Here is a 53,899-nt window from a genome sequence, read left to right on the forward strand (position 1 = left end):
AACTTGTGAAACAAGCATTGATAAGGATTGCCAGGGATGATTATTGATTTAGTAAAGAAAAGACAGAAGCTGAGGTAGAGACATGACTTATAGCTATAAATATGATTAACCCTTTACTTAATATAATAAATTAACATTACATTACTGACATGTCAATATTTAGGGGTTTGAACAATGTACTCACTACTGGTGAATAAGAAGATTTTTCATTCCAAGTGCAATATCTCTATCCCTGCAAAATTTTCGCAAAGTTTAAGATCACACTTTTAAAAAAAAGTTCCTGGTTCTCATAATTGACTCATCCATAGGGCCCTACCAAATTCATGTCCAGGAAAAACACATCACTGACCGTGAAATCTGGTCTCCCCTCCTCCCATGAAATCTGATATTTTGTGTGCTTTTACACTATACTATACCGATTTCATGGGTGAGACCAGCGTTTCTCAAATTGGGGGTCCTAACCCAAATGGGGGGGGGGGAGGTTGCAAGGTTATTTTAGGGGTGGTCTTGGTATTGCCACCCTTACTTTTGCACTGCTACCTTCAAGTTGGGTGGCCGGAGAGTAGCGGTTGCTGAATGAGGGCCCAGCTCTGCAGGCAGCAGTGCAGAAGTAACACTGGCAATACCATACCATACCATCCTTATTTCTGCGCTGCTGCTGGCAGCAACTCTGCCTTCAGAGCTGGGTTCCCGGCCAGCAGTCACCACTCTCCAGCTGCCCTGCTCTGAAGGTAGCGCCATCACCAGCAACAGTGCAGAAGTAAGAGTAGCAGTACTGCAACCCCTCCTACAATAACCGTGTAACCCCCAAAAATCTCCTTTTTGCGTCAGGACACCTACAATTACAACATCATGAAAGTTCAAATTTAAATAGCTGAAATAATGGAATTTATGATTTTTTAAATCCTATGACCGTGAAATCGACCAAAATGGACCCTGAATTTGGTAGGACCCTACTCATCCGCATCTCTTCTTCTCCTTCATTTTTTCCTAAAATAGTATATATCACTATAGAAGACAATACACACAATTTTTATAAATAAATCTTTTCAAAGTGTTTTAGTGGACCCATTGGATTTTGGTATTATTTAACATGTAAAGTTTGATATGTTGCAATCAAGCTTTTTTAAAAGATGTAAAAATATAGTTAGTGAGAATTTTTTTTAAACTTTCATTTTTAAGCATCAAATAATTTGAATAAAATTTGCCTGGAGGGTTAAAAAAACTAAAAATTCTTCTGTACTATAATAAATGTATTCAGAAAATAGTTTAGTTAAAAACATTTTTTCAGTGCACCTGTCAGGGGTTTGAAGACAGAGTCTATCATAAAACTGCGGCCGCAATATGAATTATGGAGCCATTACTGAGTGGTTCCATAATCAGGGTAATTTTTAGTCACCTGTAATTCAGCAACAGTTTGACTAGTTTTCTACATATGTAAAGGAACAGTAGGTGCCTTTCTGTAATTAATCAGTGCTAAAAATTAAAAGAAAAACAGCACTATTACTAAATAAACCATACAGCCCTGTTCGGTTGTGACTAGAACCTTGAGCCGCTGGCTCCAAAACAAGACATTATGATATGAGCTATTGTTTATTATTTCTTTTACCGTAGTGCCCATGAATGCCAGCTGTGGACCAGGATGCTATTGTGCTATCATCATCACGGCAAATGACAAAGGGATGTAGCTTCCTTGCAGTTCAAGTGCCATCCAGTTTGATCTTTATCTGTATGTCTGTCATCGGCAATCTTATTATGTCACCAAAGGTATGTGATCGCCAACCATATGGTCACATTCCTTGGTAAATGCTCTTTCATAATTAGTTCATCTTCCATCCTAATAATATATTCAAATCAAGAAAGCCACCAAAACCAAACCACTGCTAATGGAGGTTGCTGGTGGGTTCAGCTACAAATACCCTCATTGTTGATATTATACTTAATATGAAGCAGCTGCTGAAGATGACAAGAATTGAAAAGGTCAATCCAGTGCTCTTTAGCCTTCCTCAGTGTCCACATTTCACTGCCATACAATAGAGCTGTTATAACTGTAATCTAGCTTTGTAGTAAGCTTGATGTCCTGATGCCTCCACAGAGCCTGCTGAAGGGCCCAGAACATGGTGCTGGCTGCTCCTAAACCACTGTCCACATCTTTTGAATATTGTACTAGGCACTGTGCAAATGAGGTATCCTATCAGCTCCAGCAGGACCAAAAGTAGGTTTTGTTAAAACTCTGGGTGAAATCCTGGCTTCATTGAATTCAATAACAAAACTCCCGTAGACTTCAATGGAGCCAGGATTTCACCCTAGATATTTAGTAATAATCTAAAACCCTTACATATACTGCTTTACTTCCTCAAAACACTGTACAAACATAAACTAATTAATACTCTTTAAGGAAGGTAAATAAATATTTAAATTAAATACTTATATTAATGGAGATATCCTATCTCCTAGAACTGGAAGGGACCTTGAAAGGTCATTGAGTCCAGCCCCCTACCTTCACTAGGAGGACCAAGTACTGATTTTTGCCTCCAATCCCTAAGTGACCCCCTCAAGGATTGAACTCACAACCCTGGGTTTAGCAGGCCAATGCTCAAGCCACTGAGCTATCCCTCCCCGCTATGTTACACATGGGGACTTCTATGGGGGAAATATTTTACCTAAAGAGCAATAAGTGACTTGATCAAGACCACACAGGGAATCACTGTCAGCAGAGATTAGTCCTGCACTGCATCTCAAGTGTTATATTGTTAATCATGAGCCCATAGCTCAAGGAGGTGGTTATGAGAACCTCAAAATAGGAGTAACTTTGTATTACATAACTGAATGCTTATTTATATTGTATGGGTTTCCCTGTGGGCCCTTGATCAAGGTGGATATATAAACCATGACTTTTAAAATTAAATGAGAAAGTTCTTGTCTTTAATATATCAATTAGAATCCTAAAATTATGTTAATCTGGGGCCAGATCTTCAGCGGGTGTAAATTGTGATAACTCCAGTGACTTTAAATTATCGCTGTTGTTTATAATCCATTGATGCAAATGAGTTTTATTACTATCAGTGTAAAGTCATACTGATGATATCATATCAGTTACAATTACATTTTATCTTGACTGCAACATTTAAAAAATACAAACTAGCCCACACTCAGCTTGAAAATCACAACACAGTTAAACTCTCTATTTCAGCCATAGAGATTTTACTGTGGTTTACTCAGAACCTCCTATCTCCACTTTTTTTTAAATTTACAATAACTACTGTATTAGCCTTCAACAACAGAGTAAGTCAGAATAGTATAGTTTGTGTAATACAATAAATTGGCTTTCCACAAACAGAGGTTCATACCATACATGTTGCCATTTATATTATGGGCTAATAACCAAAGAGTGATTTAACTTTGCATCTCTGTGGACTGTACATAACCTTCAGCAGAGACGGGCAGGTTCATGGCTCCATGAACAGGGTAAACTGCTTTAACACCACAATTTTGGATTAATTGCATTAACAGACTTCATTTAAAAGGATTTGGGAATGTTTTTACAAGGTTTAGAAAGGATTTCATTAGGATTATATGGTATGCAATTTTGTGTGTGTTTCACCCCTCTCATAAGCTCCCTAGGCAACCATGTAATGGATCATGTCAGCCTTGCTTATGCATTCTTATCTAACATTTTTTTCACCCACATGAATGCCTGCTCTGACTATATACTTTCACCATCCCAGAAGAAAAAAGGTTATGGCCATATGAAGGATCTCACTGTTAAAATTGCCTTTATGACTATTAGGTTTGGAAAAGTCAATTCTGTGTGTGTTGTTTTCAGAGAAATAGAAGAGATTATACATTATTTTAAAATTATATTAATTTAGATTTCTCTATTTCAACATGTCCCTTTGCTTCTCACTACTTCTTTTTAAACTTTTGATAAATTGTACTTTTTATGGATTTTTAATTGTTTTGTTCTTAGGACATTGATGAACTAGAGAAAATCAAAGTAAGGCAGTGGAAATGATTTCAAGGTTAGAGGAATTAGCTGGCTTTATTCTCCACTATGTTACATGAGTTTTATGCCTGTGCTACACCAACATAAAATTTGTACAATAGAGTGGAGAATCAGGACTCATATACAAATCTTGGGAAACAGACAACAAAAAAGGATACATACATTTTCTATATAACCCTGGGAAACTTGATTTTCAAAAAGAAAAAATGTCATTCTATTGTGTTTTTTCCCAGTGAGCTCATAAATGGGATAACATATTCAAGGTTTGTTTTCAAAAACCATATGCATGCAATTGTGTGTACAAAAATGTTTGTGCAGTGTATGCCTAATTTTGGCATGCAATTATTACAAATGCCTATACAAATTAGGTAACTGCATCCAATTTCCAGTTAGATACATACATGAGTATTTGCACAGTTGCACAATTTTCACACACAGTTACAATAATTGTGTGGAACTGTATGCACATTTGTGGAATTCCTCACTTGCAGATTTAAAAAAGTAGGTTCTAAATGTTTACTGAAATAGTAAACATTTAGGTTTGCCACTGGTTTCCACATCTGTTATCACAGTACCTCTGAATGATGTGGTCCTGCTGATGTAACAGCAGAAAGGAAGGATAGCATTATGTGAAATGGCCAAACAATTAAACTTGTTCTTTAAATTCTGCAAGTAGACTTACCCTTGGGAAGGGCTGTTTCTCTTTGCCACTGGATTTTGCAGAGCCAAAATACAGTGCCCTATCTCTGTTCACAACAATAATCTACATTTTAACAATGGACCACAGAAAAAGTTGTCAAAGATGTTTTATTTGTGTTCTGATAATACTAACAATTTGAAGAAAAAAAATACCCCCCCCCCCCCCCCCCTGTAGCCCAAGTAAATGCCAAGTACATGGTTAAAACTTGAGGACCACAATTTTGAATTTCCTAACATTCGAAAGTATTGCAGTTATCACAGCAGCTAGGATGATTCTACTTATCACCCTGTAAAACACAAACAGTTTTACACGTTTGATCTTCACTACACCTCCAATGTAATTAGAAAACTGTATGACCACTATTTTCACTCAGCTGCTGTTGTTTATAAAACTGCTGTCATTGATGTACTTGTACTTTTCACCGTGGAACAAAAACAGAGATTTACAAAGTTCAATATTTGGCATTTGTTTTAAAGTATAAAAGTGTCAACCCAGTGTGTCTGTTGCAGTGCTTTTCATTGCATCCTTTCCCTTTAAGGTATTTGTATCCTTAAATGTTTCTCTTAATGAGAACAAACTCCAGTCTGTTTACAAAGTATCACCAAATAATATAATGCTCACTAATAATGGTTTGGATACAACTAGAGTTCAATCAGAAAGGGAATGAAAGTGTATGTGAAGGGAGGGTCACTACAGATCACCTTGTTAAAATAAAATTAATTAGTGTATGTGAGAAGAGTAAGAAAGTAAAGATATCCTTATTAAATGGTTCTTATTGAAGCCATGGATACACCTCCTTCCCTGTAATTGGATGTGACCGTTAAAACCTGATCTGTTGTAACATGTCATAACAGGACAGTTATTGCCATTTATAAAATGTCCAATAATAAACTATTTTTGGGGACGGGGACGGGGGGATTACATTTTGATTAGCAAGTAAATGGGAGCTGCTGGTCTCAATACTTCTTAAGATGCTTAAATATGAATTTTGGAGCCTAACTTTAGGCACCCATTTTTTTGTAAATCTTGGCTGGAGCCCCAAAGTAGGGTGCAGGGAAAGCAGAGAGAGAGAGAGGGCTGAGATTCACACATTGCCCCTGAACATTGGTGGTTGCTTCTTCTGACTAGTGAGTTTAATTCTTTGGCCAATAATTAAAAAAAAATAGTCAATTTGTCAAACCTTGTTTTTTCAAGTACTAATTAATCTCAATAGCTTCTGAATCAGCATGTTTATTAAACAACCAGCTATAGATATACATAGTGATGTACACCACATTATACACTTTTTAATTTTCTGGGCAACATGTATGCTTTATTTATAGGGAATATTTTGCATCTTCAGTTGCGCTTTGTATAATATCTGACTATGATATAATGCTGCCTACAATGGCTACATAACCTTGAAGTAAAAGAAAACAGACAGCATAAGCAAAGTTATCCATATGCTATCTTTTCTGACCTGCTTCTTTTGGAAAGTACTGTATTTAGCAATTTATTCACACATCCTTGAAAATTATAGGTATATGCAGGGGTATGGAGAGGGTCAACAAGTCTCCTAAGGTATGCACAAATGCATGAGCAGTGTTACCCTGTGTTTAGCATAGGGGACTAGAAGTCAGAATTCTTTGGTTCTGGTCCCAGTTCTTGTGCCAGGTCACATACAGTCCAAATCATGTTAATAATTTCTAAAGTATATTTTCCCTTAGTGATTATTAAAACATATATGGGGATACTCCTGAGATTGCCAGGGATTTTTAATTTAAATACACATTTAAAGTTTGCCTGTCAACATTCTTGATTTGGCTATGAAATTCGCCGTTCCATGCAGGTGTCTCCTCTTCTTTTCAGAGGGCCCTGAGATTGTGTGGATAAACGCGTGCAATAGCAGTGCTTATGTCACCATTCAGGGATTCATATGATAATATCTGGGAATAATTATCTAGGATACAGCATTACAATGAAAATAGGAAAGAATTCATGAGAGAGCCACAGGACCTGGGGGTGGGGGAGGGGGAATGATGTGTTAGGACAGTAGCTCCAGTCCTTTTTTCTGTAACCTTTCATTGTGACAGATCAGCAAAACGCCTGTATGGATGTGCCTTCCTCACCATGTCCCACTACAGTTTCCATCTTTTCTCATTCTGATGGGACCAAGACTCAAAAGCTGGATGCTGGCTGACATGAAGTTCTGGTGGTGGGAAATTCAGATCCTGCATTTTGGTTTGTTCCTTTACAGAGACGGACCATTTATGACATTTGAACGCTGGCCTAGATTCCAGCTGAGGCTGAGGGTGTGCAGACTGGGTTAGGCTCAGGTTTGGGGTTGAAGCCCATTAGGCCATTTCATGGGTGATAGGGATGGAGGGTTAGGGATCCCATTTGGTCCCTGTGCACAGATCCAGGGCAGGAAGCCACCTTTGACTGTTGCACAAAGATTAGGGTTTCCAGGTGTCCAGTTTTGGACTGGAATGCCTGGTTGAAAAGGGATCCTGGCGGCTCTGGTCAACACCAATGACCGGGCCATTAAAAGTCTGGTCGGTGGTGCAGCAGCTAAAGCAGGCTCCCTGCCTGCCATTGCTCCACGTGGCTCCAGGAAGCAGCAGCATGTCCCCCCTCTGGCTTCTACGCATAGGAATAACCAGGGGACTCCGCACGCTGCCCCTCCCCAAGTGCCAGCTCTGCAGCTCCCATTGGCTGGAAACCATGGCCAACGAGAGCTGCGGGGGCAGCACCTGCGGATGGGGCAGCATTCAGAGCCCTGACCATGCCTCCATGTAGGAGCCAGAAGGGGACATGCTGCTGCTTCTGGGAACTGCTTGAGGTAATCACTGCCTGGAGCCTGCACCCCTCCTGTGCCCCAACCCTGATCCCCCTCTGAACCCCTCATCCCCTGCATCCCAAATCTCTCATCCCCAGTGGCACCCCCGAGCCCACACCCCCAGCTGAAGCCCTCGCACCCCAACACCCTGCCAGAGCCGGGGGGGGGGAATGGAGTGAGCAGGGGGTGGGGCCTGGGAGGAGGGGCGGGGCAAGGGTGTTTGGTTTAGGGGCAGTAGAAAGTTGGCAAGTTCCCTAACACAGATGGGGGGTCCCATCTAGATCCTGGACACAGAGAGATCGGGCGGGCCTCCAGTTTGCCCCACCCCAGTCCTAGGCTACGGGCCTCCTCCTCCTGCAGGGCGCTGCGGAGACAGGGGCGGGGCAGCCACCGAGCGGGAGACTTGAGCGGCTCCGGGATGGTGGAAGGTCCCGGCTGCGCCCTGCACGGGGAGAGGATCCGGGCCCGGGTGCGCCGGGGCCAGGCGGTGCGGGGCGTTCGGGGCAGCGCGCTGCTGCCAGCCCGACCTGGGGGCCCGGGGCTCGCTGCCTGCACCGAGGTGAGCAGCGACTGCGGCGGGAGCAGCTCGGGCGGCGTGCGCCGGACGGTAACAGCCGCCCCATGGCTGGCGGGACAGGACAGTTGCTCGGGCCCTTCCGGGGCCACGGAGGGCGGCAGCGACACGCTGCTGGTATCCCCAGGTTGCAAAGGGGGCTGGCGTAGGGGCGACCCCCAGCTGAGCCCCGCAGCGTGGGAGTAGCTGAAAGGGGAACGACGCGATGTTTATAGACACGCGCGGGGTGGGGGGAGCTCCTGCCAATCCCTCCGGCCCCCCATGTAAATAAAGTGCAGGGGGAGAGCCTGTCCCTTGCTGCACTCCTGCCTGGCTCTGGCGCTTTTCAGTGTAGTCATTCATTTCCTTTGACTCTTTCAAGCGCCGAGCCCAGGCGCTGGGCATTTTAGGACACTTACAATAGAGAGCGTTACACAAGTTTCTGAATTTTGTCATGAAACGCTGAGCCCTGTTGCAAGGTGTCAGGACCTGCTGCTTCCAGGCAGTTGAGGAAAATCTGGCGGGATGTGCACAATCTCCTTTGGTGCTTATGCAAGAAAGCCACTCTCCTACTGTGCAGATAGCCTGACTTCATTCCCCCAAGTGTAAATATTCTCTGTCTCCTCAAAACAGGCATTCTTTTGCTAGCGCCCTGCATTTGTCTTTGGGCACAGAGAAGAAAAGGATTGTACTGTAATTTTTCAAGTAGGCCGATACAAGGGCTAATTATTTTGCTGCTTCCCCACTAATTACATTCAGGTAAAGTTTTCAAAAGTACATGTTCATTTTCAGAAGAGATGTAGGCACTTAGAGGGCCAGATTCTTAAAAGAATTCTGGTATCTAGAGAGGCAGGGGCGGCTCTAGGCACCAGCAAAGCAAGCACATGCTTGGGGCAGCCCATTTGCAGGGGCGGCAGGGATCCAGCATGGGAGCTGAGAACCAACAGGGGGCCCTGGGAGCTGTAGTTCCTTGGTTAGGTCCCTGCCTATAGAGCCAGCCCTAGAGCAGGGAAAGAACTACATTTCCCAGCATTCCCTTGGCCACTACCAACAGAAAAGAGGGGGAGGGAGTGGGGAAGCTGAGACCTCATGCTGCAGCCTGCTATGAATGGAGAGCTGCGCTGTGAAGGGTAGGGATACCATATTTTAACATTCAAAAAATAGGACACTCCACAGGGAGGGAGGGTAGCCCCACCCTGGCACCATCCACCCCCTCTGACTGCCCCCCACAGAAACCCCAACCCATCCAACCCCCCTGCTCCCTGTCCCCTGATCACCCACTCCTGGGACCCCTGCCCCTAACTGCCCCCAGGATCCCACCCCCTATCTAAGCCTCCCTTCTCCTTGTCCCCAACTGTCCCCTCCTGAGACCACCCCAACTTCCCCCCTAGGACCCCACCCCCTACCTGTCCCCTGACAAATCCCCGGGACTCCCATGCCTATCCAACCGCTGCCTGTCCCCTGACTGCCCCCCTAACCCCTGACCCATCTAACCCCCCCTTCTCCCTGCCCCTGACTGCCCCCCTGAACCTCCGCCCCATCCAACCCCCCAGCCACCTTACCGTGCCACTCAGACCAGCATGTCTGGCTCCGCGCAGTGCCAGACACACTGCTGCATACATGCTGCCGTGCTCCCCTGCGGAGCCACAGCCCCCTCCACCCCCCCAGCACCTGCCTTCCAGATTTGAACACCTCAAAATTCAGGAGTGCTCAAGCTCAGTTTGGGCAGCTGTTACTTCATTTCTCCCAAACCAAATATACTGATCCACTGTAACTTGCTGTAGAAAAAGTAGGATAAAATTGAGCAAGAAATGCTTCCCAGTGGTTATTAGGACTGGAATTGCTATTTTCAACAGTGTTTGTTTGTTTGTTTAAAAGGAAGACAGTGATATTGCATTGGCAAATTCCCCATAGAAAGAAAGAGTGGAAGAAAAGAATAATAAAGGCACCTCAACTTTTCCTCATTTATGTAGGACAGTCTTATAATATGCATCCAGATATCCTCCAATCACACAAGCTGAAAATTGTTCCACTTTACTGCAGTTCTGTAACCATATGGGAACCAATCCTGTCTGTGTTCTGTGCACATCTAAAATTCATGCTGAATGACCTGCCGTGGGAGCGAGTTACCAGTGACCCAGGGCTGCAGCGGAAGGAGGGTGCAGATGGGGGAGGGGGGGAGAGAGCCCAGGGCTGGGGCGGCAGGAGGTGTGTGTGGGGGGCAATGGTGGGGGGGAATGAGGGAGCCCAGAGCTGGGGCGGCAGGGGGTGTGGGTGGGTGGGTGGGTGGGTGGGGAGAGCCCAGGGCTGGGGCAGCAGGGAGGTGAGGCGAGGAGCCCAGGGTTGGGACTGGGGGCAGCCAAAAATTTTTTTGCTTGGGGCAGCAAAAAACCTAGAGCCGGCCCTGCAGAGAGGCATCTAGTGGGGTTTTAAAAAGTGCCTAGACCCTGATGGCCCATCAAAATTATTTCGGTGGGAATTACATTCCTAGGTGTTTTTTTTGAAAATCCCACCAGGTGCCTATCTGCATCTTTAGGTACCTAAATACTTTTTTAAAATCTTGCCCTAAATATTTTTAAAATGACATTCAGGCTCCTAAGCCACTTAGTACTTTTGAAAACTTTACTTCTCTGTTTAATGCTAGGAAACCGGATTAAGTGGACTTAATTTTAAATAAATGTTGAGAAGGCATTTGTTGCACTAGTGTGCTGTATCTGATATAAAGGTTTTACACCAGTACAAGTGATGCAGTTGACACTCCTTTTAAGTTTTGAAAGAATGCAAGAAAGCTTTACTAGATTTGTAAAAATTCTGTTGTAGTTTTGGGGATGATAAAATGTGCCTGACTGATCTGAACTTCAAACAAGATCATCAATGTGACTGACATAATTTGTTTCTGCAAAAATCATGGTAGAGTTAACTACAGCAGAGGTTTCTGGCAGTTTGAGATTTTTCACATTTTTTTTAAAATCAGTGTACCATAACATATTCTTGTCATTAACATAATAAATCAGCCATAGCAAATCTGATGAATTTGAAGAGATAGAGCTGGAGAAACATGAACCCATGTAGGAAATAATGAAGGAAATCTTTTCAAGTCATTTTTTTGTCTAATCAAAAAGATGGTAATTTTTTTTAATATCATTTGAGTTCAGGAACCCTGTAAGGAAAATCATAGAAGTTGTTGCTGGCGTTAGTTGCTTTTTAATTATATAGGGTTCAGAAGTGTACAATACAAAGCCTAGAAGGAGAATGATACACATTAGCCCACAGAAAAGGAACTTTTACTTCCAGAATTACTTTGTTTAAAAAAAAAAAACACATTAACCAGACAAATTATTTAACCAAATAAAGATTGGGGTATCTGCTTTCCACGTACTCAGTATGTAATGTCTTGGCTAATTTTTACCCATTTTTGTTGCCAATATAAAACTATTCAACAGCGTACAACTTTTGGGGCTTGTGGGACCTTTTTGTAGAAAAAGTTAAAATATACATGAGCAGGTCTGGTTAATGAGCTGTGAAGATTCAGTACTCCATTCCTGATTGTTGAATTGGCTTTTTTTTTTGGTCAGTTTCTGCATAAGTGTGGGAAACTTGCTGCATACCTTATGTTCTAAGCAATAGGAAAGTCACAGAAGGATTTTTTCTTATGTTTGATATGTAAGCCTAGACACAGATTAAAGTTTTGCCATAAGTCTGTAAAAGGTTCTACAGCAGTGCTCTTGCCCACAACTTTAAAAAGAATGTAGTGCAAGAGATCGTGTCATAAATTAATTCTCATAACCTTCTGGTTTCAGGACTTAAATAGTATTTTTACTTTTTATGCTCTCATGAATTTAGCAAAGGGGAAAAGATAGTAAGAATCATATTCTCAGCTGGTGAAATTCATCCCAAGATGAATTTTCTCTCTGGACAGAGGACCATGACAAGGTCTGTGCTCCACTTAGTCCTTGTGATGGTCCTCTGCATCATGGCCCATGTAAGGACTTAAGCGGGGCATAAAGGGCCTCTGCTTTGGAAGAACGCAAGACCTTATCTAAGCACAGAAGTTGAAATGTTTAATTTAAATCCTTTAAGAAACCCATTTAATTGAACCTTTTTTTGTGTGGAAACTCTTGTTCTGGTTAAACTGATTGCTAATTGGCTTAAGATAAACTATAATAAACTTTGCTTATCCCAAAATAAGTGTCTATACAGGGATTTGCACAGGTTTAAATATATTGTTTCAAAAATCACACCTTGAGACTGGTTCGACAGTCTTATATAGGCAAAAGCTCATACATTTTCTTTTCTCTTTGTCAACAGGCAAAGTGATATTGAATATAATAAACAATGGGCTATCCAACTTATTTTGATTGAATAGGTACTTTTATAATTATAGTTAGGAATACTAAGTTACAGGATAATCTATATATAACTTAGTTATTTCACAAAGCTATTTAAAAAGAAAAGATAGTGAGAAATGACAGTCTTGGTCCTGTTAATTACTCATAATTTTGACACTTCTGTACATATCTCAAAAATAGAGAGAGGATTTTAAAATAGTATGGCAAATGAATTAACTAAAAATGTCAGCATGGTTTTAACAGAGTTTTTTTTGTTAATAAGGAGCAATTGTACCATACTGACAAAACAGCTAGTCATCTAAGGCACAAAATGTAGGTCTAATTGTGTATTCTTTATACAGACTTGAAGTTTTGCCTCAGACCTGTGTCATAACTGTTCACTTGGGCTTCTGCCTGTTACGAATGGAAAAATGTTATTTTTCTCATAGTAGCACTGGCTTTAGAGGTTTTGCAACAATGATGATAGAAGTCCTGGATACTTGTGAATTACAAATGTGGCTTTGAAACTAGTCTGATTATGCTAATGCTTGATCCATATACCAAAACATAAGCTCTGAAATGCTGTCACTAAAAAGTAGTTCCCTGGGCCAAATTAATCATTAGTGTAAGTACTTATGTCTCTATTTGAATAAATGGAGTAAGACTTACTATGTGAGTAGTGAATTTTGACTCAGACCTTTAAAATGATCCATTCCCTTCATTCCTTCACCAGTGTCCCCACCCCAACACCTTTGTGTCTTGCTGTTGAAAATCTGATCTTTGAAAGGAAGGGTACACCTAAGGGGCTGTATGCAGATTTTTGCTGGACACAAATCTCATCTAGTACATAGAACATATATCAGCACTGTCAGTGGCTCCAAACAGAGGCATTTTGAAAAGGTTTTTGCTTTTAAAATAACAAAAAATGGTATCACACACTTTCTCCTACAAAATACTCTTCTCAGAACTCCTGAATGGAGTTGGTGATCTGGCAGGACACTCTGTAAGTGTCTGTTAGAGATTTAAGGTGACATCTTATCTGTCAAATTATGTTTTTACATAAATGATGAATTACTTATCTTTTTTTCTAGGATAATATTTTCTGGAAACCAACAGGGCAGAGTAAAATGGGCGAGTGTCTGATGGCCTTGGTTACACTGAATAGCAGCTTACTTTGCAAGTAGTCCCATTGATTTCAGTGGGATGGTTGGAGGAATAAGGCTGTACTCAATATGATTAAGGGTGGCAGATTTTGTCTGTGTAGTTGGGTATTAACTGATGACTGTGAGATTTTGATATTGGCTGTAGGACTGTTTCTTTTCTAAACAGGTGTGTGTGTGAATTTATTTTCAGAATGCTGTGACTGGGAAAAAAACCTCCTGTCAGGATTTCCTGAGATTGTTGAAAGGATGTGTGTACACTGGTGTAGAAACTTTGGGGAAGGAGCTTTTTATGTATTTTGGACAGAAAGCGTTGAGGTAAGAGAAATTTCAGTATTCCCTCCGTATGTATTCTCTATCCATTTTCAGTTTTTTTTTCCTCTCTCAGTACTATCATTTTCAATTATGTGAAAGTTAATTAGTATTGTAGAGAAGTTTCTCTGTGCAGTTTGCATCTAGGTGCTGTATATACTAGACCAGTGGTTCTCAAACTTTTGTAGTGGTGACTCCTTTCACACAGTAAGCCTCTGAGTGTGACCCCCCCCACTTATAAATTAAAAACAGTTTTAAAATATTTAACACTATTATAAATGCTAGAGGTGAAGCGAGGTTTTGGGGTGGAGGCTGACAGCTCACGACCCCCCCAGGTCATAACCTCGTGACCCTATGTTTTTAACCAGTTACCAATCCTTCGCTTTTATCCCATGACAGCTTACTTTGCTTAAGAGCCTTTGGTGAGGGACCTTGTCAAAGGCTTTCTGAAAATCTAAGTATTCTATATCCACTTGACCTTGTCCACATGCTTGTTGACTCCCTCAAAGAATTCTAGTAGATTGGTGAGGCATGATTTCCCTTTACAAAAATCATGTTGACTCTTCCCCAACAAATTATGTTCATCTATGTGTCTGACAATTTTGTTCTTTACTATAGTTTCAACTAGTTTACCTGGAACTGAAGTCAGGCTTACCAACTTGTAATTGCCGGGATCACCCCTGGAGCCCTTTTTAAAACTTGGCATCACATTAGCTATCCAACACTTCTAGTCATAGCAAAGCGTGTCAGATTCCCTTCTAGTGGCTGGTCCACATACAAGGCAACAGCATACTGTTGCACCCAGTTCTCTTAGCTCAAGTAGTTGAGTTCTGTGTTGTGGATCTAAAAGTCTTGGGTTCCACCCACACTGATAGACTTTCTGTTTGCTTAAAAAAAAAAAAACCCTAGAAAATCACTTACAAAAACATTAAAAGAATACTTAGGTGGTAGAGTAAAGCACTCAAAAGTTAGGAAATAAATTACAGAATTGAGGCAGAGGGTTGTAAGACGAGAAAGAATATTTTCTTGTTGCAAAGTCTGAGAGTTGGCAGAGCTGGGTTCTATTCCTTGCTTTGCTCCAGACTTTCTATTTGACGTTAGGCAAGACTGGATGATATTACATATGCACAAGGGGGTCAAATCAAGCTTGCATAGTCCATGTTAATTCTGGTACTTCTTAAATGATGCGTGTTTGGCTTTACATTCTTAACATTCCTTTTTTGTGTAATAACCAAATACATTATAGTAGTCCCAAGGGATGGTAACCAAAATGAGCCCACCCAATTTTTAATAAAAAGTCTTCCACGGACTTCACAGCACAAAAGTCAGACCTCTAAAATTGGTAACACTTACATGACATTTGTTGTAATTTTCTAAACTTAAATGGTTTGTTCATAATCAATATACTGAAGAGTCTAAAAATACCTTATGTAGATAACTCCCAATGATTTCCATTCAAATAGTGGCTACTCAGCACCTCTGAAACTTGGGCTCATACTATCTAAGGATCTAATTATACTTCCTTTTTCCAATGTAGCATGCAGTATGTGTATTGCAAATGTCTACTGCAATGCAAGTGAAATGTGTCAAACCTAAACTAAAACGTTTGGGGTGACTCATTTGAAAAACAAACAGAAAACCTAGTTTATATGGTCTGTAGTGTAATATAAACAAGTAGAGTTCTCAGATATTTAACATGAATATGAAACATGCATTAACTAAAATTTTCTTTGTCAACGATACCATTTTGCAAAAGTTATTTTCATTGTATGTCCATTAAAAAAGAGAGGGTATGTGCCCTCATTGTAGTATTAGACTACAATCATATGGCACTGCAGGATTTTAAGTAATCTTCATTTTTAAACTACCTTTTAAAATTAGTTACTGAAAGTATGTGATCAAAGCTGTAAGTATAACAACAATTAAAATTATGTAGATGCCTCATTTAACCACATCTGTTACTTTTGAATCCTGATCTGAAAATTAAAGGATGTCTAACACTGGAAACTGATGTCCCTTGTTGTTGTTTTTTTTTTTTTTAATGTTCGTCCACTCAATCACATCACTAACTGCTCTGGAATGCCTTTATAAATTGCACCTATGAAATTCATCCTGTAGCTAGCAGGCAGAAGTTCCTTATTACCATGGAAAAATGACCTTAAAATTGTTCTCTTAAAGCTGGACTGTGTACAGCTCTAACACAAGTGAGTGTGCAAGGGAGGAGCTGGGAAAGGGCCCAAGGAAACACTTGCTCTTTGGCCAAAGAGCCAAACACTGTAGATTTCTGTCCCCCGGCTAGCATCACTTCAGGGAAAAGGAAGATCTGGCCATCCTGGAAATCCTCTATGCTGATTGAATGACTTATAGATGAACGTGGTTCATCATGGATAACAATTAGCACATGAGGGAAATCCCATTTTTTGCTGAATTTGAGATCCACCTATCATTGATAAATGGGACAGTATGATCCACTTTCTGATTAATGAACAATAATGTCAAGGAATAATTCTTTTGAGGAATTTCTTTCATCTGAGAACAAGCATCCAATAGTAGTAGTAATAGAACAGGTGCAGTGAATTCACCAAAGGCCACAATGTAAGCAGCGGCATGGGGAATTTGAACTTATCTCCTATGTTTTCCTTGATTTTTGTATTTCCTCTTAGTTGATTTTTGAGGATTACCACTAGATATCTTTGTGTTTATGGTAGTCTCCTAAAACTAAGAAAAAAATGAATCAGTTAAAACCTGAAGAGGTGAGTGGTGGGGAATCTTGTAAATTAGCACAGTTTGTAGATGCATTTTACCAGTGACTAGTGAATAATTTGCTCTAGAGTGAAGGAAATGACAATTAGGGATGTGAGAGATACTATATAGAAGATATTCCGACAATCTATTTTCTTCAGAATAACTATAAATGTACCCTTGGACCTCGGCTGAATAATTCCATCTGGAAATCTTCAAGAACCTATAACAATACATATATTTTTATTTTCTTTAAAAAAGGCAAAACTTAGACACATTCCATGTGGAAAGTATTCTCATTTGTAGAGCCCAAATAAAATGCTATTAAAAGTAGTGGAAAGATTCCCATTGATTTCATTGGGAGTTAGATCCAGGACTTTAATGCACCCTTCTAATAAAATTCTGTTACCAACTTTTTTTCTTGTGCCTATAACATGGTTTGTGCTGTTACTGAGCAACTATTTTCTAGGAACTAATGAGAGCTTTGCAATTAAAAAACAAACAAAATCCCCAAGAACTTAAGTCTTGTACACAACTGAACAGTTACAAAAGCTCAGTTTTTTTCTGTTAAAAAATATTGAGCTTTTTAACACAAGCTGTCATCAGACAGCAGAACCAAGATTTCAATTAAAGTAGCTTCCATCCTACTTTCTCCTTAATTAAAATGACAAGAATGCTATTTTTCATTGTTTCAGCACATCAGGGATAATGAGGTACACTAGAGTGGAATTTGTAAAGTTCTTAAGGCTTTTAATATAAAAGGAATTTATGCATAGAAGTGATCGTGAAATATTCTATTACTGTAGCCATGAACTGAGAAGTAGTTATGACAGCTAATCGTTGTGACAGTAGTGCACCTTTAAACAGACCTCCATAACTGAGACCATTAATTACAAACATGCACATTATTTTTTTTTCTTATCAAGAACTTTTGGGAAATCTTAAATGCATTTATGATTGATAGCACGACACAGAGTTTAAAGCCTACATTTAAAAAAAACCCAAAACTGCTTAATCTTGTGCAATGCTTTAATATCGCACCGGAGAATTGGAAGAATATAGCAATAACAACTACTGCCAAAATAGTTATATTTATTAACTTAACTCAACTGAATGATAAGAAAAAGCTTCTGAAAGGCACAATATATTTCTTGAGAATCAGTTTACAATACTTCTCTTCTTTGGGATTTGTAATCAATTACTAACAATGTAGTTTGTCAGTATTTATTAATTGATACACTGTAGCTTTTAAGTTAACTGTAAATATTTTTTAAAAACCATCCTTCCAGTACTTACGGAAAAATAAGAGTAAACAGATATGTGGCATTACAGGGGATGGATTAAAAACAAATAAATGTTTGAGGTGCTGTCTTTGTGTTCTGTCATGTGCCAGGCCTTTTTGTTGTTCATCTCCTAAACCACAAAATAATTAACCTTCCTCTGATATAAAATATTTTTTAAAGGAGAAGCTTAGAAATAAGACTTCCCTTTGAGGACGTGGGGTATAAAAGGTATGTTTGGATTAACTTGTGAAAGAATACTTTAATCAGGGCTGCAAATCAGATTTACTTGTCCTTTGCTCACTACACTGATATCTGGTAGAATATTGCATCAAATTCAAGATCTCTGTCCTCATCTTAAAAGCATTGAAAGATCTGCACTTGGGGTACCTAAAAGATATATCAAGCTCTGGACAACTCCACTCCTTTGGCATGTTGCCTCAAGAGTAAAGCTCATCAGTGAAGGAGGCAGATCTTTCTATGGGCAGGCTTAAGACTGGAATTTCTGCAGTATCTAACAACCACCTCAAACGTCATCACTTTATATTTTTTGTGCCTTTAGTTTTCAACCTCACCTTAACTAATAAACACCAGCACTTATATTTAAATAATAATTTTTAAGAATTTTAAAAACCTACACAATCTTTCTCCTGAAGAGAGGTCGGAAAAAGAAAGAACCAGCTACCATACGGCAGATGCTAGTCATATTGTTTTGAGGACAACTGGAAGAGGCTCGATACCATGGTGAAAGTTGTGGTAGTGAAACAGCTGGCAATTTTGTCTTCTATATTGGATCATTTCCACTTGGCAGAAGACGAGCTGATGATAGAATATTCTTTGAGAAGAACACTGTTCTTGTTTTCGTGAGTCTTAATTTTAAAATGAGTCAGCAAGAAAGAAAACAAGTGTATTTTTTTTGCCATTGTCCCTGGACTTGCTTGAACTTCCCTGGAGGAGCCTGGCAGGGGCTTTAGGAGGGCAGCAGTACAGGTGAAGAAACTCCCAGGATGTTGCATGTATTATGGCTGCACAAACATGTTTCAAATTTAAATCATTAACTGAATGATTGATTATATAAAGATCTAATAAAGTCACTATATACTTGAGTGCTTCTTAGTTGCTACTAAACACAGTCCTTTGTGGGAGGAAAGAGAGACCATGTAAACAAGCACGTCATGTCACCCTGTTGCTGCTAATGATAAGAATTATTATATATACTTAGTGAATTTAATTGCCAAGCTAGAAAATAGACTACTAACATGCCTGGGAGTGTTGTTAAGATGCAGATTTTTTTTCAGAAATGTGTTTCTCGCCTAGGGTTCACTTTGGCATGAATGGTTCCATGTGTATTAATCCAACTGCAAGCAAAGACCGAAATGGAGCACCACCAATTCTGGAAATACACCTTACTGATGATATGGTTTGTTTCTTTGATGCAACAGTAGAGCTTAGGTAAAGTAAAAATTAAAGCATTTCTTCAGTGTTCAATCTGTGTTTTTTATAAAAATAAGGTTTTCACCATACAGTTGAGGAAATATTATTTTGCATTTATATAGTGGTTTTCATCTGAGAATTTCAAAGCACTTCATAAAAATTAATTAAATATGCCTCCCAGATTTAGGGTAGATAAGTATAACTCATTAACTCATTAAATCTTCCAACATCCTATTTACTTTGTGTATACATAACTTAGGTACAGAAAGTGACTTGCTTAAAGACATCTAGAGAGTCAACAGCAGAGAGTCAACAGCAGATTGGGATTCAAACCCATGACTCTTGATTCTGCTCCCTGCTCTAACAACTGAATGTGCCGCCTGTATTTTGCCCTTTACACTCCTGCTTCTGCAATCAAATCTAGGCAGATGGACTTCTGCTTCTGCATGGATCTGATTGTAGGGTGAGGGTCTAAGCCTTTAATGGTTACTGTATAGTTCCTATACTTAAAACATACCGTGTACTTCTATCTTGTGCTTCAATATTTCAGAATCTGTCCCAAAAAATGTAGGCAGGTATTTTTTAGCAGTGCTTGTGACACATTTTTTTGGGCATATTCCCAGCCATTGGCATTGTTCTTCTCAACTGTATGGAAGCTGGTGAGGAATAGCATCTTGGTGAAGTTTTTCTGTAAAGCACTGTGAAGCCTTCAGATGAAAGGGGCTGTATAAATTCAAGGTGATTTTAATATATGTATTTTCTATTCTAGAATAGCCATGAAATATAAATATGTGTAAATCTGGGCTTTCTTGCATCTGTTACTACTTTTTGTGGTTTTTTTTCTTTTAATTTATGGCTAAGCTTTATTTTAACATGTAAATATTTATCACAATAAGGTGCTGATCTCCTGAGCATTCACAGTGCAATGTGGTGTTGATATCTTAATCCAATAGCTTTCACTTCTGGACACTGAATTTTTTTATTTATTGTTTTATTTATTAATTCCATTCAGTATCAGCTGCCCTCCTTTGTAAGTTAAACTGTAAATAGGTATTTTTATTTTATTTTTTTACACTTTGGCTAAAATGAAAAACAAAAATCCTGTCTCAGAACATCAGGAATATTTGCATTTGGAATGACACACACACTTTTTAAATGATGCCATACAGATATGTTTATGCATAAGAATGGTGGGCATTCAAATCTGATTTAGGTCATGAATCTGATTTAGGTCATGAATGAAATGAATCTGATGGTTCCTCTATATCCCCAAACTGTTTTTGAGGACCTGCTAATGAAATAAATTGCACTTCTGCAAACTGTGTTTTGTGCTGGAGCTGCATGTTTTCATGAGAGATTTGGGGCAAATTTCCCTAATGCAGATATCTAATCTAATTCATATGTCTCCCTTGTCACCATAGTATCTGAGCATAGAAACTCAGTCTTTAATTTATTGATCATCTCAACACCCTGTGATGTGGGGCAGCACTAGTAGTTCTACAGATGGGGAACTGAGACACCCAGAAAATAAGGGCTAGATTCACAAAGGGAGTTGAGCATTCTGACGCTGAGTGTTGCAGTGCCTAACTTTTAGGTGCCTAGCAAATCACAGGAATAACACTGCCATTCACAAAGCCTGAGTTAAGTGCTTGGGCTCTCTATAAAATGAATGGGGGGGAGAGAGAGGCACCTTAGACTGCCATTGACAAAAAAACAGTACTCTAAGGGACTTCCTGCCTAAGCTAGTGAATGGGAGATGCCATTGACATGGGTGTGTCCTAAGTCTCACCCTTCTCACAGAGATAGGCACCTAAATACAACCTGCAGAAGAGCACTATCTCTGCTTGTGATTCTCAGTTATGAAGCCTCTCCTAGAGTTAGGTGCCTGTGACAGTGTACCCCATAAGGCTTTATGGGGGGGAGGTGCATATAAATGTATGTATGATATAACTGGAATAGGGTTTTGCTACATATGCCATGTAACATATCTATGTAAGGGTTATGATCTACTGGCTATGTTCATCCTAGCTGTATTCAGACACCATTCGTATGTTCAAAGTTATGTATACTTGCTTGATTTCTAAGTAAGCTTTGTGAGGCATTTGGTCAGCTTCTTTAGGAAGGAATTCGCAAGGTTAAGTACCCGATCAGGAAGCATTTGGGGAACAATGCATCTTGGAATGCTGCAATCCACATAAGAAGTCTTCCTGGAGACATACAAGATACCATGTGGACAATGGCTTCTGCCTGTAAAGACTGAGTTATGCATGGACACGTGACTTGCCCAGGTGACGTCCAGCTCCAAGATGGAGTTCTGGATTTGCATAGCAGTGAGGAGGGGGGGTCTCCACCCACAAGAGAAAGTCTATTTAAACCCGTGGGAGACCCCTCCATTTTGTCTTCAGCTGGCTAAAGAAGGAGCCTCTCCACACCCCTCCCACCCCCCACAGGATACTTGAAGGAAACTGGAACAAAGGACAGTAACTACAGGTTACCCGCATGACCCCACAGTATGCCAACATCTTTATGGCTGACTTAGAACAACGCTTCCTTAGCTCTCGTTCCCTAACGCCCTGGCGCTACATTGATGATATCTTTATCATCTGGACCCATGGAAAAGAAGCCCTCGATGAATTCCATCATGATTTTAACAATTTCCATCCCACCATCAACCTCAGCCTAGACCAATCCACACAAGCGGTCCATTTCCTAGACACTACTGTGCTAATAAGCGATGGTCACATAAACACCACCCTATACCGGAAACCCACTGACCGCTATACTTACCTACATGCCTCCAGCTTCCATCCAGGACACACCAGACAATCCATTGTCTACAGCGAAGCTCTAAAATACAACCGCATTTGCTCCAATCCCTCAGACAGAGATAAACACCTACAAGATCTCTATCAACCATTCTTAATACTACAATACCCACCTGCTGAAGTGAAAAAACAGATTGACACAGCCAGAAGAGTACCCAGAAGCCACCTACTACAGGACAGGCCCAACAAAGAAAATAACAGAACGCCACTAGCCGCCACCTTCAGCCCCCAACTGAAACCTCTCCAGCGCATCATCAAAGATCTACAACCTATCCTGAAAGATGATCCCTCACTCTCACAGATCTTGGGAGACAGACCTGTCCTTGCTTACAGACAGCCTCCCAACCTTAAGCAAATATTCACCAGCAACCGCACACCATACAACAAAAACACTAACCCAGGAACCTATCCTTGCAACAAAGCCCGATGCCAGCTCTGTTCACATATCTATTCAAGTGACACCATCATAGGACCTAACCACGTCAGCCACACCATCAGGGGCTCGTTCACCTGCACATCTACCAACGTGATATATGCCATCATGTGCCAGCAATGCCCCTCTGCCATGTACATTGGCCAAACTGGACAGTCTCTACGCAAAAGAATAAATGGACACAAATCTGACATCAGGAATCATAACATTCAAAAACCAGTGGGAGAACACTTCAACCTCTCTAATCACTCAGTGACAGACTTGAAGGTGTCAGTTTTGCAACAAAAAAACTTCAAAAACAGACTCCAAAGAGAGACTTCTGAACTCGAATTAATATGCAAATTAGACACAATTAACTTAGGCCTAAACAGAGACTGGGAATGGTTGGGTCATTACACTAATTGAATTTTTTTCCCCCCATGTTAACTTCTCCTCACACCTTCTATGGATCATCTCGATTATCACTTCAAAGTTTTTTCTTCTGCTGCTACTGATAGCTCATCTCAATTGATTGGCCTCTTACAATTGGTATGCGTACTTCCACCTTTTCATGTTCTCTGTATGTATAAATATCTTCTGTCTGTGTGTTCCACTCTGTGCATCTGAAGAAGTGAGCTGTAGCCCACGAAAGCTTATGCTGAAATAAAATTGTTAGTCTCTAAGGTGCCACAAGTACTCCTGTTCTTTTTGCGGATACAGACTAACACGGCTGCTGCTTTGTAACCAGTAACTACAGGGGGTGTGAGTGATTGCTGGACCCAGGCTAAAAGGAGATTAGCCTGTAAAAGGGAGCATTCTGGAACTGGTGAGGATCTTATCTGTATTTAGTTTGATTAGACATAGATTTGCGCATTTTATTTTATTTTGCTTGATGACTTACTTTGTTCTGTCTGTTACTACTTGGAACCACTTATCCTACTTTCTGTATTTAATAAAATCACTTTTTACTTAGTAATTAACTCAGAGTGTGTATTGATACCTGGGGGAGCAAACAACTGTGCATATCTATCTATCAGTGTTATAGAGGGCAAACAATTTATGAGTTTACTCTGCATAAGCTTTATACAGGTTAAAACGGATTTAGACCCCATTGGGAGTTGGGCATCTGAGTGCTATAGACAAGCACACTTCTGTGAGCTGTTTTCAGGTAAAACTACAGCTTTGTGGCAAGTAATTCAGACCCTGGGTCTGTATTGGAGCAGACGGGAGTGTCTGGCTCAGCAAGACAGGGTGCTGGAGTCCTGAGCTGGCAGGGAAAACAGGAGCAGGGGTAATCTTGGTACATTAGGTGGCAGCTCCCAAGGGGGTTTCTGTGATCCAACCCGTCACAGTGCCTAAGACATTTCTTGCAAGAAGCTGGGGGAGGAGGAGCAGCTCCCTCCTAATCAGAGGTTAAGGTGTCTCCCTTAGTCTTGCCTGGAGGTGCTGTTTCACTTATGGATAAATAAATATTAATTGGGCTAGAGAGTGAGTGAGAGTGACTCTGTTGCTTAGGACACTCGCCTAGGAGGTGAGAGAGCCGAGGTCTAGTCCTCTTGCTCTAGTGACTCTTTCTTTTATGATTTATCCACTGCAGAACAGCTTCACTGGGAAAGACTGAGGGAGCCCTATTTCAGAATATCCCATCGTGCAATGCCCCTGAAAGGTGGCAGATCCCTGTTCAAATCCTCTTCAGGCAGAGTGGGACTTGAACTGGTGTCTCCCACATCCCAGTGTTGAGTCAGTTAGGTGAGCACTCTAATCACTGGGCCAAAAGTTATGAGAGAGCACCACCTCTCTTCTCCCTCTCTCCTCCCTCCATGTTTTGTGAAGAGTTAGGTGGCCTCTGAACATGCCTACTGGATCGGGGGCCCACGTGTCTGTTAGGTAGATGAACAACCTGTCTTCCCCTAGTTTGTGAATCATTTGGGGGTCAGGCAGGGGATAGGTGCCCGGATGCTTGGAGACAGCAGTATATATGCTCAGAGACAAAAGCTTAGGTACTTAGGGAACTTTTTACTGCAAAAGCTTAGGTGCCGAGCGAGTTCAGGCTTCCCCAGGGTTAGGTTGCGACTGAGAAAGAGTTTTGTGAATTCTAGTGGTGCCTAAAAATGGGATTTAGGTGTCTAAGTCTGGGGGTTAGGCACCTAGCATCTTTATGAATCTTGCTTAAAGGGTTTTGCCACACAGGAAGTTTGTGGTGTAGAAAGGGATTGAAATAAAGTCCCAGGCTAGTGTCCTACCCACTGGACCATCCTCCCCTATAGTTAGTTACAATTGAGAGTCTCTGCTTAGGAAATGCATTTAACACTGTAAATGCTAGGCACGGACTGATAATTTATTCTTAGAGCTGACCTGAACAAGGATGGGATGCTTGCCTATGCACATGGCCTGGCACTAGTGTATTCTATGTATGTGTCATTAAACCACCATATTTTTAAAAAAGGGTAAGACTTCTGTGTTTTTCTATGCATGTCATGAGTATCTGCGTGGCTTTTTGATCTGTGTGTAATGTGCTATGGCACTCATAAATAATACACATTGTGTAAGTAGTGTCTAGTTACAATGCAAGATAAAATACAAAATAATCTATCTTGTCTTGCAGGAATGCTGCTGAAAGTGAGCAGAAAGTAAGAATGATGGAAGACTTAGATGTATGCTCTCCAAAATTTAGTTTCTTAAGAGCAGAAAGTGAGATTAAGCAGCAGAAAGGTCGCATGTTATGTGATGTGTTGTTGGATCAGGCAGTGTTACCTGGAGTGGGAAATATCATAAAAAATGAAGCACTCTTTGACAGTGGTCTCCATCCAGCTGTTAAAGTAAGTGAAATATTTCCAGGGATTCCCTTCTGTATTTATTGCAAGCAGCTATTAAGAACATAAACATATATCTACAAGATATTTTGGTCTAGTTTAGATTTTTGTAGGGAGGAGCTTGTAAGGTCTGAATAATCTTCTGCTCCCTCCACTTTCCCTAATTGATGCCACCCTGGATTCTGGTGATCTCCCAGACTCTACTGTCATGCTTGACCATCCTGCCCTAGGAGGGTTAGTGTGGCACTCTCTGGAGCCTGTCAATACTGCTCATGGGTTGGATGGGAGAGTTGGTGCAGCATTTTGTTCCCCATAAGGACAGGCATGCTATCTCTTCAATTCACATCCCTTCTTGACCAGAAATTAATTTAATTTTCAGACTTTGACCTGCTGTCTTGAATCATGTTGTGCTACCATGAAATTGCCATGCCAGCCATTATAAAATAATGAATAAGCATATAACAGAATGTTCTGATTTTGCTTGCTAAAATTACTACACAAAAATCTCTGTGGGCTCTAGATAGTTTAAATTACAACATATTTTCTTCATCATATTCAGTTACTTTAGTCCTTCAGACTCCTGCTCTCAAGCTTTTCCCATGCAGTGCATTCACCAAACCTCATGAGACTCTATCTCAGGGGTCGGCAACCTCTGTCACGCGGCTCGCCAGGGTAAGCACCCTGGCAACCCGCGTGCCAAATGTTGCCAACCCCTGCTCTATCTGATTTGAGGCTCCAGACCTTCCTCAGAGTGTGTACGCCTTGTCTTTCATGACAGGTATGAATAAATATCCTCGAAACAATTTAAGATCACCTGGATTCTTAACTAAAACAAGGTTGATCAGAGTGAGTGAGAGAAAATCGTGATAAGTCAATGGAATGAAAACATATCTAGCCTTAGACTGTACGAAAGCTAATCTAGGTGAGTTAGAAATTTAGGCCCTAATCCTACAAAGTGAACTCCTGAAGCTAGTGAGGGGACCTCTCATTCTCTTTGCAGGATTGAGGGCTTTTAGGTTAAAAACTTAAGTATTCCTGTAGGAATGGGCTTTAGGCCTTGTCTACACTGGGAAATGTTACCCCAAAATTCCCACTGGTTCTGTCACTGGCTCATTGCAACCAAGGTTAAAACCAGTGGGAACCATAGCTTGGATAAGTCTCCAGCACTTGGAATCAATTTTACCACTGTTTCAGTTAGAGAAAATTTAAGTAAAGTGGTGGTTTAAAAACTGTTTAGCTGCCAGAGTCTTGTCTACACTCTATCTCTCGTTGGTTTTAACAGTGATTCAACTGAATTGGTGGCGGGAATCTTTTCATATGCTTCCCCAGTGTAGACACAGCTCTAGAGTTCAGGTATTCGTGTCCATTCCTCAGGTATTTTTGTTCACTCCATAGTTAGTTTTGCTCATGGTTTGAACCTTAGTGCCCATGCAGCTTCCACATGATAACTATGTTCACCAGCTAATGATAGTCACGCTCAGAAATGGAAACCCTTTGACCCTCTCTTCACTTGCTCCCTATGGGTATGACTTTACAGGGATAAAAGACCCGTGGCACGTCTGTGGCTGGCCTGGGTCAGCTGACTCAGGCTTGCAGGGCTTGGCCTGCAGGGCTAAAAATTGCTGTGTAGATGTTCAGGCTTGGGCTGGAGCCTGAGCTCTGAGACCCTCCACCCCCACAGGATCCAGGCCAAGTCAGAAAGTCTACATAGCAATTTTTTTCAGCCCTGGAGCCGGAGCCCCGTTAGCCTCAGTCAGCCGTGGGTTATTTTTTTTTATCTCTCTGTAGACCTATCCTAAATTACAGGGGAAACAGAAGTGCTGTGGGGCGTGTCCTGGTGGTTAATAAATCTGGGCTCTGGGGGAGAAGTTCATTTCAAAATTCAGCGACCCATAATAGAAAATGTGTGGCTCTAGACACTCTCAATATTAAACTGAGGAGACTTTAACTAGAGGTATGCACTGTTCTTGTAGCTGTGTTGGTCCCAGGATATTAGAGAGACAAAGTGGGTGAGATAATATCTTTTATTGAACCAACTTCTGTTGGTGAGAGCGAAGTTTTCAAGCTTACACAGAGCTCTTCTTCAGGTCTGGGAAATGTACTCAGTGTCACAGTGGAATACAAGGTGAACAGATTGTTTAGCATAAGTAGTTAACACACAATTCAAGGCACCATTCAAAGTGAAGTGGCCTGATAACACTTCTCCTAGTCATAGACGAGAAAGGGGGCGGGGGGAAGCTTATAGGGGAAGGGGATGGGTTAAATGGGTTATAGATTGTTGTAATAAGCCATAAATCCAGTGTCTCTATTCAGTCCATGATTTTTAGTATCTAGCAAGTTATGAATTTAAGGTCCCAGGCTCGTCTTTTGAAGTTGTTGTGTGGGTTTCCTTTGAGGATGAGGACTGAGAGGACATACATAGAGTAATCATCTTATGAAAAGTGTTCAACCACAGGTGATACATTGTGTTTGTCTTTTATCATTTTTCTGTGTGAGTTCATTTGAGAGCATAGTGATTGTCTCACCACATAGTTGTTATTGGGGCATTTAGTATATTGGATGAGATACCCACATGTAGTGATAGGCACAAGTAGGACCCATGGATCTTGAAGTGTGTGTTGTGGGGGTGTTAATCATCATAGCAATGGAGATAGATCTACAGGTTTTGCATTTGTTCTGGTGCCACTTTGGTTGGTGTGTCCTGGTCTGTAGGGAGCTTGCTTCTAATTATGAGGTTGGGGGGTTGTTTGAAGGCCAGAAGTGGGAGTTCAGGAAATATTTCTCTGAGAACGGGGTCCCCATCAATGATGGCTTGTAATTGTTTGATGATACCCCATATGGGTTCCAGTGTGGGGTGGTAGGTGATAATTAAGGTTATGATTTAGTCATGGGTATTTTTAGTAAAAGTCATGGACAGGACATGGGCAATAAACCAAAATTCATGGTTGTGGCGTATGCATGACTTTAGTATAAATACCCCTGACTAAATCTTGGGGGCTGCTGCTGCAGGGGTGTGTGTGCATTGGAGGGCCGCTTCTGCGGGGGGTGTGTGTGTGTGTGTGTGTGTGTGTGTGTGTGTGTGCATTGGAGGGCTGCTGTTGTGGGGCTCAGCGTCCTGGGGGGGGGCTGCTGCTGCAGGGTACCTGCTGCTGGGGGGGCCGGGACCAGTGGCTGCTCCAGCCGCTCCGGGGACTGCTGCCCACCCGAGCAGTGGCCGGTGCGGCTGGTTGCGAGGCGGCTCCAGCAGCAGCCGGTGTGGCTGTTCCGGGGGCCACCAGAGCAGCTGGCCCTGGAGCCAGCTGCTTGGGCAGCCCTGGGGTCAGCCACACTGGCTGCTGCAGAAGTCATGGAGGTCATGAAAAGTCATGGAATCTGTGACTTCCATGACCTCCGTCAAAGACCCGGAGCCCTAGTGATAACTAGAGGTATGCGGTCGGAAGGGGTTTTATTTCCATATTGAAGCAGGTGGTGGAGATGTCACACACAAGAGAATTAAATTCTCTAATACAAGATTCTAAATCATGGAGGTGTTGGTGTTAACCTATAAACTCCATCAAGAAACCAAGAGGCAGCTAGTGCAGATTACTACATGAAACTAAAACCCATTCAACTGTCCTACTGGGGACCATTAGGTCATTGAAGTAAAACACTGAAAATTTGTAGCTGTTTTGGGGGAAGCAGCACAAAGTCAGACACTGTGGATTAGTAAGTAAGCATATTTGTGTGTGTAAATATACAGCAGAGGAGGCAAAAAAGTATGAGAATATATGAGATCAAGTAGCTATGTAATACCATGTTTGTTGGAGGTATCCATAGAGACATTTTAATTATAAATCTCTTTACTGTAGTTGCTCTAGTGTATTATAGTTGTATAAACCTATTTTTTTTAAAGCATTTTTGCCTTTTTCACAGGCTTGTCAATTGACAGATGAACAGACACATCACTTGGTGAAAATGACCCGTGATTTTACTCTTCTCTTTTATAAGGTGAGGGCAATAACTTCTAAGAGAGAAAATCCACTGAAATTTTGCACCAAAATGTGTAAGTTGTATGTAGCCATCTAGTGGAAACAATAAAAAGAGGCAATAAGTCAACATGCTTGAAGTGGGAAGGACTTTTTGGTTCAGGCACTACTAACTGTTTGAGAAAAAGCAAGTAAATAACGCGAGATATTTGAGGGTAATTGGATCCTCACTCCTTTGTTCATAAAGTTTGATATAAGATGTGTGGGGTTATTTAAATACAAAGAGTAGTTTTGACCTAGCTTTTTAGATTTTGAACTTAAATTTTGTAGAAATTCACCACGACAATCTTCTCATTCACCAGGGATGAGTGGGGCTTTAAAACCCTGAATCCATTGAAGTCAGCACGAGAGAGAGAGAGAGTCTTGTGGTTAAGACACAGAACTGGGAGCTAAGAGATGTGGATTCTGTTCTTGGCTGTGCCAGTGATTTTTAGCATGACATTGGCTAAGTAGCTTACCCTTTCTGTGGCTTGGTTTCCGAATCTTTCAAATAGATGTAATATTCTGCATTTATACAGTATTTGCGTTGAAGGACCTCAAAGTGCTTTTAAAGAATGAAGTAAGCCCCTAAATCCTCTCTAAGATAGCTCCTTAGCTAACCCATTTTGCAGTGTTATTAGTAAGAGTGGTAACATCTTATCATTGTTTCTAAAATGTTAAATACTGTGGTGTATACAAATTCCAGTTAAACTTTACATGATATTGGCATAGAAAGTATGCTTACTACGTTAGCAGATGATACCAAACTGGGAGGGATTGCAAGTGCTTTGGAGGATAGGGTCAAAATTCAAAATGATCTGGACAAATTGGTGAAATGGTCTGAGGTAAACAGGATGAAGTTTAATAAAGACAAATGCAAAGTGCTCCACTTAGGAAGGAACAATCAGTTTCACACATACAGAATGGGAGGAGACTGTCTAGAAAGGAGTATGGCAGAAAGGGATCTAGGGGTTATAGTGGACCACAAGCTAAATATGAGTCAACAGTGTGATGCTTTTGCAAAAAAAGCAAACGTGATTCTGGGATGCATTAACAGGTGTGTTGTGAGCAAGACATGAGAAGTCATTCTTCCGCTCTACTCTGCTCTGGTTAGGCCTCAGCTGGAGTACTGTGTCCAGTTCTGGGCACCGCATTTCAAGAAAGACGTGGAGAAATTGGAGAGGGTCTAGAGAAGTGCAACAAGAATGATTAAAGGTCTAGAGAATATGACCTATGAAGGAAGGCTGAAAGAACTGGGTTTGTTTAGTTTGGAAAAGAGAAGACTGAGAGGGGACATGATAGCAGTTTTCAGGTATCTAAAAGGGTGTCATAAGGAGGAGGGAGAAAACTTGTTCATCTTAGCCTCTAAGGATAGAACAAGAAGCAATGGGCTTAAACTGCAGCAAGGGAGGTTTAGGTTGGACATTAGGAAAAAGTTCCTAACTGTCAGGGTGGTTAAACACTGGAATAAACTGCCTAGGGAGGTTGTGGAATCTCCATCTCTGGAGATATTTAAGAGTAGGTTAGATAAATGTCTATCAGGAATGGTCTAGACAGTATTTGGTCCTTCCATGAGGGCAGGGGACTGGACTCGATGACCTCTCAAGCTCCCTTCCAGTCCTAGAGTCTATGAATCTATTAATCTCTGATGCAAATATTTTGGGTCCTGATTTGTGTATACAAACATTGTTGGGTATTCTTAAAAACATTACTAAAATAGGAAGGAGCGCAAGTATTTAAACAAATGCTACAAATTACAGAAAGAACTGGCTGGTCTTCTTGGTAGTCCATTGATCCGATGATGACAAAATCTGTGCAGGTCATCAGTTGGTGTCATGGTGTGCCCTCTGATGACTGTACAAGCCAATTCTAGAGGTGCACATTTTGCTGCAGATGGTGCATGGGAAGTTCGCAGTCAATGGATTGTGCGCTGCTGATGCTCTGTGACATCGTTCGCGTGCCTCTTGTAGACGCCAGCAGCGTTCTTCCTCAAAGGCGATGCAGGTATTTCTGACTGTTGCATGCCACTGTGTTCTGTCGCTGGCGGCGTCCTCAAGGTCCCTAGGTTTAATACTGCTGTACTGCAGATTGGCTTTGATGGTGTCCTTGTAACGTTTCCGTGGACGACCTATATGCCGGATGCCCTGGGAGCGCTCACCATACAGAAGCTGGCGGGGGATTCTGTTGGCATCCATGCAGCTGACATGACCGGTCCACGTAGCTGTGACTTCATGATCATCATTTCGATGCTTGTCATCTGGGCTCTCTCGAGGACCTTGAGATTGGGCACTTTGTCTTGCCAGCGGATCTTCATGATGTTGCGGAGGCAGTGCATGTGAAATGCTTCGAGCTGCTTGATGTGACGCCTATATAGTGTCCATGTTTCGCACCCGTACAAAAGAGATGAAAGAACAACAGCTCTGTACACAAGCAGTTTTGTTGACATCCGGATGTTGTGGTGATTTAAAATTTTGACACGCACACAGCCAAGTGCCTGGCTTGCTTTGGATATTCGTGCGTTGATCTCATTATCCCGTGATCCATCACTGGATATGACACTACTCAGGTATTTAAAGTTCTCCACTACTTTCAGCTGAGTGCCGTCAATGGAGATACTCGGGACAGAAGCATTTGATCCAGGTGCAGGATGATGGAGAACTTCTGTCTTTCCGAGGCTGATAGTTAGTCCGAAAAGTTGCGAGGCCTCAGCAAACTTGTTGACAATGTGCTGAAGATCATTTTCAGTGTGAGCCATGAGGGCACAGTCGTCAGCAAAGAGTGCCTCAAGAAGGAGTTTCTGCACTGTCTTAGTCTTTGCATTCAGGTGACGGAGGTCAAAAAGTGAACCATCATGTTGGTATTTCAAGTATATACCTCGGTCCATATCTTTCGTTGCATAGTTAAGGACACATGCAAAGAACAGGTTAAATAGGACAGGAGTGAGAATACATCCTTGTTTCACGCCGTTGGTGATGTTAAAGGGGGCTGATGTGGCTACATCAGACAATACTTCGCCTGTCATGCTGTCATGAAAAAGGCGTATAATCTGAGCAAATTTTCTTGGGCAGCCAAGTCGTGTTAGAATGGTCCAAAGGGCTTCCCTGTTGACAGTATCAAACGCCTTTGTCAGATCTATGAAGACAGCATGCAGGTGCATGTTCTGTTCAATGCACTTCTCTTGTATTTGTCTGACCGCAAACACCATGTCGACTGTGCTCCGGCCAGGTCGAAAACCACATTGACTTTCAGGTAGATTTGCCTCAGAAATACTGGCTATTAGGCGGTTCAAGATGATGCGGGCGATGATCTTCCTTCCAACAGAGAGGAGGGATATGCCTCTATAGTTTCCACATTCTGCTTTGCTGCCTTTGCTCTTGAAAAGAGAGACAATAGTAGCATCGCGGAGGTCCTGTGGTATGTTTTCATCCTCCCAGATGTTGATGATCATGCTGTGGAACGCTGCTAGTGCTGCTGGACCTGCTGCTTTGTATATCTCTGCTGGTATCCCATCTTTTCCAGGAGCTTTCCCTGAACTCATCTGGCTAATAGCTTTCTTAATCTCATCTATAGTAGGCGGAAAGTCAAGATCTGTCAGAGCAGGTTGTTGTGGAATTTCATTGAGGACAATATTATTCACGGTTGATGGTCTATTGAGAAGGTTGCTAAAGTGTTCTCACCATCTTTCGTTGATGCCTTCTTTATCTTTAATCAGCGTTGTGTTGTCTGAGAGCAGTGGGGTGGTCCTTGGTTTAGAAGGTCCATAGACAGTCTTAATAGCACCGAAGAACCTCTTTAAGTTGTGGGTCTCAGCATAGTGCTCAATTTCTTTGGCTTTGCTCTCCCACCAGTTGTCTTGTATCTGACAGAAGTCTTTCTGTGTTTTACTCTGAAGGTACTTGAAATGGTCCCGCTTAGAGACTGAGGAGGGATCATTCTGCCATTCGATAAAAGCTTTTCTCTTTACTTCCAGTGCTGAGCATATTTCTTCTTGGTTCTCATCAAACCAATCCTGATGTATTCTTTTGTTTGGTCCAAGAGATGTTATTGCTGTGTCAGTCACTATCTGCTTGAACTGGTCCCACTTTTCGGTTACAGTACCGATCAGTTGTCCGTGGGATGTCAGTTTGTCATCAAGACTCTTCTGGAATTTGTTGAAACATTGAGCATCCTTCAGTTTGGCTATATTGAAAGCAGGTCGCACATGCTTAGAGCATTTGTGCCGAGAAGGAACGATGTAGAGTTGAAGAGATGTCCTGACTAATCTGTGATCTGTCCAGCACTCTGCACCTCGCATTACTCTAGTAATCAGTACGTCTCGGATGTCTCGCCTTCTAACAATGGCATAATCTATCAGATGCCACTGTTTGGACTTAGGGTGCATCCACGTCGTTTTGTATTTGTCCGCTTGTCGGAACAGAGTGTTAGTAATGGTAGGTCATTTTCAGAACAAAGACTCAAAAGGAGTAGTCCATTGCTGTTCATTTTGCCTACACCATGTGGCCCGATTACTCCTTTCCAGTTCTCGCTGTCAGCCCCGACTTGGGCATTGAAATCTCCAAGTAGGAGTAGTTTCTCTGTTACAGGTGTGGCTTTGATCAGTCTGTCGAGATCTTCATAGAATTGTTCCTTTGAGTTGTCAGAGCAGGTTAAAGTGGGTGCACGTGGACTGATGATGGTGACATGACATTTGGCATTTAGTGGGAAGCGTAGCTTCAGCAATCTTTCATTGATACCCACTGGAAGGTCTGGGAGTTGATGCATCAATAAGGTTTTTATTGCCAGACTAACTCCATGTATTCCATCCTCTGTCTCAGTCTTACCCTTCCAGAAGAAGGTGTAACCACCTCCTGGTTCACTCAAGAAACCTTCCCCAGGCAATCTTGTTTCACTTAATGCCGCTATATCGATGTTATACCGGACTAGTTCTCGAGCAATGAGAGCTGTCCTTCTCTCGGGTCTTGCAACAGCTTCTCGATCCATGAGGGTACGAACATTCCATACACCAATGGTAAGTTTTCTCAAATTTTTCTTTTGGTTTCAGCCGCAGATTGGGTTGAACTGCCAGCCGCGGCTTGCTGGCCAGTTGTTATTGTAGGGCAGGCAATTTTTAGGCCACCTTTTCTAGGCCCCTCCCTTACTAGGGTGAGCAGTGCTGTCCTGAAGAGGGCTGCTCAGACGCCTGGGATGCTGCCGGGCAACTCTGCTGCCCCAAGTACAGAGCTGGACGGCCACCTATCCACAGACCGCCTGCGTGCAGGATTGGGACTACGACTCCCAGTGGTAACCTCCACCTGTCGCTTTGCCCCTCCCCCATCGCCGCATGACTTGTGTGATATGATGATAATGTTTGATGATTTGCACAGAACCTGTGCGCGAAGCTTTTTAAGTGGTAGAGCTGTTGCACAGGAGCAATCCCACTCTCTCGACCTTAGAAGCCAGACACCAATGGTACGAAAAATCGTCACAACTGGTAACTTCTTTGGTTGCAGTGGATGGCCTTGACGTCTTTTGTGCCTTGTCAAGCCCTTCGCTTTCCACAAAGCATTGCAAAACCGCCTTCTTGGCCGTTGGATCTTAGTGGTCTCTTTCGCCCAGTCTGCCGGAGCTGATGTCACATGCGGGGTAGGCATATCCCTAATTCACTGAGGGTTTGAATCCCATCAGTTACACTCACCTGGTTTGGCCGGCCTGTGGAAGCCATTGCCCGGGGTGTGGCTGCTGCGCATGCTGCAGCTACTTGGAGCCACAGGTGAGAGCTGAGTGACAGGTGGGGACCAAAGTGGATGGACTACCCCCGAAGGGGTACGACAAGTCCCCCAATAGAGGAACTACCCCTCCCTAGCCACCCCATACACCCCAAAGTACATGTCAGGAGTGGGAACTGGCTGGTAATGAGAACATAATTCTAAATGTAGAACAGAAATTCAAGAAGAATTGAATTATGAATATTTGAATGAAGTGGTATTCATGTTTGAATCGGATGCAAAGACAATAGATGAATATGGCCATTCTTAATTATCTGTGTAATTTAATTAGCTGCAAAGTTGTCAGTTTGTGTGTGTGCTCTCTCTCTTTATATGCAGATGTCTTGCATTGGATCAAATCTCTTTCTAATCGCATTATAAAAATGTTCTATTTCAGTGCCGCAAAACAGGATCAGCACTCTACAAACATTACAAGGTGTACAAACGCCCTAACTGTGGTCAGTGCAGTGGAAAGATCACGGTTTGTCGTTTAGGAGAGAATAACAGGATGACATACTTCTGTCCTCAGTGTCAAAAGGATAAACCTCAGCTTGTTGATGTTAGGTATGGCATTTGCTTTATAACCCTTTAAAGTGTGGCCCTACTCTGAAAAGTGCTGAATAGAACTGCTCCCTGTGTGTATTCAAAACTCTGTATGCTGCCTTTACTGACAAAAAGGAGCTTTTATTGTTTTTTTTCTTGTGAGCACTGCAGCACTAGCTCAGCTAAGAGAGTGAGCTAAATTCAATTCCTATTTGCATGTCAACATAGTTGTTGACTAAATTCCACACCGTTTCAATTATTGGAATTGAATTGGAGTTGTTGGCTAAATTCCAATTCGAAATACCCTATTCAAACCTTTTTAAATTATTTGAACCATCAATTGTTAGCCTACATAATGTGGATTTACATAACTATGTGAATTTATGTTTTCCTTACTCTCGCTCTAATTGTCCATCAATCATCTTTTACTCATTTGTGTCATCTTGTCTTAAATTAGATCCAGATCCTGCAAATACATAAGCAGGTGCTTAACTTTATACATATCAGTCCTGTTGATCCCACTGGGGTTACTTGTGTAAAGCTAAGCACTTCTGTAAGTCTTTGAGGATCAGGATTTTAGATCATAAACTCTTCTTGCCAAACTTGACATTTTACAGAGGCTGGATTTCTAGGAAATGCTGAGCATCTACATTTCTGCAATTCGGGCCATTTTTAAAGTGAATCGAGTTGGGCACCCAAAGTTACTCCTCAATTTTGAAAATCCTGGTCCATCTTCTTACTGTTACCAGCTAAATGTTCCTAGTTAGCCTTTGTGATTTACACGCTTTTGAGTTGAACAGGATAGAAAGGGAATGAATTCACATCATTGATGTTGCTATTGGTTGGCTGTGATGTATAAAAGTGAATGAACCGGGCAACAGCATGTCTACGTAATTTGTTTTGGCTTTATAGTTATAATGAATAAAATTATAGAAACTTATATTTTAAATGAAAATTGAATTTGCAACATATTATAATGGAACAAAATTTTGCAGTCTTTGTCAAATCATGGGAATTTACTTATTATTTTAATCATACTTTTGATGTTCTCCTCACGAGTTTTGGGAGGATTTTACTCTTTGTGTGCCATTGAGACATTTTCAGGCTTAGACAATTGTGCTAGCCTCAGTCTTTCTGCTTGGAAAGTTGGGAAGGGAGAAAATACATTGATATCACAGAGGAGCAAGGGATACAATTTTCAAGTGCCTCATTTTCATTGAGCCTTCAGTTCCTTAGTGCCTAAGAAACTTTTGAAAATTTTACCCAAGACTTCATTAAAATAAAAATTGTAGCTAAGATTAGAGAACATTTAAATCCCCTCCACCATCATCTTCTTCTCAGGCAATTATAACTCAAATAGCTGAAGGAATTTTGCTAAAGGTGTGTTTGGGTTTTTTTAAACCTTTGATCACAGATCAAACAAAGAAAATTTCAGCCTATAGGATAAATATTTCACATGCTGATAACTTTCTGAAAATATGGGGGAAGAGGGTGAGAAGTCACTAGCAGCAGGCTGGGGTGAGAGTGGTGTTCTGTGTTGTCAAGTAAACAGAGAATGATACAGAAAAAAATCTGCTTTTTTCTCACCCCCTCCTAGAACAGACTGGTATGCTAGAACTCACAGACAACAGTAAAAGTGAAGCTGTGCAATATTGTGCTTTTAAGGAATCAGTAAAAGAAACAATAGAATTTCTCATTTGAAAAAGCTATCTGGTAAAGGTAGCCATAGACCAAAATAATCTCCCTTTTCTCCCAGCACTATTGTTATTCAAGTGTCAGAGCACAGTATGTTCCATTGCTTTGTGTTTTCTATTAGACAATACCTTTCCCAGAATGAAAACGCACTTATTTCAAGTGTCAAGGATTTTATGAAAAGGCTGATTTACTGCTTCAAGATGCTCTGATTTTTAAGGCCAGAAGGGAGCATTGTGACTTGTTGCAGGTGACAGTCTGATTAAAGTACCCTAAAGTCTTAAAGGAATTCTATTAAATGTTCTTTATGTTATCAAATCCAAGCAAGTCTTCAATCTTTAAGATAATGAAATGACAAAATTCCAGACAACTAAGAATAAAAATATTTTAGATTACTAAGCAGTCTTCATACCTAGAGCTGTCACAGATCCAGTCAAGCATCCGTCTTGGCCACTCACCAGACTGCTGTGAGGGGATCCAACTGCTGAATCCCTGGGTGTTTTAAGCCTCAGTAGTCTGAACAGAGTCCAGGCACTGCTCTTGTCTGGGGTCCTTAGACACACTCTTGGGATGCAGACCCTATGTCCAGCACCCACTTATGAGAGCCACAATCATACAGCCAGCTGCCCACCCCTGGAAGGGTGCTGACCCTTCAGGCTTCCCCCTGTAGCTTAAACACATCTTCTTCCAGAGCTCCAACTGTGTGGGTGTTCTGGGCCCACAGTTTACCTCTTCAAGGGACACATGAATAGTGTAACACATAACACACTTTGCCCAGGATTCTAAAATCATTGCTCTTTACCTAATTGCACAAGAAATACACAGTTCTGTGCAAAAATAATAAGCCACCACCACTACCAGCACCGTTGTTTTTTGCGAGAAAGCAATTAGGTACCTAACTCCAGGAGAGGGTTCATGGCTGTAAATTCCATGAAGAGATAGTCACCTCCCTCCAACCCAGACATAGGTACATAAAACTCTTTGAGGGGTGGGACTTAATACCCACCCCTTTCCTTGGCATTTCCTATTGGCTAGGTTAGGCAGCTCCCCACTCATCTGGCTGGTTTTTGTGGATGCCATTCTTAGGTGCATGACTCTCTCAATGCATGGTACAGGGAGCATGCCTGCCTCGAGGCCGTGGATTCCGCTAGGCAGCAGGGTGCCTAAATGTTAAATATTGCAATGTCGAGTCTAAATCCCCTTTTTGGATCTAGCCCTTTGAGCAGGGATGGGCAAACAACAGCCCGGGGGCCACATCCGGCCCATCAGACATTTTAATCCAACCCTCGAGCTCCTGCCAGGGAGCAAGGTCTGGGGGCTTGCCCTGATCTAGCGCTCCAGCCGGGGTCTTGCCCCGCTCTGCATGGCTCCCAGGAACAGCGGCATATCCGCCCTCCGGCTCCTATGCATAGGGGCAGCCAGGGGGCTCCACACGCTGCCCCCACCCCAGGTGTTGTCCCACAGCTCCCATTGGCTGGGAACCACGGTCAGCGGGAGCTGCAGGGGCAGCACCTGTGGATGGGGCAGCACGCCGAGCCACCTGGCTGTGCCTCCGTGTTGGAGCCGGAGGGGGGACGTGCCGCTGCTTCCGGGAGCTGCTTGAAGTAAGCGCCACCTGGAGTCTGCACCCCTGACCCCCCTCCCTCCCTCCAAACCCCTTGGTCCTAGCCCGGAGCACCCTCCTGCACTCCCAACCCCTCATCCCCATCCCCACCCCAGAGCCCGTACCCCCAGCCGGAGATCCCACACCCCAACTCCCTGCCCCAGCCCAGAGCCCCCTCCCACACCCTGAACTCATTATTTCTGGCCCCACCCCAGAGCTCTCACCCCCCTCCAACACCCCAGCCCCCAATTTAGTGAGCATTCATGGCCCGCCATACAATACATAGTTAGGGTGCCTCATGCTTTCATTTTCCTCTATGAACCAGGCTCCTTGGTCTGACTACATGTCCCATGATGCAATATGGTCTCTTCTCTTGGAGAGGAGAGGTGATGCATCAGGGAAGTTCCTGGCCATGGTGCATCATGGAAAATGTAGTCTGTCCAGGGAGCTGGGCTAACACAGTGGAAAGGGGCATGAAGTAGCTAACGAAAACTTCCAAGTGGCATCTCAGCAACATTTCCAAATTTAAAAAAATCTATTTTTAGATTAAATATTTGTTTTCTGATCAACCTATGTTTTTTTCTGGAAAGACACTTTTGCAAAAAACTTTTAGCCAAAAACCCAGGTTTTTTTGGTCAGTTTTGATGGAATTTTTTTTAACCAGCATTAATAAAACCTTTAAAAAGAGAGGGTGAAACTTTTAAAAAGTAAATAATTCTTACCTCTCACAAAATTGATAAATTTATAAAATACAATCCTAGGCATGCTTAATATGGTAGCAGAGCTCAGAGGGCCTTGCTGCTTGCCACTAGCAAAGCATCGTGAGAGACAGCCCAGGTTGGACAGTTAAGGGGATAGAGCGATCCCACAGTCCCAGGCTGCACCCCGGGGATCCCATCACGGATACCAATCCTTGAAATCATGTTACTGTTTCACATCCACCACTATAGTGCTGAAGTGTGCCAACAAAAGAGTATAGTAATGTATCATGAAAACAGTTGCATGTCAGATTTCTGGAGATGAATTAAGATCCCTGTACAACTTGGCAGGTCAATCAGGAGTCAGGAATGTGGTATCTGGATTTACAGCTATGACAAAAAAATGGTGGATTTGATTGTTTAATGCTCTGATTCTGAACAGGTTCCTAAATACCAAACCTGTTCCAGCCGTATGCATAAAACTGATATTGTACGAGACTGATTTATATATTTAATATTTTTGTTTCCTTTTCAATGAAAGGTAAGTAGATGCTTATGCTTATTATTTGTAAGTGTTAGATTCCCATTTCAGTGTGAAATCAAGGTTGTATTCCCTATGCTAGTACTGATTCACTATATGATCTTGTTCAAGTCAGCTTCTCTGTGCTTTAATTTCCCCATTTGGTTCATTGTTGATGAATACTGTGGGAGTGAAGGAAAACAATTGGACTACTGGATACTGCCTCCCTATACTCTATTGCTTATTGCTGCTGGTGCAAAAGGCTATAGCATGTTGATATATAACATAGCATATAATAATTAACCTCTGTTAAAGCACTTTGAGATCCTCTGAGATGCCATTTTAGTTTGAACTATTTTTTTTTTTTTTTTTGGTCTATTCAGCATTGAGGAGGATTTGTCCTTTGGGTAAAGGAATCGTCTAACTAATCCAAACTATGATATGCAGCTGTTGCCCTGGGTACCACTTGTTCTCCAGGCCCGCATCTCCCAATACATGCTGGATTCAAGGCAATTTGTGGAAGAAACTTCACAAAAGGTTAACTACGTTTTGTTTTGTTTCACAGCAAACTGCCAACTAGAAATAGCCTAATTGGCTGGGCATATGGCAGGGGGTCATGTTCTAATGAACATGTAGCTCAGAAATCTGAAGAAGAGTGGACATGTACTATCTGCACTCTAATAAACAAACCTTCTGCTAAGATCTGTGATGTTTGTTTGACTTCAAGGCCTGAAGGTAATGATGGCTTTTGTGTGCTGCTTTTGTAGTCTGTTTACAGTATTGTCATGTTGTAGAAAATGGTATTGAGAATCTGTTTTTTGTTTGTTTTTTTGTTGCAAACTCCAGTCTTAGTTTTAATTTTAAAACCAAACTTTACGGCCAGATTTTCAGTGAATTTCAACCCAGAATATAACCTTGCAGGTTATTTTTACATGACTAACTGCATATCCAATTATTACCTTGTGTGCACGGGTGTAGATTTTGCACAAGAACACCAAGAGGTAACTTATTTGACCCTTTGAATCCTGTAATATTTGCTCAGTAATAGCCTAATTTTACAAAGTGCTGTGCATGCTTAACTCCACTGTGTTCAGAGTAGGGATGACTCTTGGCTCTGCCAGCTCCCTCTTGCAGGCACGGTGCCTCCTACTAGGCTATGCTGCTTTTGACTAGATCTCCCTGAGACTGCTCAGTAGCAACTGTGGATGGGACCAAGAGAGTGTGGGAAAAGAGCTCTGAACTGTAATACCTCCTGCCTGGATTTGTCTGGAAATCTGTGTACCAGGCAGGGAATGGTGAGGTGGAGAGCAGATATCCCTGGGCTCCATCATTTCCCAGGTCCAACTCTACTGCATAGGCCTGCATAGAGACATTAAGTGGGGCAGGGGCAAGGAGCCCTTCCCAATTCTTCCAGTGAAAAGGAGATCTGTGTACAAAGGGAACTCTGAAAAACAGCCTACGTTAAGAACCCAGCTCAAAAATCCTTTGGTTGCTACATGTATTCTAAGAATCTGCATCATAAGACCAAATGTGTTTTTAAGGAAGACTGCTTACACCACAGGCACATGTGCCTTTTTACCTCAAAAACACTTGCATCTGTTACTCTACACTATGCTTATGCTTCCTATGTATATGTGCAAGAAGTGTAAAGGATCATATAGATTGTCAAAACCAACTAGGGCACTTTAACACACAATTCCCTAGTCGATTTGAAAATCTCAATCATAGTGCTGATGTTTGTTTCTACTATACGTTTTATTTATTTTTTTTAACGGAGGCTATTACTTCAGGGTGTCTTTTTGTACTGGGGAGTGAGATGCGTTGACTCCTATGTCATGTTTAGCTGGCACAGATGTCTTTCCCCAGGCCAGGAAGGAAGAAAAGTGTTTATCTCTGCAGCTAGCGTAGATTTCTGTTGCCAGCAGAGGCTGAGCTTGCTGGTTCTTTTCCTCCAGAAACCCAGTGTGAGAAACCTGAAACCTGTCTGCAAACTCAGATTTGCCAATTAACTTTTTTTTTTTTAATTTATACACCCACCTGATTTTCTAAAACTTACAGCAGTCTCTGTACAACAAAGGCATTGTAGCCTAAGGCTTTAGAACAAAATCCTGATTATTCTGTTTCTTTTTCTCCACCTCTTCCCCATTCCAATCATGTAGCACTTACGCTGTTATCAAAGACTGAGGTCTGGAACTTGAGGATTTGGTTAATTCAGTGAAACATCTTTATCTACAAAATTTCAATTACATATTTTCTGTTTAAATCAAATTTTCTTCTTTTCTTACTTGCAGAAAGTAGTATGTAAAGTGGGTTTTCTTTTCCAATGTAGGGCTTTATCATTCACCTGTCTTTATAGACATTGAGATTCTTGGTCCTTTTTTTTTTTTCCTTTATTCAATTTTATATAATTAATTTTCCCCTGAAGTTTCAGTTGTGAACAGTACTCTACACTTGTGTAGTACTGTTACCTGCTGTTAAACAGCTGCCATGTTTGACTCCAAAAATGGCTAAACTTCTATGATGGAGGAAAATGAATCCTGTGTATATCTAATCTGTGAAGTAGTCTATATAAATGTATGGCGGATGTTAATACATGCAGTTTATATATGAACTATAGGCAAACTTTCACACAAATGGATAACCAAGAATTTTTTCTCCAAGTTTCAAAGGTAGAGAATGATAAAGATTCTACAGCCTCTAATAGCAGCTTAGTCAAGTACCCTTGTAACTGCTTTGGAAAGCCAAACACAGAAATAAAGGTCAATAGGAAAACCACATTTGGAATGACAACTCTAGTTTTGACAGATCTCAGCAGTAAATTCACTCCCTTAAAAAATGACAGAAGTGATAGCCAAACGCCAGATGGGAATTCTCACTGTGACTCTCCAAGAAACTACAACTATTGCCAGAATAACACCCGCCAGAGGAGTGGGAAAAAGTATGAATTTCATTCAGCAAACTCACTCACTGCAGTAAATACAGCATCACCCTCCCACCATCAGGCTGATTCTTCTAATCCAGTGAGGAAGAAACAGAAGATTGATCATTCATTCTCAGATTTCAAAAGTAACGTGAGTTTGTCAAATAGGTATGTTATTTTCCAAAACTTAAACAAGCTTTTCATATAAAGTGCCATCAGCCTTCTATAAAAATAAATTTGCTAACTGGAAATTAATGTAAGTCTGTGTTTTGGGGGGAAATTTGGTTTTGGCCTTTGATGTTTTACTTTAGGAACCTAAGCCAGTTCACTTATTTCTCTTGTGCTGGTGTGATTGAGCAACATCAAAAGTGCTTGCTGTAACTTCAGAAGGCTCAGGGGAAGAAGGGAGGAAAGCCCGGGGGGAGACATTGGCCTGGAGATGGAACAATGTGTTCCATGGAAATGAGGCAAGTCAGAGAGTTGAGTGAGAGTCGGGGGATTGGGGAGGGAGAGAACAAAGCCAAAATGGAAAAATTCACAGAAAAGGAAGAAAATAAGAACAGATTAAAAAAACAAAAAGGAGACAGCAAAAGGGGATTAGGGTATGATGAAAGTGTGCCAATCTATTACCATTAAAGGCTGGGAACCACTGAGTTTGCGGATTCTGATACATTTATGTCAAAACCTGACACAAACATGTTTCACTGTCTGCAACCTTGTCTCCAAAGAGACAGGAATTAGTGGGCGAGCATTGCAGGAACAATGTGATTGGGTGCCTTGGTGGATGAACCAGTGCTTCCCACATCCAAGAGCCCAGTATGTGATCACACTGTAATGAGAGAACTTTGAACAGTATTTACTTAAGTATTGCTTCCGTTCCACTGACATTTCCAGAAATGATAGTGATAGAAGTTGAAAGAAATGGGATGAAATATCTTCACGTTTTTGGGGACCAGACTATGGGTTATTATTATGTAGGTCTCTCTCTCTCGTGAGAGCCATTCCAGAACAATTAAATAATTAAACACTAAGTGGGCCAGAAAGAAAAGTAATCACTATATAGTCCAGTAAAATAGGGAGATTTTTTCCCAGTAAAATTGGGAAGAAATCTCCGTATCTCACAAGAGTGTTTCTGGCACTTGGATATTATATAAAAGGACCCACACAGGTAAAAATGAATGTAGCTTACAAACACTTTGACTTTAAAAAAAAATCATATTCTCTTTCTAATTTTCAGGTTAGGTACACTACATAGTGCTGCTAGACCGTCAGTTTAAGGAACATAACTTCAATGCAGCCCCATTCTGATTAGCATCAGCATTCTATTGGGCACAATCAGAACACATTCATCCAATAAAATACATACTTCCAGTGGCACTTCCACTCAATGAATTGTATAAATTTCAAACTCCTTTGGTTTGGTTTGTTTCATTTTCCTTTGACTAGTGGCAGTAATGTATCCTGAACAGCAACTGAAAATGAGCTACTCTAGAAACACTGGAACCAGTCACAAAACTAGCCACCAGTGCTATTTTCCCCTGGTAATCTCTGGTCTCTGTGGTTAATTGGATTGTAATTATATTATTCAGTGCAAACATCCACTGGGCCTTGGACCTGACTTTTGTCTAAAATGAAAATATCTTTAATTGCCTTGGGGTGCAGGAATTCATTCATTCTGGATGATTTAAAAAGTATAATGGTTCCAATATTACTTAGGTTAAAAAAACCTAAAATGATCATTTAGGCAATGTTTTGTTTTAAAACGAGAACTAATTTTATAGCAAAGATTATCAGGCCACAGCAGTTATTTTGTTATATTTTGCACATTTAAAAGCCAGATTCTCAGTTCTAACTGGTTAGAGAAATCCATCCGGTGATGGGCATGAAAGGGCCTTTTGAGCTCCTTTGTTAAAATTCACTACCAAATTTAAGAGAAGGTTGGAGTGATAGTTCTTCTTCCCATGGAGTTATTCCATTTTTGATCCCTGCCGGAGGTGACTTATTCTTGTGGAAAAAACAAAAAACACTACTTCTGAAGACCTCTTTTTTTTCATTTTGTTTTTTGGCTGCTGTTGCTGCTGCCGCTACCTTGGGAATGGACAAAATTATTATATTATATATTATATTGTATTTTATATTACATTCACTTGCCAAAAAAAATAAATATGGTTCTACAAGGTCATAAACCCTGCTTCAAATTGCACAAGTTAAACATTGGCCTGTTCTGTCACACATATTCAGTTTAATTTTTCCTGGACAGCATATAATAAATACTTTTCAGAACAGCTTCAAGGGATGCAGTCAATTTGAAAATCACACTTGTTTGAAAATTTGTGACCTACTCTAGTTAAAAGAAATATCTACAATTACTAACATGGAAATGAATGAATGGGGAAAATATTTCTCTTCCAGTTTGTTTACTTTATGCATTTGACAGCACTTATGTCCAGACTTCAGAGGAGCAGAGCAACCCAGATTCCCACTGGGGAAAAAAAATCAAGCTTTTAGCATCTGGTCAGTTTCATTGCAGCCTGATAATTATCTGAACTCAGCTGTGGTAAATCAGCATGGATGAGTCAGTGGAGCTATGCTGATTTACCCCAGCTGAGGATCAGTCCCATGATCTTCTGCACTAGCAATTTACTTCATTCACTTTACTTTGCTGAAAGATCTATAACACATCATCAGAAGGCAGAAAATTCATTATGAAAAGTCAAGTTGATAGAGCGCCTTTTAACTTATTTGTTTGCCAGGTGGTGTTTCCTCCTTCCTGGGTTATCTTTGAGTATTTTTTTAAAATGGGAAAACAAGTTAATGAATTTGTTAGCCTCAGACTTCTCCTATTTGCAAGTACGTGTGCACTTAGTACACGGGGCTTATCACCTCCTAAAGGGAGGGAGAAGAAATTTTTCTTGAGAGCTCGTTAAAAAATTGAGCAAATGACAATGAGTTATAGACCAAATACCAAAGGTAAATTCTGCCTTTTGCTTAAATATGTATATTACCATTACCTTAATATTGCAAAGTAATTGGCCAACAATCATATTTTAAATGGGGTTAGGTCAGAGGTTCTTCTGTACTACTGTGATTGTATCCAAAGAGACGATTAGGCTCACCAGTGATCTTCACCAGTCTTCCAAACCAGAGGTTCCAACATGAACCTCAGTTGGAAAGTGAATGTTTGTAGACGTTCCCCACATGTACCCATTTAAAAATAAACATGGTGGGCTGAGCTCTGAACAAACACAGACCCTGATAGGACAAAATGCAACCAGGTTGGAAGCAACTGAGGTGGTCAAGGGAGAGAAGGGAGACATGGTAACAGTAATGGGAACACAAGGTTACGCAGATAACTTGTGTTGTGCATAAAATGCTTGAAATTTCCTGGTCAGATTTTTGTTCTTTAAGGTAGAGATGAATGAATCTCTTACATTTTCACCCCAGTTTACATCACTAGTGGAAGGCTGTTCCACTCCGCAAACATGACATGTAACCTGTACCTGTTAAAACAGATTCCTTTTTTCTCTAAAACACTGTTAAAGCAAACTCACCTAATTTAAACTGTAGGTAACTAAGAAATATGCCCTTCTGTGTTGAATTCAGATACAATCTCCAACTATTCTTAATAACCATAGGGGAGAACAAAGCTTCCCTACCAGCTTTATAAGAGAAGTTTCCGCTCAGTCAGCTAGACAGTTCCTTGTTGGAATATGATTGGGATCATTACAGTAGATTTGATCAAAGAGCATGGAAAATTTTCTCTAAAGTGAACAAGTAGGTAAAGATCCTTGTCTAAGCTATTTGTGATGGTTTTCCATTGCATGAGAGACTGAGAGAAGATGGTAACTGTAACCTTTCTTGCTGCTGAAATTCAGGATGTCTTAAACTAGATAAAATCCGATCCATAGTGGGAAAACTGGTATATATGTAAAAGCCCTGAGGTAAGACAGCTTCTAGACGTAGATTGGAATTTACTGCATTTTTTTTTTAGAAGTTTAAATTTAGCATTCAATGTCAGTGAAATCCATCCATTTTATATATAAAGAACCAATGGGATGGATTAGAAAAATTCTATCCAGCTGTCACTCTGTGCAAAGGTACATTATTGACAATCCTGTTTTGCAAGCAGGAGTGTGTGTGGGGTTTTTGGTGGTGTAATCCCTTTAATATTATGCAGGAGTTATTTTGTAACCTGTCATTACAGTGAACATCGAGTTAACATGACAGATGGTATTTGTACCTTAAATGCGGTCAGTCCTCGCTGCAGTAAACACAACCGCCTCTGCAGTCTCAGAGTTGTGAGAAAGGAGGGAGAAAACAAGGGCAGACAATTTTATACTTGTCCTCTACCCAGAGGGACTCAGTGTGACTATTTCAAAGTAAGTACAAGATCTCGGGCCTTAGTTTTAAGCTTCCCAATGAAACAAATAAAACTATTATTCATCAGTCAAAACCCCCTTTTTTGCTTTAACTAAGTCCTTTTTTCCTCAAATATTTTTATGTTTTAGAAAGTATGAATAATACTTACATTAATATCTAATGTTCACAAGTTCATATACTTTCCTATTTATTAAATAGAAAAAACACCATGGAAAATGGATGCGATTCTGGCCAATTGTTTTGTTTTGTACCTGAGGAAGGTTGGATTGTTGTAGGTTTTAAAATTACTATTATTCAAAAGTAATGTCTGAAGGAGATCCCACTTTGGCTACATCTATGCTATCTGCTAGGTGTGTTTCTCCTGCTCGCATACATATACTCATGCTGGCTCTCATCAAGTTAGTGCAAGTATAAATAGCAGTGTAGCCGCGGTGGCAGCAGAGGGTATGTGCTCGGTCTGGTTTAGCCATATCTCCGCAGCCACCACCCATCCCATCACAGCTACACTGCTATTTATACTTGTGATGGCTCAATGAGAGCAGGGGAATCACACCCCTAGCTTGGAGTGTAAACCTTGCCTGTACACATTTCAATTACTACTGAACTATTAAAAAAAATTCCTTTGTAGTAGTAGTGAAGAATCAGAGTATAACTGTGTATGCATATTTGCAATCTTCTATATCTGAGCACTATAGGAAAATGAAATTTTATCTTAGATACAATTTCAAAAGTACCCAAGTCCCACTAACTTTCAGCATGACGTAGGCTCCTAAGAGCCAGAATTTCAAAAGTATTTAGGTGAGGTGCAGATAGTTACCTAATGGGATTTTCAAAAGTGCCTTAGCAGGGTAGGCACATAACTCCCAGTTCACATGCTCAGTTACTTGAGGCTATCACTCGGGTAAAAAAAATGTGTGTACCACCTCCGGAGTGTGGTGAATTTAGACCCATTGTTCTATTGCAGTTTGTACATGGGGTGGGGCGGACTGGTGCATTCAAGTCAGTGGCTTTAGGACCATGTGACCAAGAAAGATCCTCCTCAAATGCCATAAGTCTAATTAGTAACAGCAGTTGCTTCCCTTCGTTATTCTTACTAAAATGAGGAAATTGCAACTTAGACCTATTGATCTACGCATGTGACTGTCAGGCCACTGAGAAGAACTTATAACACAATAATTCATTTGTAACACTCATCATTCAGAAGAAAGGTGCATTTTAATACCAAGTTGAAGTTATTTACTGTAACTTCAGTTATAGCTATGGAAGTCAAACTACCTGACTCTAAGAAATGAAACAAGCAGTTTTAAGGGGAGCTTTTTTTTTGATTGCCACTTGCATGGCTGAATCGAGTGGGAGGGCTTATCCTGTAGGTCTGAATTTTTGTCATTGGTCCATAAAAAGGAATTTGACCATTAGACACAGTAACACCCATGGTAAATTAATAATTTCTCTTTACAGTGGGCAGACTTACAGTTTCCATTCTGCAATCATGGGAAACGCTGCATTATGAGGACAGTGTTGAAGATTGGGCCTAATAATGGAAAGAACTTTTTTGTGTGTCCCCTTGGGAAGGATAAACAGTGTGATTTCTTCAAGTGGACAGAAAATGGACCAGGAATGAAGATTATTCCAGGATGTTGAGATTTTCATCTATAGTGACATCGTACTTTTCATACTATGTGTACTATAGTTCTCTGCTCCAAAGGATATTATTTTAGGAGATTCATTCTCAGGTGACATTTCACAATACAAATTTTGCCTAGATTGTGTTTGGAAAGGAAAAGTGTGAGGTAGGGGTTAGAGAAAATTTTATTTTTTGTTCATTCCTTATCATTGTAGCTGTTTTATCTAACTGTAGCATCTTTCAGAATTAGCAGTTAACGTATCTGGCATTCTGAAAGTTAAACAATTGTAACATATCATTAGCATGCTAGTTTCCTGGGAGAAGACCTAGTCTGAAGGGGGAATAATGTATCTGTCATTAAGATGTAGCTGTCACTTGTAGTTTATGATGTATTGTAATATTCTGTCAGTGCAATATTTTGGGTTTTGATTGGAGTCTGTCTGTTCCTTATATAGGTGTCGCGTTAGTTCCTCAGCATTGCAGGTGTTCAAATATTTATTGTTATGTGAACTTCTCATATAATGGAAGGTGAAAATTTGGTGTTCAATAAAATTTAAGAAAAAAATCACTCTTTAAATTTTATTTATACAGATCCATGTTTAATAGTTCGTTATGAGGATCACTGTGTTTGCACACTCAAATCTTGTCATACTTAATGAGTTCACTATTGTTGGCTAGACTTGTAATAGAAAACACTAATGTTTGTTTTATAATTTTACAAATCTCTCTAATGCATATTTTAATCTGTCTTAATGACTCTAGTGCCACTTAATAGACCCCTGAAAGGATGTTACTAGTGTGCTATTGTATAACAATACTAAAGACCCTAATTCTGTTGTGATTCACAATCAGTGTAAATCCGTTAAGCAGCAGTGCTATTTATTCTTAACAGCTTCTGGAAATTTATGTTTGCATATGTCATGTCTGTGTGGCTGTTGTTCAGGATCATGGAAAAGAGGAAGAAATGGAGGGGGGAGGGAGTAATCAAAAAACCTTACATTTCCTCACTAAAATATAATCTGCTCAAAGTAGTAAGCAAACTAAAATCTAACTAAAGCCTCAATTATAAAACCCTGTGACCTTTGTTCCACAAAGCACTAATGCATCTTTATAAAACAATGAAAATATTAAATTACATAGAAAATAAGAACACAAGTACAAGGTTTATTTAGGTGACAGACTACTAAAGGGAAAATGCCTTCATTTTACAGAGTCTCCCTTACCTCTGACAACACTCAGATTGTAAAAATTAAAGCCTTTAAATTTTGTTCCACCTTTGTTGTCAATTTTTACTTTGTGCAACCTGACTGAAGTGCAAAATGAAAACAAGTCATTTGTCACTTTCTTGGTTCTCCTGCACGCATAATTCTGCAATGCTTGAGTTGTAAACACTTCAAGGAAATGACTAAATTCAAAATAAACATTTTTCAGATTTTTTTTAAAATAGTAGCTTAACACTAGCTTATATTAAATTCCTTTTAAAAAAAAAAAAACAACAGTAATTTTTGGCACTGTCCATCTTGCTAACAGGGTCAACCTTGAAACTAGAACTGGATGAAACTTTTCAAATTTTGACAATTCAAAAAATGACGAATTCTTGAATATTGACAAAAGGGCAAACTCTTGAATTCTTTTTAGCCAGTTGTTAAAGCCAAACAAATTGTTAAATGCTATGCTATACAAATTGAAACAAATGCATCTCACTATTTTTAGGTTAAAGGATTATAGCTGTTTGTACCTTATTGCAGATTTTTTTCATGCCCTATTCCAGCAATTTGGGAATCCATATAGAAAAATATATCAGACTTGAAAGGCTAACAATCTGATCAAAGAGCAGTGAGCTATAGAAGGCAATCAAATATTAATTTGCTTTTTAATCAGAATTCCCCATTGAAACAAGTGGTCAGTCCTGCGTAAACTGAAGGCATGATATGCACCATGCATAACATCAGCAGATCAGAAAAGGGGCTTCTACTCTTTAAAATGTCTGCTTTTAGGATCTGATCCAACACCCAGTGAAGTCAATGAATAGACTCCTAATGATTTCAGTAGGTTTTGGATTAGGCATTTAATACACATACACTGTTACTGCTATTTGGGCAACATTTGAAAAAAGTCTCTCGCTATAAATTGCAGAAAGCAATTTAGAAATTGGAGCAAGAAATATGTTAAACTAAATATTTTTTCATGGTCATTGGCTCATCTCTTTAATAATGAATTTTCACGAAGCCTGAATAATTTAAATATATTAGAAATAAGTTACTGCATTAAAAACTGCATTCTTTTAAAATGGTACATCTTGTATCAAAGCTTGCAGTTAATTTTTTTTATTATCATAAAAAAGCAAGCTCTTCTGAAAGTTTATTTCCAGGACTTTCCTATTAGTAGCCAGCAGTGAGTATAACAATTAAACATATTAGAACATTAAAGCCTAATGCATAGACTCAAACATAGCATCAAAGGGATGTCCTAGGATAGTCTACTAAGTAATCAAAAGTGACTGCAGATAAGTAGCTTGTGAACAGCTGCATAAACTCAAGTTTTGTTTTAAATCTGAGGCTTCACACCAACCAACTCTGTGGTTCTACTGGGGGAGTGATTGGGCAGAATGGCCTCCCTGGCCTGGACACGAGAGGTGAGTTGTTATTGGACTTCTGTGCTAGTCATGGATTGTTCATAACGAATACCATCTCAGAACACAAGGTTGCTCATAAATGTACTTGGTACCAGAGCACCTTGGGCCGAAGATCGAGGATCGACTTCATAGTCATCTTGTCAGACCTAAGGCCATATGTTCTGGACACTCAGGTGAAGAGGGGCAGAGCTGGCAACCGATCACCACTTGATGGTGAGTTGGATTTGACGCATGGGACACTGGACGGATAGACACAGGAGGCTCAAATGATCAGTATGGGTCACCGGAAATGTCTGATGGAAGACCTTGTGCGGAGAGATTTCAATTCCCACCGCCGGAAGAACTTCTGCATTCTGGGTGAGGTCTTGGACATCGAGTCTGAGTGGACCATGTTCAGGGCCTCAATCGTTGAGGCAGCCATGAAAAGCTGTGACCTGAAGGCGATTGGTTGCTGTCATGGTGGCAACACTAGAACCTGCTGGTGGACTCAAGTGGTGAGGAAAGCTCTCAAGTCAAAAGAGGCCTTCCGAGCAATGCTCGTGAACTGGACTCCTGATACAGTTGAGAGGTACCAGTTGACTAAGAGGGCTGCGCCTGTGGCAGTTGAAGCAAAAGCCGCTTCCCATAGCCCCCATTGTCCTGGAATGGCAAACCACGGCCAGTGGGAGCTGCGATTGGTCAAACCTGCGCACGCTGCAGGTAAACAAACCATCCGGCCCGCCAGCAGATTTCCCTGACAGGCCACGTGCCAAAGGTTGCCGATCCCTGGTCTACATGCTTGGCAATGCTCTCTGAAACCACTAAAGTGAGGTCTTCTAGGGTTCATACCCTGCTGACAGCTCGTTTGGGGGATTCTTACGTTTGCATTAGTGTGTTTCTGGTTTTTAACCTGGTTTATTGTATTTCTTACACAGGTTTTCACTATGAAACCTATTACTGTTTCAGTCATGGCAACACATGAAAACAAAACAGGTTTTTTAGATTTCAGTACTTTATCAGAAATTTTGATGGCTTATGTTACATGCTGGTTTGAAGGTAGCAGACTATGATAGCAAAGCTTTGAGTGAAAGGGGAGCCATCTTTCCCAAGGATAGTTTGTGACTTAAATCCCACTGAAAACAATGAGAAGGGGTAGCCATCTTTACTAGGAGTCCCTGAGGAATCTGTTTCAACTTGTATCTGTACACAGATAGGAAAAATGGGGTATGCTGAAACTGGTATATCAAGTTGTTATAACTACTAGCCCATTATACAAGCTCCTCTTTAAATAAACACTTCCTTTTCAATGGATGTGATCGTCTAGTGCAGTAATACTGTAAACAGAAGTGTAACTAATTTTTCAAATTATCTGACTGGCAGCATCACTCTTAAAGGCCAGTCATTCAGCCTTGTGCAGGAACTAGTACTATTTCACATTTTAATAACCACACAGATTTCCTTGTAAAGCAGTGTGAACTTTGCTAAGATGCTGGGTAAAATTGTTTGAGGATAAGAGCAAGGTCATATTAGAAATGAGAAGTAGAATATTTAAATCCAGAAAATGCTAATGTCATACCCAGTCAGTTTTATGGTAGCACGTTCTCTATTATTTCATGTTGAATGTACAAGGGAGTAAATCTTTGGCTTTGAAAGGAATACTTGTTTTCCAGTGTATGACATACTGGTTATAGTCAACACATTTTATACTTTAGCCTCAGGCCTTTATCCTCTTTATTTGGATTGATTTTATTACCATTTATTTTCTAAGGGCCATGTACTGTTCTCAGACCATACACATAACTCCCATTTGATGTTAATAGGCATTCCACAGCTGGATCGAGGGTAGTCAATGGCCTTTAAGTTCATAATTCACTAGAGAAAAAAGAGGCAACTCACAAGATACCCACAGTATATATTCAAAATTTAAGAAACTATTAAGGCATAATTGTGACAAAAGGTTTTTTCCCATTCTACTGCAGAGAGATTCAAGTTTGAGCTATATATTAAAAAAAAAAATGCCTTTGCATGCAAAATGCAAGTTGCTCGTAATGTTTTCCTGTAGCTATAAAAAATGTACATGAGAACTCAGCATGTAAACCCTAGTATGAGAAAAATTGTGGGTGAAGTTTCAAGGCTAGGCTTAAGACCCTTGAAAGAGGGCATGCTTTTATCTA

The 53,899-nt window shown here is 40.9% G+C and overlaps 1 protein-coding gene across 1 annotated transcript; it reads left to right on the forward strand.

Moving 5' to 3' along the window:
• Positions 1 to 1,623: 1,623 nt before the first annotated feature.
• Positions 1,624 to 49,627, forward strand: NEIL3 (nei like DNA glycosylase 3). Its single transcript, XM_024194239.2, has 11 exons — positions 1,624 to 1,767; positions 3,971 to 3,997; positions 13,759 to 13,883; positions 19,217 to 19,351; positions 25,176 to 25,389; positions 29,296 to 29,370; positions 35,529 to 35,695; positions 40,753 to 40,922; positions 42,849 to 43,275; positions 47,312 to 47,486; positions 48,946 to 49,627. The coding sequence occupies exons 1-11, from the start codon at positions 1,624 to 1,626 to the stop codon at positions 49,126 to 49,128; spliced, it is 1,842 nt and encodes a 613-aa protein (XP_024050007.1). The 3' UTR covers positions 49,129 to 49,627.
• The last annotated feature ends 4,272 nt before the right edge of the window (positions 49,628 to 53,899 follow it).

Source organism: Terrapene carolina, unplaced genomic scaffold, assembly GCF_002925995.2.
Source record: "Terrapene carolina triunguis isolate 2854851 unplaced genomic scaffold, T_m_triunguis-2.0 Scaffold66, whole genome shotgun sequence".
In the NCBI taxonomy this organism is placed as follows: domain Eukaryota; kingdom Metazoa; phylum Chordata; order Testudines; family Emydidae; genus Terrapene; species Terrapene triunguis.

Bases quoted from the DNA above. Each gene is read 5' to 3' on its own strand.
- NEIL3 (XM_024194239.2), top strand. From the start codon at position 1,624: ATGCCAGCTGTGGACCAGGATGCTATTGTGCTATCATCATCACGGCAA. The intron at 13,884-19,216 runs GTAAGAGAAATT...TTTCTCGCCTAG, and splicing joins TTTGGACAGAAAGCGTTGAG to GGTTCACTTTGGCATGAATG. The intron at 43,276-47,311 runs GTATGTTATTTT...CTGTCATTACAG, and splicing joins AACGTGAGTTTGTCAAATAG to TGAACATCGAGTTAACATGA.